Here is a 72,089-nt window from a genome sequence, read left to right on the forward strand (position 1 = left end):
TGGCTTCCAGTTCTCTTAATAAAATTCAACTTCCGTTCTGGAAGCGATGGGTCTATCAATACTGTTAGTGCATATTATTACTTTTCACCATTCTTTAATTCTTTAATTTGGTTAATTTTCACTCAATGCATTTATTTGTTTGTAAGACCTAACATGAGTCGCTAGTTTAGGCAATGTTTTTTCTTGGCCTGACTAGTTTAGGCATCGTTAACTCCTTTTTAGTTTTGGCCGCAATCATATAGCTGGCATTTCATGATGAAACAGCTCCTCTTAGTTATCGTGTATCTCTTGGCGACGTAGGGTGAAATGGGCAAAAAGAATATAAGAAATATAAAATAGCTTCACCCAATTTACTTGTACTTCTAGTTTTTTATTGCTTCATTATTTGAAGAATCTTACGTTTTCCCATTTCTTTGATCACTGTTTGGGTGGAAGATATCAAAATACCATCAACCACAACCACAGGGCATTTGTGCATAGCTATTCAGCAAGAAGGTATACTATATTCTATAGGACTTTAGAAGATTAGATTATACGATGTAAAGCTTTTCATGTGAACAACAAACCTAACCTCGTCAAGCTAGGTACAATTTGTGAACAATGAGAAGTCTTAACCTTAATTAAAAATATCCATGTGCCAACAGGGACAGGCGGTCTACGCCATCGGCTCATCTCCCGCATCTATGATTTCTCAGGTGTGTATGTAAGCCACAGAGTTCCCCAGAACCTAAATTGGATGCCTTTGACATGATTAAATGTAAAGTTTTATTTGAGTTACCAATGGTTCAGGGATGAAGGAAATACGGAAGATGAAGCTGCAACATGCACAAACAGCTGAAATTCTAAACCTAGTTTGCCAGAATGTGATAGTTTTGAATGAAGAAAAGAAGAATATAATTGCAGGAGCACTGAAAGCTGCAGCTGTTGTAGGGAATGTTGAGTTTTGGTTGCAAGTAATGAAGGCAAACCCGCAATTAATCTCACTAGTCACTTTTGGTACCCCATACTCGCCCTTATTCTTCAATGCTGTTGCAAATCGTAATGCTGAGATTTTCAACCTCCTCCGTGGTTTTCGCTTTAATAATGTGGTGGCTGCGTGGATAGATGAAGAGAAAAATTCCTTGCTGCATATGGCAGCCTCTTTGGCTCCTGCTTCCTACCTTAACAGCATCTCTGGTGCCGCCCTGCAAATGCAAAGAGAACTGCAATGGTTCAAGGTTAGAAAGTGAAATTTATTGCTCTTTCTCTGTGAGAATCTTGCAGAGATTAATAAATGAAAATGAATCATATGCGCGCACACACCTGAGACTTGTTATATTGTTGGATAATTCTTTGTATATGCATATACAGAAAGCAAGAATAATATTGGGTTGACCTAGATGTAACAAATGTTTCAAGATACAATCAATCAACACTTCTATTTATTAGCCATGACTTCGTGTCTTTCATTTATTATTTATTTAAATGTCTTCTTTTTTGTAAACATAGGCAGTGGAGAAGATGGTGGAACCTGGATATAGGTATTTCATAAACAGGGAATTGTTGAACCCTTTGGACTTTTTCAAGAAAAACCACAAGGACCTTAGGGATAAAGGAGAGAAGTGGATGAAAGAAACAGCATCTTCTTGCTCTGTTGTTGGGGCTCTAATTGTTACCATCATGTTTGCCGCGGCGTTAACCGTTCCAGGAGGAAACAACCAGAATTCAGGGTATCCAATGTTTATGGAGAAAAGATTATTTAAAGTTTTCTTAATTTCAGATGCACTTTCCCTATTTTCTTCCACTACTTCTGTACTCACATTTTTGGGGATCCTCACCTCACGCTATGCAGAAGACGACTTCTTATACTCACTACCTCGAAAATTGATAATAGGTCTTTCTACATTGTTTCTGTCCATTGCAACTATGATGATTGCCTTTTCCGCAACCATAATGATCATGTGGCAAAGTAAACCGTCACACTTATGGGCCCTTCTTCCTGTTGCTATGCTTGCTGGTGTTCCAGTAACTCTCTTTGTATTATTACAATTCCCTCTTCTTGTTGAAGTAATTTCTTCTACTTATGGTCAGGGCATCTTCAAGAAGGGGGAGAAGTGGCCATGAACTGTGTGTGTAATTCAAATGTCTTAGCTATATGTATTTTCCATTGAATAAAAACTTTCTTCATGAATCTTAATGTGTAATAAACCAACTGCCTTTATTTTTAGCCAAGTCTGATGTGCGTATATCAGCCCATATTTAGAACATGCACGGGTATATCCATCAGACCCTTTCTAATTAAACAGAGTATATCCACTGGCAGAACACAACCAGATTCCATCATATCCCACGAAGTTCTTTATCAACAGGAGTAAAATTGATCAGATTAAATCGAGGAGGGACCCATCGCAATTAACCTTATCCCCATTAAGAAATTAAGCCACAACGAGTTGTGTCAGAATTTGGATTGGAAATAATAATTTAATAAACATTAAAGCATGAAGCAAGCAAGCAGCCAGCTGCTAAACGAAAATAAAAACGACTTTTAACGACTTTAAAAGAGTCATAACTAAATGTCTGGCGTTCATTTTTCCCTTCAAAAATTAATATTAATTAGGAAAAGCTACACAATATCTTGTTCACGTACGTGTCAAGAATTACGTTAATAGCAGGGGATGGGAAAAGCTACACAATATTTTGTAATTTATACTACAAAATGAGTCTTATATTTAGGACCGGAGGAAGTATCTTTTTGTAATGTAATTACATTACATGCACCTAACTACGTTGATACCCTTACGGCTAAAATAATTATGTTAATCAACATCTATTGATTAATGGTTGAATTAACAAATCAACATCTATTGATTAATGGTTGAATTAACAAAGCGTTTATATAATTTTAAGTTGTGCGTAATCGAAAATAACTGCAGCTAACAACGGCATATTGTAGAATTCATCTTGCACAAATCCAAACAGGCACAAACAGTAGTCAAACATGCTGTTCTAGTTTAGAACTTTGGTGCAAAATTACTAAAAGTAGAGATTTGCAGAAGATATGCCGCGATTGTTGCTCACACACACACACACACACATATCTTTTTGTCTTTTATAAACAAATATATATATATATATATATATATATAAAATCATCAATTCAAACCCAAGCCATTTGCAGAAGATATGCAAATGTGTGATTTTTATAAAAAGAAAAAGTCAAGTTTGTTTTCTTTTGCCTTTTCCCCCCCCCATTTTGGCAACATATCAGGATCCTTTTCTTGGTCTCCAATTATATATGAAATATCTGAAATCATACTCTGTTTAATGCCACCAAATATTTAAGACGCTGCAAATGTACGGATCATAAAAATAGATAATGGCAAATCAAAGTCAATCCCACAAAAAACTTGGTTAACAGTGATTAGATAATTGTGAAAATTAAGTTTGAATTGAGTAAAAAGAAATTAAAACAAAACAAAACAAAGCTTTATCAAATTAATCAAAACCAATGTTAAAAAACCCAATCTAGAGTTACTAATCCCTTGCTAGCTTTTTAAACCTTGTTTTACTAAATTAATTAGCTTTAATACTAATTTTGTTAATTTAGAGTATAATTAGCTACAAATACTTGTCGATTCACTTATAACTCTCTTTTAAATTAATTATATAATCCCTCACATAAACACCTAAGAAGCTAAATAATTCGGTCTCGCTCATCAACAATTATACAGGATAATTAGGTATATTTTTATCCTAATCACATATTAGATTATCAATCTAATCCCATATTACTTAATCTAAGAGTTTAATTAAAATTCTATTTGTCAAGGAAAGCTTTAATCCTCAAATTCACACTTAACGGTGGTCAGTCATCAAATAGATAAATAAAAGAAGATTAAGTCACCACAATTTAACATTAAGCATCCTCGTAGCTACTCTAGGTTGTAAAAACAACTAGCTACACATGACGTTGAACAGAACCATCACGAGAACAACTAAATCCAGATTCAAAATCATGATAGAAAGAAAGAAAGATTGGAAACAAAACACAGTTCGAAGGTCCTATCACGGCTCGCGCTCCTCTGCTCAAAACCAGTCGACTCCTAACTCCAATGAAGAAGACGATCACAGTGGCTCTCCTCTCCTCCCAGAACTAGCTCGACAGCATCTCTCCTTCCTTGCTTTTGATTGGCGTGAGAAATACACAAGCTGAACAGTGCCCTATCGCCTCTCCTCCTGTAACCCCACTGATTCAGAACCAGCGTCGTCCTCCCCGCCGAACCAGTCGGCGTTTCTCCTTGGGTCCAACGAAGAAGAAGATCACGATCGATCAACCGGTTTCGGCCCCCTCCAAGACGATGATGAGCCGTCCCTCTAGGTCTCCCAAAATGGTCTCTCAAAACGGTGCGTCTTATCTCCACAGCACCCACGCTCCTGCTGCCAAACGGTGTCGCAGCTCTCTTTCAAACTTCCATATGATCTCTAACGCTGCATGTGGTTTGGCCATGGAAGAGAAAAGACTAACAGAAATAAAATAAAGAAAAGCTGAAAAGAAAATAAAATAAAATAGAAAAGAAAAAAACGAAAAGAAAAATAAAACTGAAATAATATACAATAAAATTAAATAAAATGAGATAATTCTAAAAATTATTATTAACTACCTTTATTTAAAACTAAGATATTTACAAAGAAAATCCCCTAAATAATGCTCAAAATCAAATCTTCCAATTAACTCTTAGAAATTTCTCAAAATGTATTGATAACTCTTCAAAAATCACTTAAAATATCCTTTCAAGATATTCAAAATAATGAGTTATTAAAAACTCACAGTACAACTTATCAGAAAAAAATTGACAAAAACCTACGGAAACTATTGACTACATGACCAACTTTATCCTTAGTTAACGTGATGAATAAATTAAAGTTATTGAAGCAAACACGGATATATCAAAATAGTATTAGTAAATACTTCTTTTATTTTTTGCCAATGAGTAAATACTTCTTTAAAGTTCTAGAAAGACATATAAAATGAAACGAAAATGTTTCTCAAAAAGATTTATCATAATTTGAAAAAGAGTGATATTATTATGATGATTAAAATAAACACTCCTCATTTATTGGAGGATGAAATTAAATTATATTGTCCAAAAAACTTTACATTTTCTTGAAAGCCTAAAGCAACAATCATCTTGAAACAGAACTCAAACCGACTGAATATATATCCTCCTGCCAGCTGAGATGCTAGGAGTTGCAAATGGTCTAGAACTCTGTTGGAACCTGGGAATTAGGGAAGTGGAAGCATATTGCGATTGGGCAGGGGCCATCAACCTTTTTCTCTTGAATCAAGCCAATAATCATTCCTTTCAAGATACCATTGATGAGACCATCAAAATTTTAGATTGTTTTCATAGCTTTTGCATATAGAGAATGTAAAATCTAACTAATTAAACAGAGTCATGAAATTAATGATTTTTTTCCTTTGATCTCTGTATTTTTTACCTTCGATTGTGAACAAAGTTTCCGTTTTATTATTCATAAAAAGGAAAAAAATGGAAAAATTGGGATAAATCCCTCTTAGAAAATTAATTGGCAAATGATTCCTAGGATGATGATTTGCATAGAGGAAGATAAGTTGTACACAAGTGAAATGGAGTTGCACGTAGAGAAGATAGTTTACACAAAATATTATTTGAATACAAGAGATTAGTTTACATATAAGGATGATAACTTGTACAAAAGAGAAGATGGAAATATTCAGTTGCACAAAAAGAAGATGTGACACAAGAAAATATAATTATACAATGGTGAAGATGAATTGCACATAAAGGAAGTTAAATTGCACACTGAGAAAGTTAACATGCACAAAGTGCCTATGTATTATTTACCAACTAAATTCTCAACGAGAGATTTATTTTCAATTTTCCCAAAAAATCAACCAACTCCCCAAAAACGACGTTAATAGCTCTGGAACAGTATGCTAGTACGGTATGGTCATTATGAATTACAGGACATCAAGTGGTTGAATTGCTTTATTACTCATGGTTGGGGAGTTAAAAAGCGGTGCGGCTTCTCTCCTTCATCCCTTCCCATCCGTTGCCGTCTTTTGCCTAAACTACAACGTTTTGGTGTAGTTTAGGTGAGCTGGTGCTTTTTCTTTTTTTGCAAATAAGTATCTAATATTTTAAAATATTTTTTAATATTACTTAGCATCTTAAAATATTTTTACAGCATAAGCCAGTATTCTAAAATAATTTGCTTCCCGTCAGAGTATTGAAATATTTTCTCTTTGACACCTAGTATAAGGCTTCTAACACGCTGAAGGTTTTTTGTTTAGTACCATGTAATATCCGGAGAAATTTTTTAATTAGCACTTTGTTTCTTGAAATACTTTTTGTGCAATATTTTAGAGTATTGAATGCACTAAAAATTAATTTAGGATACTGGGTGTTATTAAAAAATATTTTGATGTGCTAGAAGTTAGATACTTGGTGTTACAAAAAAAAAATATTTTAGGGCTTTGACTAGACTAAACATTATTTTAGAATATTGGGTGGTATTGAAAAAAAAATTCAGAATACTGCATGGTACTAAAAAAATACTTTAATGTGCTGGAAACCAGATACTAGGTGTTATAGGAAAAATATTTTAGGGCTCTGATTGGATCAAAGATTATTTTAGAACTCTGAGTGGTACTAAAAATTAGTTCAGGATACTACATGGTACTCAAAAAAATATTTCAATGTGCTAGAAGCCAAATACTGTATTTCACAGAAAAAAATATTTTAGGGCTCCGACTGGGCCAAAAATTATTTTAGAATACTGTGTGATATTAAAAAATATTTCAGGATACTAAGTAGTATTAAAAAAACACTTCAAGATACTATATACTTGTTTGGAAAAAAAAAGGTGCCACCTCACCTAAACTACACCAAAATGGTGTAGTTTCAAGTAGAGGACGATAGCATATGGGAAGGGATAAGGGAGAGAAGCCGGATCAGCTGCTGACTTCTGGCATTGCAGAGACAATACTTACTGGTTACTGCAAACCATCTACCTTAGAACTTTTTGTTGGGAGAATTACAACAAAGTCTCAAAAAGATAATTATTAAAACGTCTCAATGACAAGTGAGTAGTTGAAATTTATTATATTTTTTATTTTAGAACTTGTCATTACAACCTATTAAGTTGTTATGACGTTTTTTGTAAATATGTTTCTTCTTTGGGATCTTATTGCAATTCTCCTCTTTTTGTTTGCTAGTTGGCAAGCAAAAGGAAATTATACTACTTCAACTCTTAATATAAGTCACTTTTAACACATTTTCTCTTAACAAGAAATCTATTAAATTGACAAAATTTTTCGATTTTATTCTCATTAATTAAAGTTTTTCCCTCAATCTCTACATTTAGAAATCATTTTCATATTTTTCCATTCTTTCTCTCTTTATAATGAGCATTAAATAAGGATAAAATTAGAACAAGCACTAAATATGCTACAAGTGATTTACATTGAGGAACAAAACTTCTCCCTGCAAGTGACTTTTATTTAGGACTGAAGTGGTACTAGTATTATTCACGTTGAAGATAAACACAACCTGAATGACTAGGGTAAAAAATTAAAGAATAAAACTAGGGTGAAATCTATTCATGTGCTTTTAACGGGCAAAAAACAAACTAGCTAGGGTGAAATCTATTCATGTGCAAAATTGAAGTGATCGTAAAGAAAGAAGCATCATTTCCTTTTGTTAACCTCTAAATTTTCATATCATTTCAATACATTTTTCTTAAGCTTTTGATATTTCTTGGTGCATTTGTGCATATATTGAATACTCAAATAGGAAAATATGCATGATGTTTTTTGGTTGCACATCATTGCCTCCTTACCTGAAAAACTCCAACCAAAACTTCATCGTATGATTGCTTCACTCCAAAGAGAAGTATCTCAACTTACTCTTGGAGAAATTTAATCCTTGATATTTATGAGCTTATGGAGTTACTCTATTGCAAAGCATATTTTGATATAAGAATTAAATATCAAGCCACTCTGAAAGCCTTTCAAAGCATTGGAGGATCAAGGTTGTTTCATGAATACATTATGGAGATCAAAGAACAATCATTAGAGGCCAAAACATGGATCGAAATCCTTATTTTATTTAAGGTAGAAGAACTTAATTTTCTAGAAGTAAAATGTGTTGTAGTGTACACTACAAAAAAAATCAAATTAGCGATAGAATTTAGTGTCAGAATTTTCGTCACTAATCAAAATTAGCTAAAGATTAGTGACGGAAATTTCCGTCACAACATTGTGACTGAATTTTTCGTCACAAATCCATCACTATTTTGTGACAGAATTTTTATGAGATATTCGTCACTAATTAGTGACGGATTCGTGATGGAAATTAGTGATGGAAATTTTTCATCACTAATTCGTTGCTAATTAGTGACGGATATCCTAAAAAAATTCTATCACAAAATAATGATGGATTTGTGATGGAAAATTCCGTCACAAAGTTGTGATAGAAATTTCTGTCACTAATCCGTCGCTAAATTTTTTTATTTTGTAAATTTAAAATACCACATGGCAACCATTAATTGCCGCCACGTGTCATGTATGTGACTGCTACCTCATCACCAGTTGCCACCTCACATTCTCCTCTCTCTCTCTCTCATGCCACCATGTCATCCTTTCATCCACATTATCGCAACATGTCCATCACTATGAGCCGCCACATCATAAATGGCTGCGACGTCACCAACTCCTCGATCTCTCTTCCATGTCACCACGTTATCTCTTCATCCATGTCATCGCCACGTGTCTATCATTGTAATCCGCTATGTCATCACTAGATGCCACCTCAACTCCTCCTCTCCCCAGTGCAGCCATGTCATCATATAGCCACGTCATCACCACGTGTACATCATTATGAGCCGTCACGTCATTGCCTTGTCCATATCATCGCCACATCACAAATTCAGCCAATTTGTGAAGAAGTGTTGGTTCAAACCTAAGACCTCTTGCATGTGTGCTGAAGCCTTTGCTAGTTAAGTTGAGAAGTACCTGCGAAATTCTTATACAAAAATAAATATATATAATATTTCTAATAACAAATACAAATATATATAATAAATATATACATAATTTAATATATATTATATAATTTAATATATCATTATTTATTTGAATTTAATTTTTTATTTTAGTAAAAAATTTCTAATAATTTATATTTTTATTCAAAGTTTAACAAAATAATAAGTATATTATATATTTTTATTTTCTCCTATAATATTTGTATTTTTAATTTTATATAATATATTATTTAAAAATTATGATATATTATATTTTGATTTTAATAATAAGTTTAAAAAATAATTACTATATATTTATATTATATATTTTGTGATGGATTAGTAATGGAATTACAACGAAAATCAGTGACGGAAAAATTTCATCACTAATTTCCTTCACAAAATGAGAGTTAGTCACAGATCAGTGACGAAAATTAGTGATAGAATTTTTTCATTACTAATTTCCATTACTAATCATTTAAAACAAAATTGGCGACGGACTTGTGATAGAATTTAGTGACTGTTCACCGAATAGCTTAACTGCAAGCCGACGGGTCGTAAGTAATATAAAAAGTATCGTTCCCTCAGAGACTAAGGCTAGATGAGTTAAAAATTATAATTATGTTGTTGATCAGGTTAAGTAAAACAAAAGTTGTAAAAGAGTTTATGAAATAAAATTAGGAAAACAATGATTTAAATCAATCTGAGATCAACTTGACTTTGAGACAAATAAGGGACTAGGGTTATTTTTCACTAAAATACTTCATAAAGCTGAATTAATCACTTCTCAGGTAGTAGTTAACAATAAGTTTAGTTAACCAGGGTTTGCAGAATTGATTAAGCTTTCTTAAGTCAAAACCAAATTTTTGCAATCACAATAAAACATAGCAATCTCTTGCATTTGTTTGAAAAGGTTGCACTTTGAAAACCAAAACCCCTTTTAGGCTATGCTAGGTTAACAGATACATCTCTGTTCTATCAACAAACCGTCTATTTACTTAGTTAAATTTCTGGGCTAATACATTTTTACCAAAGTTTACGGATTAATTTAACTTTCTCAAGCTTTAACCAATCAACAAAACAATCCAAATGATGGCCACTCACAAGGAAGCATTAAGCTCAAGGTAAAAACAACTGAACATTATCATTAACACTAAAGAGATAATTAAACCAAGTCTTAATCCATACAATAGATCAAAATAACCCTAGAAAAACTGACTTAGCTATACATGTTTAGTAAAAAGCTACAACTATAAGAATAGCCAGTAGTCATTACAGAAACAAGAAGGGAAGAAGATGAAAACTTAGAAAAATCAAGGAAAAAGCTTCAAATCTCTTCTAGCTTCAAGCCCAAAGATCCCAAGCCTCCAAAACTCTAAACCCTAGCAAAGCAAACCTCCAAAATCGCTCCTAAGTGTCCCCAGAAAATGTGAGTTTTCCAACATATCAACCCTAAATTTTAAGTTACAGCATAAAATGCACAGCTGGGAGGGGTCAGGCACCACAACCGATGTGGTAATCCGTCGTGGCGGATATCGCAGAATGGGTATCACTTGTAAAGAGTTGGGTGCCACGACGGATGTGATCAGGCGCCATGGCACATTACACAAAATAGGTATCACTTGGGTCAAATGAGGGCGTCGCGACGGATGTGATTAGGCGCCGCGGCACCTTACACAGAATTGCTTCCCTTGCTTTCTATCTGAGCTGTCGTGGCGTTTGCCTTCATGCACTACGGCGGTTTGTCCTTTTTTAAGCTCCTCCCCTTATAATCTCTCTTCCTTGCTTGCTTTAGGCTTTTTCCTATACAAGTAACTTCCAAAACATATAAAAAGGAGCTAAAATAAGCTGAATAAGTAAGAATTTTGAGAGGTTATCAGTGACGGAATAAAATTCTGTCACTAGTTTGTCTCTAATTTAGTTAATAAAATTCTGTCACTAATCCTTCACTAATTTAGGGACGGAAATTTTCTGTCACTAAATTTCGTCGCTAATTTTGACAATTTGTGAGGGATTACCCACGGAATAAAATTCCGTTGCTAAATTCTGTCAATAATATCCTTTTTTTGTAGTGGTACTTTAACCTACCTACAACCCAACTCAAATAGAGGCAAACTCATCTACGATGCAAAACTTGTTGTGGTGCACTCGCTGATAGCAAAATGCACGACTCAACTAAAGCCTAGGTTTTAAGGCCACATTTCGACCTCGGACATCATTCTGCACTTCTTGGGCATTCTTGAGGGTTTTATGTGCTAAAGTTTGGGTGCTTGAAAAGCTTGGAGCAAGGGATTAAGATTTGGAAGATATTTGAAACTTCATTTTTTTGGTTTTTCTACTTCTCCTCCCTTTCCTCTCTTTTAATTTGCTACGGCTATAATTTTTCCTTGTAGTTATGGCTTGCGGCTGATTATGAGTAGCTAAATACTTTGCCCTAGATTTATTATGAACCTTTGTATAGATTAACTCTTGATCACTCCTCTCTTTTTGTGCTTAATGATATATATTGTATTCTTTATTTAATGTTTCTAAGTGTTTGATCACTATTTAGATATTTTATTCATTTGATTGATACTTGAGAGAATTAAATTGAGTGTACAACTTGGATCAAATTGTAAGAACTTAAAGTTTGCATGTTGAATGGTGGTTTTGTTGGTACAAAGATATATTTGCCAGCTTTGCATGGTCACATTAGGGTTGGGGCTTAAAATTGAATTTTATTAATTGTAACAAGAAATTGAGCTATTAATAGAATTAACACTTGTTCTTGACTTGATATTTACAAGTACTTTTTAAATGTTTGAGTAACAATTATTTTCATTAAAATTAAAACATCTATGAGAGGAAATAAATTGAAGGTTATGATATACAAAACGGATAAACAATGTTGGTTCACTTTTAATCCTTGAAGTTAACTACTCATCAAAAATTTTTCTTGGTTCAACTTAATTGAATTCACTTAGTATGTTGTTTGGTCTTCATTTTTACATAAACTAGTTAGGTGCCTGTGCAGGCACAGGGTATATTCAAGACAAATAAAACTAACCTTCCCAATACGACTAGTTTCATCTTAGTACCTCAGGAGTCATGTAATAAGGACTTCTAACTATCTTGTTAGATCTTTCACATGTAGAAAATGACAAGCATCAATAAATGAATCTTGGACAGAGACAACTGATTGATAAAAGATAGATTCTTGTAGTTATAAAATCTCACAGTGATTGCAGTAGATATAATTTCATAATACTTTGACGAAACCAGCTTCCAAAGGATGGTCACTCACTGGGTCCATCTGTCATTTTTTTTTTATTTTCCAGAATTTAAATATACATGCTTCACTTCGAGGTGCATGGTAGAAAAAATTGAAACAGCAAGGGACAGGACAAGAAACTTCTTAGAATTTAAAATCTATAATATAATACTAATCAAGAACACACCTGAATCACAACCAAAAAACTAAATCAGCAGATCAATTTCCTGGTAACTCGATAATAGGATGGATTGCTTCATCTTGTAGATGCATAAGCATAATCCAATTTACCAAGAAGAAGGAACCTAGCAGCCTAATAAGCAAAAGAAGCCCTTTCACCTGTGAACCTGTTGATTTGAAAGAGCTAATGATGGGTGAGGTCAAGAATGAAAATAATTAGAAGGGAATAGACAAGTACATATCGGGATTTCAAACTGAGAAGAGATTTCCTCCTTCATACCCAAGACCAATCTCCTTTACCCAAATCAGTGGAATGAAAATTTCGGTGTTGTCATCATTGACTACATAGAATTAGAGAGGTCGAGACTGAACGAATTGCCCGAAAAACTACCGTAAACTAGTTTCTTCTAACCACCAAACATATATATAGCCACAAACTCACAAGCACAACCAACACCTACGACCATGGGTTGTTACTGTCAAAAAGGTGATTATTGCAAACCTTACGGCCAAGTGGAAACCAACCTCAACACCACTTAAAGCAACCTCCAAAGTATAATTGCCAAAGAAAAAATTTGAAAACCGAAAAATATGCAAAGTGAGAAAGTCTGGCTAATGCGTATTCATGAATAACTGCCACTGAAATTTTATTTTAACCCATTAATTAATTCAAACAACAGCCGCTTTTTGTGAAATGTTAATTTTAATCTAAAATTTGAATTATTAATTAAATTTTATTTAAAATATGAAATATTAATTTGAAATTAGAAATTGCCCGGAAAAAAGCCCCGGAATAAGAAACAATGTGGGTGCAGTGATAAATATATTTGTAAATTTAAAATGATTTAATTGGGTGAATGAACAACCACTTTTTATGAGCTATTAATTTTAATTTAAAATTAGAAATATTAATATCACCCAAAAAGATTTGAAATATTAAGAGCCGTTTTTTTTATTGTTGAATTTAATTTCAAACTAGAAATATTTCTTAATTGGAATAAAAGAACTGCACATAACAAACTCATAAAATCTGGAATAACGTGTTCTAGTGATCAAAATTCAAAATATCAGTAAATTTCTCCCATTAAAAAACCATACTATCATGTATTTATCTGTGAGGAGAGCATGCCACATGGTATGATGTGAGCATGTTTTGGTCTCTACTTTTATAAGCAAAAGATAAAACTAAATAAATGAAGACTATTTATCTAAGCATTGGTGACATCATGTGTCGGGCTGCAAGCAACTCTTATTTTGTAACCAACCACCAAATAATCATGAGATAGATTATGTTTTAAGTTTTAAATTTTGTAAATGCATGAATAGGGAAACATGGGTAGAAATGTTACTTTTAAAAATATTTAAAAATGAAGACCATTTTATCTACACATTGGTGACACCACATGTCGACTTGCCAGCAACTCCTACTTTGTACTCTATTTTTATATATTAATAGATAGATAGATTAATAGATTTCCGTGAGGACGATTTTTTTTTTCTCATCACTGTGTTACTTATCATGACTTATGCATACACCTTCTGCCATTCAAAAGGCAAAAATAAAAGTGATTATAAAGAAAGTTTGATATAGTTTGGGAAATAATAAGAAATTTTTTACGACATAATTAAGGGAAAATTACACTCAGGTCCCACAGAACACAATTAATATCAAAAAGGTCCCTCGAAATCGCGAAATGATTCTGAAGTCCCCAGGGACCTGTGTGTAATTAATTCTAACTGTGAAATTACGTAGTTACCCCTGTTGATTTGAACCTATTTACAACCTCAACAGTGGCTGTTAACAACCCGAGAAGAGGTGGTTAACAACCTCAACAACGCCCCTGGTATTCCACAGAGTGAGTTGTCATGAGCACTGCTGAGGTTGTCAATCACGTCTTCTCGGGTTGTTAACAGCACTGTTGAGATTGTAAATAAAATTAGAACCTATTTACAACATCAACAGTGGCTGTTAACAACCCGAGAAGAGGTGGTTAACAACCTCAACAACGCCCCTGGCATTCCACAGAGTGAGTTGTCATGAGCACTGCAGAGGTTGTCAATCACGTCTTCTCGGGTTGTTAACAGCCACTGCTGAGATTGTAAATGAATTGTTGCAATAAAATTAATAGGGGTAAGTAGGTAATTTCACAATTAGAATTAATTACACACAAGTCCCTGGGGACTTCAGAATCATTTCGCGATTTCGTGGGACCTTTTTGATATTAATTGTACTCTGTGGGACCTGAGTGTAATTTTCCCCATAATTAATTACATACAGCTAATTACGTTAATTTTTTGCTAGAGAGTTAATTATGTTGATACCCTATTAGTAATTTTTACAATAATAAAAAGTTTATATTATTATGCTAAGCTGCGGGTGATTAAATGATTACATATATGTTGAGTTTGTTCAAGTCCAAGCAGGAGAATAGAATCACTATCCATTTCCTCTTTCCCAATTATATCCTTCTTTCCGTTTTTAATGTAAGAGCTATTTCATTAATTTTAATAAATTAAAAAAAAATAAATTAGTTAATTATAATAAATGTAATTTGATATCCCTAGCACACTCATATATAACATTAGATTATTTATTGGTTTATACATGTTATGCAAATAGTTTGGAAAAAATAAATAAAAATGGGAGGTAAATATATTGTAATAATATCTTTAGAACCAAATTCAACCTCTAGCTAACTTTTATATTAGCAATTGGACATAGTATTAAATGCCGTAAACCATACCACTGGCCATTAAAAAAAAAGAAAGAAAAAGTCTTAAACCATACAAACACGTAGGGAAAACGGCTATGGATATACAAGGTGCGAAGGGTTTGTGAAATGTGAGAGCTAGCTGCAAAAGAAGTAAACAAGCCATGGCCACCATTAGTAAGCGTAATTATTTTTTTGTTTCTTTGGATGAAATGTGTATTTTAATTTCTCAAACTACAAGAATTAGTGATTACAGTGAAGAGGAGAGAGGTAGAAGATTTAGATACGGTTATTGTGTTTAATTAAGTAAGATATCAATGTGCTAAAAGCGTGACCAAAAAGATCAGCCAGTCACATGACAGAATAATAAAATAACAATAATATTATATACATATATAATCATATAAATATAACAAATATGTGAGGAACAATAAGAATAAAACATTAAAAAATATAATATAATTACATCTTCAAATTACATCACAGTAACAGAATCTTTTAAACCTGTATTGGCAGGTCCTGATTAAGCACTCTTTTAGGGAACATTTGTTTTGTCCCGACCATTTAGCTAAATTCTCTCATGCAAACCAATTTTTAGATCTTTGATCAGCCTTCAACTATTAGCCAAGAAGAGGAGGGTGATGAAGGATAGGTACCTTAGCTTTCTTTGTTAGCTGCTTTATCTTGTTTGTATTCAATTTTCTATTCAACCGAAAAAAAAAAAAAAAAACTCTCCCACCTTCCGGTCACCACCCAATATTTATCATTAACTTAATATTTATTTAAAATTTGAATCTTTAAATTAAAATGTTAGTCCGCCTCCAGCCTACCCCTGGCCCTGCCCCAATCACGTGTTGTTCGACAAATAATCTGACCAACATTAAATTCCTCTCACACTACTTCAATTCACAGTCTCACATGCTCTCAGCCTCACTCAACTTTTTGGTTTCGTATCTTTCCCTTCGGCCTCGTCATCTTCATCTTCTTTGTTTCTTTAATTTCTTTCCTTTGCCTTTAGCTTCCTCGTCTTCTTTGTATTTGATCACACTTAGATTTTCCAACCAAGAAACACACACAAGACGACTGACGACAAGCAGATACAGGAGAAGCTGGAGCAAGACGAGACGACAAACCCTCATCGATCTCCAAGCTTCTACATTTTTTAATGGTGGAATAGTGTATTAATTATTTGTTTAGATGTGGGGCGCTCTGGGATTATTTAATTCTCTGCAATCAGATATAAAATGGTGGCCTAAAAGATATAGAAAATTTTAAAAATTATTAATTAAAAATGATTTATCAAAACAATTCCACCGTGATAGGCGTTTACGTTATTTCACATCCTGGATTATCCCAAATAGACGGATAATATTCTCCAGTATTATATCCGATTCGAAATAGATATATAAGTAATGCTTACTTTTTCTTATTTTAGTCAAACATTAGCGCTTAGTTTACAAAAACCCAGGAGACTCAAAGGAAAAAGATGTCAAGGTGCAAAAGAAGGCTGAGCCATTGACATATCAGAGTTTCCGTCAGAGGAGGGGAAGGTGCATATATACATAGCCAAGTTAAACTGGTAAGTTGTGCATATGATTCATCTCTGTTCCTTTCAACGGAAAATATTTGTAGTTATCGAGAAACATTGGCCATTAATTGGTAGCTACAATTTCAAATTTATTACAGAGTGTCATCAGCATCGATCAGCAACAACAGCTTTAATTGAGTTATGCAAGGGAGACGCAATTTTAGCAACATAGTTGCAGAGCCACTTACGGAGCGCAGCAAAAAAGACTGGTTTGATGGGTTAAGAACTACCTAAGATCTCGACATCTTTGGAAAGTGACAAGCAGTAGCGCAAGACCAGAGAGATATCGTGTGAAAGATTTTGGCAGATGGGGAAGAAGAAACAATGCTGCAGCGTTGCATATCATTCGCATATAAGAGGTGCCTCTGAAGCCAAAGATGCATGGGACATTCTATAGTACCTCCAAAAATAATATACCAGCCCCAGGTCAGTGCCCTGTATAAGTGTATGTGTGTGTATGTTTGTATGTTTGGGACTTTAATATTATTCAACCTTCTATACTCTTGAATACATGCAAATGAGTCCCTGTCGCATTAGCTATCTATACGTGAATTGACTTCCAATGCCTTCAAATTTTTCAAAGAACGCGGGTGATGAAATTTTGATTATTCACAAGGGCATATGTGGAAACATCCCTCAATTATTCCTACAACTTTGTTAAGGGTCTTATATTAATTAGGGACACCAACGCTCTCAAAAATATACAATGACTCAGAAACGGAGAGAGTGTTATAGTTAGTGCCTCATACTTTGTTATTGGAAAAGGAGACTAGTTAACAAGAGCCTTATCTACACAAATTTAGTCAAAATATGGTCCTTCTTTGTTTGTAAGGGCGCCGGACAACTCATATTTATGATTTCTTGGCATTTAATTAATTGGTGATTACAGTGATAACGGAGGCAGCAGAAGAATTAGATATGGGCATTTTGCACAAGGCCATAGCTCAGAATAACTGGTCGGCTGCAAAAGCATACGTTGATTGCCATCCTAGGATATTGAAAGTAGATTTTGCTACTTCAATAGGTGAAACACCTCTTCAAGTGGCCGCAAAGTTTGGGCGTCTGGGCATGGTAGAAGAGTTGGTGAGTTTAGTTCCACTTATACATTATGCTTATAATGGCCATACTCCACTTATAACAGCTGCAACACATGGTGCAGTCATCCCAACTGCAGCATATGCATGATCAACAAAAATGAAGATGCACTCCTTTGCAAGTCTTCAAACCAGAAAAAGGTCCTGTGGGTCCTTAGTTAATCCGAACCTGTTTGAGAATTGGAGAATTTGGTAACTTAACTTTTAGATATATGATTTTATACATAAAGCATAATATATGTTTGATTTTCAATTTTTACCTTGTTCGTTCATACGTGTTTGTCGTTTTGCCATTCCATCCGATACTATATGATTTTGATACATAAATAGGTACTGCCTTGAATTTGCTCCAACAAAGTACGGAGATTCTTTTTTGCCGCTGACATGGATGGGAACTCAGCAATTCAGAACATTGCACTCTATCTACCTAATTCTCTTGACAGGAGTCAACTTCCGTTCTGGAAGCGATGGGCCCATCCCGGTTAGTGCATTTTATTACTTACCACTCTCTGTTTTTCCCTACAATTTTCTATATGTTGTTTGCCCGTGTTAATTATACACGAGCCAAAATGGTGAATTATGGTGATGAGGATAGATGATGAAGATGAAGTTATTTTAACTACCACCGGTATAACTTAATTTTTCTCCCTGTGTTGCATTCATCAATATTTGGTTACATGAATATACTCATTCCAAATCCATCTCACCCTTTCTCTCTCTTGCTCCTTACTGTCCTAATTTCATGTCAGATGCCTTTTAAAAGGCAAGGAAATAATTTAAGTCAATTTAAGTCATCAGAAACATAAATCATAAGCTTAGGCATTGTTAACTACTTTTTAATTATCGCATTTCACAGTGGAACGGTTCCTCTTGGTTATCGCATGTCTCTTTGGTAAAGTAGGACGAAAAGATAGACTTGTATATCCACACAAACAAACCATACCTGTGTGCCTGTGATCCTCAAAAAAAAAAAAAAAAAAGAGATAAACCTATGCATATATAGACATGCATGCATATCATGTGTGAGTAGTCCTTTCGAATCATTGGGCTAAAAGGAACAAAAATCACTACAAAAAAATAGACTTTAGGCGACGACTTTCGGCGGCGACAAAAAAAGTCGCCGTTGAAAGTCCACTTTCGGCGGCGACACCAAAAAGTCGCCGCTGAAACCAAGACTTTCAGCGGCAACAAAAGTGTCGCCGCTGAAAGTGGACCTTCAGCGGCGACTTTTTTTGTCGCCGCCGAAAGTGGACTTTCAGCGGCGACTTTTTTTGTCGCCGCTGAAAGTATAATATAATAATATATATTTTATTTTACAATATTAGTAAACAAATTGCCGAAAATGGACCTTCAGCGGCGACTTTTTTTGTCGCCGCTGAAAGTGGACCTTCAGCGGCGACTTTTTTTGTCGCCGCTGAAAGTATAATATAATAATATATATTTTATTTTACAATATTAGTAAACAAATTGCCGAAAATGGACCTTCAGCGGCGACTTTTTTTGTCGCCGCCCAAAGTGGACTTTCAGCGGCGACTTTTTTTGTCGCCGCTGAAAGTATAATATAATAATATATATTTTATTTTACAATATTAGTAAACAAATTGCCGAAAATGGACCTTCAGCGGCGACTTTTTTTGTCGCCGCCAAAAGTGGACCTTCAGCGGCGACTTTTTTTGTCGCCGCTGAAAGTATAATATAATAATATATATTTTATTTTACAATATTAGTAAACAAATTGCCGAAAATGGACCTTCAGCGGCGACTTTTTTTGTCGCCGCCGAAAGTGGACCTTCAGCGGCGACTTTTTTTGTCGCCGCTGAAAGTATAATATAATAATATATATTTTATTTTACAATATTAATAAACAAATTGCCGAAAATGGACCTTCAGCGGCGACTTTTTTTGTCGCCGCCGAAAGTAGACCTTCAGCGGCGACTTTTTTTGTCGCCGCTGAAAGTATAATATAATAATATATATTTTATTTTACAATATTAATAAACAAATTCAATCTGGCTCAGCGGCAAGAAGGTTGGACACGAAGGGAGGCGGTCACGAGTTCGAACCTGGAAGAAGACACGTTTAAGGTGAAAATATTTAGACGATGACGTGGCGAGGAGGAGTGACGTGGCAATGACGTGGAGGTGGCTAGTGATGATGTGGCGGTCGGCGGTGATGACGTGGCCGCCGATGGCGATGACGTGGAGGTCGACGGTGCTGACGTGGCGGCCGGAGACGATGACGTGGCATCGGCGGTGATGACGTGGCATTGGTAAAGCCAATTCTTCTTAGGCATTACTTTCAGCGGCGACAAAAAAGTCGCCGCAGAAAACACTTTCGGCGGCGACAAATGTCGCTGCCAAAAAGTCTTTCAGCGGCGACAAGAGTGTCGCCGTCGAAAGTGTTTTCTGCGGCGACTTTTTTGTCGCCGCTGAAAGGCTTTTCGGCGGCGACATTTGTTGCTGCTGAAACTTCTAAAAGTTGCCGCTGAAAGTATCTTTTAACGGCGACCTTTTTAGTCGCCACTGAAAGTTTTCAGCCACGGCTGCTACGGCAACGACTTTTCAGCGGCGACTTGTCGCCGCAAAAAACTTTCGGCGGCGACTTTTGTACTTTCAGCGGCGACTTTTGTCGCCGCTGAAAGTCAATTTTTTTGTAGTGAATATCCATGTCAACAGGGATAGGTCTGCTCCGTTGGCTCATCTCCCGCATCTATAATTTGTTAGGTATATGTATGTGTGCCAAATAGCTCCCCAAAACTTAAATTGGATGCCTTTAATAATTTAGTCCTCATGATTAATTAAACTTGACTAACATAAAATTCTATTTGAGTTACCGATGGGGCAGGAATGAAGGAAATATATAAGACGAAGCTACAGCATGCAAAGGCTGCTAGAATTCTAAACCTAGTTTGTCAGAATTTGATATTTTTTATTCAAGTAAAGAATGGTATGATTGCAGAAGCACTGATTGCGAGTAATGAAGGCAAACCCGGAATTAGTCACTGTAGTCACTTTTGGTCACCCAGACTCGCCCATTTTCTTCGAGACTGTTGAATATCGTAAAGCTGAGATTTTCAACCTCCTCCGTGGTTTTCACTTTAAGAATGTGGTATCAACACTAGTTGATGAGAAATAAAATACCTTGCTGCATGTGGCAGCCTCCTTGGCTCCTGCTTCCTACCTTAACCGCATCCCCCGTACCGCAGTACTGCAGATGCAAATAGAATGGCAATGGTTCAAGGTGAGAACTCAAGTTTAATGATTTTCTGAGCATCTTGAAGAGATTAATAAATGAAAATTAATCACATTAACACGTACACACATGTTCTGTAAACATATAAAATGAATCACAAATATATATATATATATATAAACTTATTTTTTCTGTTAACATAGCCTGTAGAGAGTGTGGTGGATCTAGTTGCAAACGAGAAAGGGCTTAATTAAGCCTGCAAACTTTATCAAAGAAAACCGCAAAGAGAAAGAGTTGAGAGTTGAAGGAGAGACATGGATGAAGAAAACAGTGTCCCCTTGCTGAATTGTTGGGGCTCTAATTGTTACCCTTATGTTTGCTACAGCAATTGCAGCTCCCGGAGGAAACAATCAGACTTCTGTTAGGATTATAGTTTTGATGATAACAAAGTCAGATAATTTGGGTTAAGTATTTTGATCGATCAATCATTTATCGCTAAGGTTACAGATAATTGTTCAAGTGTAAATCGAGTTTATAGTAGGTATTTTGATCGAAGAACCAGTCGATAAGTAGTTAATCGATAAAATGATCGATTATCGTTAACGTGGAAATCACACAAAACTATGGTTAATTATCGATCAACTGATCGATAATATCAGATGAACAATCGAGTTACTGATAAGAGAACCAAATCTGATGTGTATTTATCGATCACGTGATCGATAAATCAGTTATCAATAACGACTTCGATCAAAGGTAACACAATCTACTTATTCTACACATTAATTCTGTTACCAATTTATCGATCATATTCTCGATCATTTGTTTATCGATTACATGTTCGAACATTATGCTCTAACTCTTTGAATACAGGTAATCATCTTTACTGATGGATCGATGACCTTATTGATCATAAAATTATCGATCACATGATCGATAATCAATGTCTTTATCTACTCTTATTTAGTTTTCCTGCAACCAAATTATCGATAACATTATCGATAAATTTAACTTGTTTGCATAAATATCTTTTCACATAACATGATCGATAAAGAGTCTAAGGATTGCTATATTCGCATTAACTTATGTTGAACTATTTTCGATCACCTAATCGATCACTGGTTTTTCGATAATATGATCGATCATTCAATTCCCTGAAACTCATGTTTTCACAAAACGTGATCGATAATCAGTTTCTTTGCCTTACAGGATTAAATTTCTCTTCTCACTTTATTCGATTACTTGTTCGAATATTCTTTGATCGATCAACTGTTCGATCACTTCAAATAGTCTGTGTCTTTCATTGAATATATTCATACCCATGGTTTATCGATAACATTATCCATCATATATTTATCGATAAATTGTTCGATCATCAATGACTGAAGTTTCATTTCAATAACATTTGAATTATCGATAATCTGTTCGATCAAACAAGTGTTCGATCATGGAACGATTTCCTTTGCTATGATAATTCTTAGAGTCAATGATCCAACACTTGATCGATAATATTGGTGAACTAATTTGAAAAGTCTTCATTCTGTTTATCGATAACCTGATCTATCATCAAGTAATCGATCATCTCTTCTATCAAACTAAACCAGAATGACTTTCTGCTCGTCTTACAGATAAATCATTTCATCACAAATGTTTGAATGATAAAATTGTTTTCTCTTCTTTGTTCATGATTAAAGTATTCACCGCAAGACTCCTATTTGCTTAAAGCTTAAAATATGCAGATTAATGAAAAACGAGTGCAACGGCTCTTCAACGGGATTACGTAGACTGCAACCTACAGTGTCAGAAGCTCAGACGCATTAATGGCGGAGCCGTTGAAACCAGCGAAACACGCAAACGGAGTCACAACGGCTAGAAGCTCTTCCGTCTAACGGCTACTTAACGATATCAACTATAAAAGGCGCGAAGAAGCATTAATGAAGACATTGAATACCGGAACTACCACCTGCGATTATTTAGCATTCAATACTCTGTTTTTCACGTTACTACCGAGCATCAGTGTTTATCATTAAATTCACTCTGTGAGAGAGCCAACTACTATTTTTATTAAAAACTTGAGTGATACTCAAGAGTGTGGACTCTTGAGAGGGCTTGTATCCTTACGGGAGTAAGGGGGAGTGATTGAGCGATTCAATTATTGTACCGAGGCACCAAGAGCCCTGTCGATCTTGGAAGATAGTGAAATACTCAGAGGTGTTCTGGGGACTGGAAGTAGGTCACGTGGTTTAGACCGAACCAGTATAAATCTTGTGTCTTCTCTCTGCGGTTAAATTTCTCCTGACTCTGACTCTCTGTTTTTATTCAATACTGTCACGGATTTGATTTAAAATTTTTGTAACTCACCCAATTCACCCCCCCTCTTGGGTGAGATTGTTTCTAACATTTGGTATCAGAGCAGGTCTCTTCACTAAGGATTTAACAGTCCAAAGAGAGATCAAATGGCAGGATTTGGAGATAGCGTGCTACCCGAAGGATGCTCAACATCTAAACCGCCAGGCTTCAGTGGAGAAAATTATACCTTCTGGAAAATGAGGATGAAAATCTTCATCAAGGCCACAGAGTATGGTTTGTGGGACGTAATAGAACACGGCAATTATGTCCCGATGAACACAATAGATGGCCAGCAAGTACGCAAGAGTCCCAGCGAGTTCGATGAGGAAGATAAGAAGCTGGTGACTCTAAATGACAAAGCTATCAACATACTCACGTGTGCGCTTAGTCAGAGGGAATACTTCAGAGTCTCAAGTCTGGAAACCGCGAAGGAAATGTGGGAGGCTCTGGAGATAGCTCATGAAGGAACCACCGGTGTAAAACAGAGTCGAATCAACACTCTCACCACCGAATTTGAATTATTCAGAATGAAGGAAGGAGAGAGTATCCGAGATATGGAAGTCAGATTCTCACATCTCATAAACCACCTCACTGCACTTGGGAAGAAATATAGTCAAGAAGATCAAGTGAGGAAAATACTGAGCGGTCTCACAAAAGAATGGGAACCGAAAGTAACAGCTATTGAAGAAACCAAAGGAGAAGCACGTGTGCGCTTAGTCAGAGGGAATACTTCAGAGTCTCAAGTCTAAAAACTTTATCCTTTTCTTAGAACTTACTAACTCCTTTGCAATTCTCACAAAAGAATGGGAACCGAAAGTAACAGCTATTGTCAATTGGTCTTAATTTCACAAATGACAAATTGGGTCACTGACCCTTTCTGTCATTTTGGAAATTCCAGGACCCAATCTGGGATTTCATATATTTGAGGGACCTTTTCTGGAATTTTCCCAAAATCTTATCTATATATAATTTATATTACTTAATTTAATTTTTATCCAATATATTTTTTAAAAAAAATTAAATTAAAAATAATTTATTTATTTTAATCTAATCCCAATAAACCCATATTATTAGATTCTGATTGTCATGTCCAAAGATATCAAATTTGAATTTTAAAAGTCCGTTTGGAAATTAAAGGCATGATTAATGCTTCTATTTTCTTTGTTGGTCAGCGCTTACTTTGCAACTTGCATTATTCCGCCATAATCATATCATGTGAAAATATTCCAAAAAACAATCCATTTTATTTATTATTTATTATTAGTATTATTTTGTGTTGATTAGAAGGCTCAAATTTTCGCCGTCTCCAACGTAACAGCTTTAGTTAATTGAGCTATGGAAGGGAGGCGCAATTTTAACGACATAGGTGCAGAGCCACTTAGAGAAGACAGCGGTGAAATTTGGTTCGAATGGGTTAAGAACTATCTGATATCTCAAGATCTTTGGAAAGTGACAAGCAGTAGTAGGGCCAAACCGGAGAGATATCGTGTCAAAGATTTTGCCAAATGGAGAAGAAAGAATGCCGCAGCATTACATGTCATTCGTATCTCTTGTGGACCTCAAAATCATTCTCTTATAAGAGGGGTCCCTGAAGCCAAACGTGCATGGGACATTCTCTATGATTCCCACAATAATAATGGACCGGCCCCTCCTCCAGGTCAGTGCCTTATATATTTCATTAGGGGTATATGTGGAAAAATCCTTTCGTAATTAGCGACACCAGCTCTCTCACAAGAGAGTCATCTCCACAAAATTAATTTACTCAAAATATTCTGTTTGTAAGGCTACTAAAAATTCTCTCATTGCCCTCCTACTCAAAATATAATTGAGTGGTGATTACAGAGTTAACGGAGGCAGAAGGATTAGAGATTAGTAATATCCGCAAGGCCGTAGCTGAAAACAACTGGTCAGCTGCAAAAGCATCCATTGATCGCTGTTCTCAGGTATTGGAAGTAGATTTTGCGAAGTCAATGCGCGAAACACCTCTTCATGTGGCTGCAAAATTTGGGCATCTGGGCATAGTAGAGGAGCTGGTGAGATTAGTTCCAGAAGAATATCTGGAGATACGCGATGCTTACTATGGCAATACTCCACTTGCAATGGCTGCTTCACATAGTGAACTCATCCCGGTTACCGCATGCTTGATCATCAAAAATAAAAAGGCACTTGTAATTCCAAGTCGAGACGAGTGGGAGATTCCTGTTACCTCGGCTTTTTATTCTGGCCACAAGGAATTGGGACGCTATCTTTATCGTGTCACTCCTTTGGAAGTCTTCCAACCAAAAAAGGGCACTGTGGGGCCTGCGTTACTCCACACCTGTTTGAAACGCGGAGAACTAGGTAGCATAACTACTCCTAGATAAATAATTTTATACACAGCGCAATAATATATGCGTTTCATTTTCATTTAGGTTAAGGTATATTTTAGTCCTGAAAGTTTTCAGGAAGGAATTGTAGGTATTCAGAAATTTTTTTTGAAGCAATTTGGCTTCAGAAGTGGCAAACTCGTAGCAATGTCGTCATATTTCAACGGAGTTGAACGGTCAACTGTTAGTTGACCAATTTGTGTTGCGCTGGATCTGCCATATAGGATAGTACGCAACGTAATAAAAGTGAAATACCAAACATGTCTCTTTCTTCTTCCTCCTCCGCCACACGTTCTTTGGGAAGAAACCAAAAACAAATGTAGATCTGAATATTTCCGGGCTTACCTTCATCCCTTACTGTTCAAGCTCTTGCTCTGTTTTTATTTTTATTTTTATTTTAATATTTCTGGGTTTATATTCATGTTTGCCGTTTGGTTTTGAATTTGGATTTCAAAATCTATTGTGATTTTTTTGTTGATTTTAATTAATGAAGTTGGTAATAGTGAGGCTTGTGTATTTGGAGAGCTACTGTGAAGAGCTGAAGATACCCATAAATATCATAATCAATCCAAACTGCCATTGCTGTGTGAAATTGTTGATCTGGGTTTAAAGTTTTTTTATGGGACTGATGATAATGATGCAGGGGAAAGGTTTCCTTTATTTTCTTTCCAGTAAGGATTGTGATGATGTGGCATGTTATGTGACATAATATTTAATATGACAGATCCACCTCAGTACAAATTGGTCAACGAAAACTTTCAGTACAAAAATGTCATTTTACCCTTTTCATTTTCCCTCGTTAGTTTATACATGTGGCCTTTTTCCATTTCTCATACTGTATGATGTTGGTGCATAAATAGATATTGCCTTGCATTTGCTCCAACGATGCAAGGAGCTGCTTTTTACTACTGACGCAGACGAGGACCCAACAATTGGGAATATTGCGCTCTGTCTTCCTAATTCTCTGGACATATATAAGTCAACTTCTGTTCTGGAAGCGATGGCTGTATCACTGTTAGTGCATATTATTATTTTAATTACTTTCTACTACTCTCTGTTTTTCCCTACAATTTTCTTTATGCTGTTTGCTCATTTTGATTATGACGATGAGGATAAAGATGGTGAAGATGAAGTTATTTTAACTGCCACTGGTATTCATCTACTAAGGCTCTTTGAAAATTTGGTGAAACGTTTATGAAGTGTTTCCAAAAATAATGTTGGCAAAATTCCAAAAATACAATTTATGCAATTAACCCTCAATTTATTGGAAAATATTATCTCTGACTTTATTATTATTTTTTTGCAACTATTATTTCTGTCTTTATGTTTCATTCAAAACAATCCCTCAATTTATTAGGAGGTGGCGGCAATTAATTGACACTATTTATGTAATTTACTTGTAGTTTCTAGTTATTTGTTGCAATATTATTCGAAGAAGCTTATGTGTTCCATTTCTTTGGTCACATTTGGGTGGAAGATATCAAAATACCATCAACCACAACCGCTGGGCATTTTTGCGTAGATATTCAGCAAGAAGGCGAGAGCAACCAAGCTGGTCAAGGTACAAAATTCTCTCTCACTTTAGAAGATGAAATCAAGTAATATTATATAACTATTATTATAGAACATCGATTATACAATGTAAAGTTACGTTTCTCAATTTATTCATTATACATACCAAATCCATGTCAACAGGCCTAGGTCTATTCCATTGGCCCATCCCCAGCATCTACAATTTGTTAGGTACGTAAGTGTCCCAAAAAGTTGCCCGGCCCAGAACTTAAATTGGATGCCTTTAATATTTTAATTCTATTTGATTTACGAATGGTGCAGGAATCAAGAAAATATATGAGATGAAGGTGCAGCATGCAAAAGCAGCTGAAATTCTAAACTTAGTTTGTGAGAATCTGAGACATTTGAATAAAGCAAAGAAGAATATGTTTGAAAAAGCACTGCTATCTGTATGTGAAGTAGAGAATGTTGAGTTTTTGTTGCGAGTAACAAAGGCAAACACAGAATTAATAACGCTAGTCAGTTATGGTGGGTTAGACTTGCCCATTTTCTTCTATGCTGTTAAATATCGTAGAGCTGAGATTTTCAACCTCCTCCGTGGTTTTTGCTTTAAGAATGTGGTGGCGTCAATAGTTGAGAAGAAGACCTCAAATACCTTGCTGCATGTGGCAGCCCTGTTGGCTCCTTCTTCCTACCTTGACAGCATCTCTGGCGCTGCATTGTAGATGCAAAGCGAGATGCAATGGTTCAAGGTTAGTTAGAAGTGAAATGTAATGCTCTTTCCTTCGATATTGTGTCTTTTATTAATTACTTATTATGTATTTATTTTCTGTAAAAATAGGCCGTTGAGAGTGTGATGGATCCTGGGGATAGGCTAGTTGTAAACAAGGACATGTTGAGGCCTCTAGAGTATTTCAAAAGAAACCACAAAGAGCTTAGGGCTGATGGAGAAAAATGGATGAAAGACACAGCTTCTTCTTGCTCAGTTGTTTGGGCCCTAATTGTTACCATTATGTTTGCGGCAGCTATAACGGTTCCCGGAGGGAACAATCAGAATTCAGGATACCCAATGTTTATGGAGGAGAAGTTATTTAAAGTCTTTTTAATTTCAGATGCACTTTCCTTGTTTTCTTCCACCACTTCCGTGCTCACATTTTTAGGGATCCTCACGTCTCGCTATACCGATGAAGACTTCCTTTACTCACTACCCACAAAATTGATAATAGGTCTTTCTACACTTTTTCTATCTATTGCAAATATGATGATTGCCTTTTCAGCAACCATAATGATCATGTTGCAATATCACTCATCACGTTTATGGGTTATTCTTCTTGTTCCTATGCTTGCTAGTATTCCAATAACCCTCTTTATATTATTACAATTCCCTCTTCTTGTTGAAGTATTTTGGTCTACTTATGGTCCAGGCCTCTTCAAGAAAAGGCCGGTGAGGTGGCCATGAACTGTGTATGTAATTTATTCGCATCTTGTTATATATGTATTATTTTCTGCTGAATAAAAATTTTCCTCTTGAAGCTTACTCGGGTAACAATGCAATTACTTATATTCAGAACATAAATATATATTGATGTAATTATCCCAAATTAATTAGATTAATTAATTGACAAGACTTGGCTATATATGTGTGGATGAATTATTTATTTATAACGGGAACAAATCAGAAGATGAATTGGGTCCAGCCCAAACCAAACCAAAGGGGTCACATGGGCCTAATACACTGATGGGCCCATGGTACTTTATAGTTACGGTTAAGAAAAAATTTGAAGAATGATGGAAGTCCTTCCCTAAAATTATTTATTAGGCTCTGTTTTACTAAGATCTATGTAAGTACGTGCTTCACATCTTATTACTTCATGTATTTTCTGTTGAATAAGAAATTTCTGATCCCGTTGAATCTTATCATGTAAAGCACCATGCATGAACATTGATAATGTGTTGACTATAGCAGGAATACAGATGGGGCTATTATAGTTTGAATCCAAATAAGGTTGAACAATTTAAATTTAAATTAATAAAAAGTTTAATTGTATTCATGAGCATATTTTCATCAATAATAAGAAATAAAGTTATGGTTGAGATTTTTTAAATTCAAATTTAAGAGATCAAAATCATCAATGCAATAAAGCAGAAAACTTTATATTCTTTTTTAAAATATTCAATGAATTAATATCACAAAAAATTACGGTCATTCCTTGGTTCTCTGTGTGTGTGTGTGTGTGAGAGCACCCCGTCAAATTAAAGCCTCAAAAATCAAGCTGCCCATGATCATTCCTTTCAAGGTATCATTGATGACTGTTTTCATAAGTTTCGCATATATAGAGAATGTAAAAAGCTCTGCTAATTATCTAACTAGATAGGGTCTTGAAATTATAAGATTGTTAATAATGGGTTTTCCAAAAAAAATTAAAATTGGGCAATATGGTCATTTCAATAATATTTAAAATCCCTATTTAGATTTATTTAATTAAAAAGGAATTTTTATTATTTAGGTAACTATTGGGAGATTTTTAAATGTAACTAATCATTTTTCTATCATTTTCTCAAATTTTAATAGTGCAAAAAGCAAGAGTCTAATTTTTTTTAATTCAAAATTTTTTGCCAATTTTTTTGAATTCAAATTTATGAGACTAAGATCATTAATATATAAGATTTATTAAAATCTTCAATTAATTAATATGGCAAGCTCACAATCTAGGTGCGTGACAGAGGCACAGGGAGCGAGGGAGAGGATCCGCGTCCCGCGGCCGAAGCCTCGTCTCCTCGTATAGCCATCGCATGCATGGCAGATCAGAAGAGCCCCGCAGTTACTATTGTGTGGTCACTCTCACCGTACATCAAGTGCTTCAAGCTCTTTATGGCCATTCATTACAGAAGCATAAGGGCCGAGCGCAGGTGTACGTACAAGGGTGGTGAAATTATTACGAGAGTTACGAATCAAGTCCCAAAAAAAATAATTAATAAAAAAATTCAGTGATAATCTAAAAAAAATATAATAACAAATTTCAGAGTAAAAAATAACAATTTTTTAGATTTATTTTGTAATTATTTTTTTAAATCTTATTATAATTCTCCCAAAATTATTTTCTTGGGGAACAGCACCTTTTCTATGAGAACAACATATCCTCATCCTCTCGTTCACACGAGATATAACGATCTCCCCTTCATTTTAAGGTAACTGTCACTTTAATTTGGACCTAATGTTCCCAAAATCAGAGAGCAGAAGGAATAGTACGTAAGACGAAATTGGGAGGGAAAACAATTGAGTTTTCTTGTCCCCCCCCCCCCCGGGCCAATGCACAGACTTCAACTTTTTGTTTTTGCCAGCATGTGCCTTTAACTATTGAAGTCTACTCCTATGATCACAAAGAAATAAAGAAGAATATAATCACATTAACCACAAGAACATTTAAGCTAAATAATCCTAAGAATTAAGAGTGATGGACATTTACACGTGCAATGTTTATAATTCTTCCGGTTCATAATGCAACACATTAGTTAAGCTTTCTGGCAAACGAAGTAATGTTGATTAAATCATTAAATATGTTTTAAATTAATAAAGGTTACCTATTTTATTCTTATTAAAGATTGAGATTGGGAAACTCTTTAATCTCTCTTCTTCATTTAAAACTGTCTTTCTTTTTGCGATAAAAGCTAAAAGTGAAAAACTATTATTAATTACTCCATCAATATATTATATTTTGAACCAAAATTTTCTTCTAAAATACTTCTTATAATATGGAGAAGGAGTAATAAATAGACTTGATAATATTTTATTAAAATCCTTATACTTCCTCCATTTTAAAATATAAATCTTTTAAAATTGAAGTTATGCTTACAAAAATTTTGTAACCAAAAAAGGAGTGTATATTATTAATCACACAAAAAAAATCATAGCGCAAATAGCCAAAACCAAGAAACGTAAAAATGACCAAAAGAAAACTCACAGTGCAACTTATCAGGAAAAAAATTGACAAAAACTATAGAAACTATTGACTACATTACCAAATTTATCCTTAGTTAACGTGATGAATAAATTATAAGTCATTGAAGCAAACAAGGATATATCAAAATAGTATTAGTAAATACTTCTTCTTTTTTTGCCGCCGAGTAAATACTTCTTTTAACTTCTAGAAAGACACATAAAATGGAACGAAAATGTTTCTAAAAAAGACTTATCATAATTTGAAAAAGAGGGATATTATTATGATGATTAAAATAAACACTCCTAATTTATTGGAGGATGAAATTAAATTATATTGTGAAAAAAACTTCATATTTTCTTGAAAGCCTAAAGGAACAATCATCCTGAAACAGAACTCAACCCGAGTGAATATATATCCTCCTGCCAGCTGAGATGCTAGGAGTTGCAAACGGTCTGGAATTCTGTTGGAATTCGGGAATCAGGAAAGTGGAAGCATGTTGCGATTGGGCAGGAGCCATCAACCTTTTTCTCTAGAATCAAGCCAATAAATCATTCCTTTCAAGATACCATTGATGATACCATCAAAATTTTAGATTGTTTTCACAGATTTTGCATATAGAGAATGTAAAATCGAACTAATTAAACAGAGCCATGAAATTACTGATTTTTTCCCTCTGATCTCTGCATTGTTTACCTTCGATCGTGAATGAAGTTTCCGTTTTATTATTCATAAAAAGGAAAAAAAAATCAACCAACTCCTCAAAAATGACGTTAATAATTCTAGAACAGTAGGCTAGTACGGTATGGTCATCGTGAATATAATTATAGTACATCAAGTGGTTGAATTGCCTTAGTACTCGCGGCTGGGAGTTAAAAAGGGATGCGGCTTCTCTCCTTTATCCCTTCCCATCCATTGCTATCCTTTGCCTGAAGCTACAACGCTTTGGTGTAGTTTAGCTGAGGTGGTAGTTTTTGTAAATAAATATCTAATATTCTAAAATATTATTTTAATATCAATTACTCTCTTAAAATATTTTTTTCATTGTCACCTAGTATTCTAAAATAATTTGTGGGTCCCATTAGAGCCTTGAAATATTTTTTCTATGACACCTAGTGTATGACTTTCAGTTAGAAGTGTTCACGAGACAGGACAGGACTTTTGTCCTGTGTCCCATTCCATCCCACTCCCGTCCCGGTCCTAACAGGACCGGGACAAAACCAGGACGGGACAGGGATGTCCCGTCCGTCTTCTCCCCTCTTGGACCTTATTTCTTTTTTATTGGACCTACTTTGTTTCTTTTTTGTTTTTGGGCCTTAAAAGTTTCTAATAATTAAATTTTTGGGCCTGTGAACAATCACGTTTTAAATGTAACAAAAACGCCTCTTTGTATTTAAAAAATGCCTCTTTACATTCGACGCTGGATGAGCTTGGACAAAGGGGGAGAGAGACCGGAGCGCGACCAGCGGGGGCCAAGGCTTTCACGGTGATGCAATGTCTAGAGTAGCAATAGAGTGCTGGCCCAAGAAGGATTATCAGCTTGACCAGCTACGGCGATCTCAGCACCGGTAGGGAGAGTCTCGTGAAGCTCTGAGCTGGCGAGAATAGGACGACAATGACGAGTATGACAGGAGAGCGAAAGGCCGAGAAGGAGATGGACTCAGGAGACAGTCTGCTTTGAAAATAAAAACTATTTAGACTGTAAGCATCTGCGTCCCTGCATGAAGCAGAGCTGTGCGTGGAGAGACACGGCAAGAATTATTGAAAATGCCACACGCGAGAGGCCGATCCAGAGGGAGATTTGCAGGAGACAGTTTCAGGAGTGCACTTGTGGGCTCACCTCGCAGGGAAGGAATGACCTGAGGAAGTGATCTGAAGCCAGCCGTCAAGGTAAAGCAAGGGAGGCGCTGAATTTGGTATTGCAGAGGTCGTGTCGCGGGGAAGGAAAGAACCAGGAAGTCTGAAGGCAAGCAGGGGAGGCGCCAAATTGGTATTAGAAATAATGGGCAACTCAGGAAGAGAGGTCTTTGAGCCAAAGTATTTGCAAATTTTTTTTTTTCAATTATATAGTATATACCCGAGGACGGGACGATCCCGTCCTGTGTCCTGTTCCATCCCGAGATATATTTTGTCCCGTTCCGAAATTGTCTCATCCCATAAATTTTTTTGTCCCGTCCCGTCCCATCCCAAAGTTACTGGAATTAGGACGGACTGACCGGGACGAGACAATTTGAATACCTCTACTTTCAGCACATTGAAATATTTTTTTTTTTGTACTATGTAGTATCCATAGACATTTTTTAATTGGCGCTTAGTGTCTTAAAATATTTTTTGCTGCAATATTTTATGGTATTAAATGCACTAAAAATTAATTTGAGATATTGGGTGTTACTAAAAAATACTTTAACATGCCGGAAGCTAGACACTGGGTGTTATAGAAAAAAAAATTTTAGGGCTTTGACTGGATCAAACATTATTTTAGAATATTGGGTGGTATTGAAAAAAAGAAATGAGAATACTACATGGTGCTAAAAAAAAATATTTCAATGTGCTAGAAGCCAAATACCAGGTGTTATAGGAAAAATATTTTAGGGATTTGATTGAACTAAAAATTATTTTAGAACATTGGGTATGTGGTACTGAAAAGAATACTTCAGTATGCTAGAAGCCAAATACTGGATTTCATAGAAAAAATATTTTAGGACTATGACTAAGCCAAAAATTATTTTAGAATAATGGGTGATATTAAAAATTTGGAATGCTTTTTGCCCGATTTTGTAATTAAAATACTGTCACCTTGATATATTTTATAAAAAATCTTGTCCTTTGACTAGTTCTTTTCTATTTTTTTCCGAATGTATGACTTTTCCAAATTATTTAATAACAAATTATTTAAGCCAAATTCCAACAAAAGTAGTGACGTTCAAGTGCTGGCTGCTCAACAGATTAGACTTTAATTTGATTCCCAACAACAACCCCGGTAATTTCTTTCTTATTTATTTTTGATACAATCCAACTTCCATCTGTTTTTTTTTTTAATTTTTTTTTTTTTAGTTTTGGCTGCGAATTTCCTAGTACTATTAGAATATAATAATAAAACACGATTAAAAATAAGAAATAATTGAAATAATGTGAAAAAGATCCATTATCTATCATCGTACTCGTCTAAAAAAAATCATCGCTGGTTTTCTATTTCCATTTACAGGATTTTCCACCACCATCCGGAAACAAAAATAAAAAAATTAAATAAGAAATTCCAAATAATATGAAAAGGAAGAAGGATCTTTCATTCACGTACTTGTGTTAAGAAACAAAAATTCTTTATGACAAAATTTGAAGCAATTTGACAAAACCGGCAAATATTGATTAGATCCAGTTTCACCTAACTATTTCACGTTGTTACTTGTTAAAGGGAGAAAAGAAATTTTGAACTTGCTTAAACATTGAAAGATTTCTTTTATATGGGGCTAAAAACAACTATAAATATTGATTTTTAAACATCAAAAGCACGATTTGAACCAACGTATAAATTAAATAAACTAAAATAAAAATTGATTTATATTAAATATAATATCACTGGAATATGATTATTTGATGCATTAATCGTTTACCGTAAAAACTGAAAATAAAATGAAGTTACCAATTTTTCTTGAAAATATAAAAATGCGTAAAAAAAATTTCTTAAAATATAGAAATTAACAGTTCTCTTAATTTTTAATCATTTATAGTTTTATTTTAAAAAAATTATTCGAAAATAAAAGTGATTATATAGAATTTCTAATACCCTTTCATCTAAAATATGCGTTAACACGTAGATTGGTCCACATCAAGCATTCCCCATTTCATAAACACGTTTGCCTTTTGTTTCCATTTCTTGCTTCTTGTCTGCTTCAGATCTATTCCGTTCAATTTAATTAAAGGAACTTAAAAAGCATATGGTGTAAAATTAAAGTAACTTAGAGCATCTGATTTGAGTTGGGGTAGAAACTAATTAAAGTTTGATTTGAATCCTAAATAACATATATGATTTCAATCGATTTGTCATATTTATTAGTATTCTTCTGAATAAATTATTATTTTTTTAAAACTACCTTTATTGATTGTACACTCACCCATCAACAGTATTATTAATAATTAAATTCTAATAGATACAGGACATTTGCTATACATGAGTATTTTAGGAAAATTATGTCAATTTGTAATCATTAATTAATCTATCTAATTTTCTTAGTATATTCAAATTAGTAGTTATACAAGTAGCTTTTACATAAAAAACTTAATGAAATATTCTCCGTAGTTTTCAATGTAAGACTCATTTTGTAGTATAAATTGCACTATAAGGTATGTCTTATATTAAACACTGAAAGAGTATTATATATTTTAAACCATATTAACATGAGTGTAAGAAATAATACGACAACGGCTATAAATATACAATGCGTCTAAAGTAAGCGAACTGTGAGCCAACCGCAAAAGAAGATGCCCTATGATATTTACGACAATTGAGTTGTTCCCCTGCAGGACGAGGTTTTTTCTTTTCCGAATGTGTTTTTTTAAAAGAAAAGGTCAAGTTTGTTTTCTTTTTCTTTTTGTTTTTTTCTTTTCGGTAACATATCACGATCCTTTTCTTGGTACCTATTAATATCTGAAACCATACGAACACGTAAGGAATAAACGAAAAGTTAGCCTATAAATAGAGAATGTGTGAAGAGCTAGTGAAGTGTGAGAGCGAGCTGAAAACCAAGAAGTAACAAGCCACTGCTGCCCAGGTAAGCGCAAGCAGTCTTTGTTTCTTTAGCTGAAATGCATATTTTAAATTTCTCAAACTGCAAGAATTGGAGATTACAGTGATGAGAAGAGAAAGGTGCAAGATTTAGATATGAGTGTTGTGTTATTTTAAGTGATGCCTAATTAAAAATAATTGTGTTGGACAAGGGCACATATTCAGTCTGATTTGCACAAATCCAAACAGACACAAACAATCAAACGTGATGTATAAGTTTAGAACTTTGGCGCAAAAATTACTAAAAACAAGATTTGCATAACAAGATGGGGAAAATTCTGTAAAAGAAAATTCCTATAAAAAGCATATGGTGCTTTCATTCCTCCAGGGAAAGAATAGACTCGATTCCCCAATTATATAATACTCTCTTGCGTAAAAAAGAGTTAAAGCGGCTGGTTTTAGTTTTAAATGCTCTCATCTAAGATGTAGAAGCTAATTAAGTAAAGATTGATTTTAATCCTAAATATATGATTTTAAACTTTATTTCTCATTTTTTCTCAAACTACTTTAATTGATTAATATTCGGTCATCACCATTATTACCAATCAAATTCAAATAGATACAAGACATTTGCTATACATGTATATTTTAAAAAGAATCATGTCAATTTGTAATCATTAATTAATTTATCTAATTTTCTTAGTATATTCAAATTATTAGTTAAGTAGCTTTTACATTAAAAATTTAATGGATAGTATTAAATAATTTAAACCATAAGAAATGATACGACAATGGCTATAAATATACAATGCGTCAGGAGTAAGTGAACTATGAAACAACTGCAAAAGAAGATACTATATGATACCTAAGGCAATCAAGTTGTTCCCTTACAGCACTATCTTTTTTTAATGTGTACGTGCTTTTTTAGTTTTTTAAAGGAAAACTCAAGTTTGCTTCTTTTTCTTTTTTTCTTTTTCTTTTTTTTTGTAACATATCTTAAACCAAACGAACACGTAAGGAATAAACGAAAAGGCTATAAATATATAGAATGTGCGAAGATTCCGTGAAGTGAGAGAGCGAGCTGGAAAAGAAGAAGTAACAAGCCATTGCCATCACAAATTCACATCGAGGAAGAAACAATTAAGCGCAATTAATCTCTGTTTATTTCGCTGAAAAGTGTATTTTAATCTCACATCACAAACTGAAAGAATTGATGATTACATACAAGATTATACACTATACTGTATTAATTCGGTTAATTTTTAAAATGAAACTAAAGCAACTAACAGTTTGTTCTTCAATATCAAACGCATGATTGAACCAACGTATAAATTAAATAAACTGAAATAAAAATTAATTTATATTAAATGCATATAATATTACCAGAATACGAATATTTGATACATTAATCTCGTTTACTGAATAAAAATTGAAAATAAAATGAAGTTACCAATACTTTTTTGATAATATAAAAAATGCAACAGTCCTCTTAATTTTTTAATCATTTATAGTATTATTCAAAAGTAAAAGTGATTATAAGTAATTTTTAATACCCTTTCAGCTAAACAAAATACGAATACCTATTAACGGTTGAAATAATTACAGCAAACAAGGGAATATATATATTCAGTTTGAGCAAATCTAAACAGTCAAACATTGGCATATGATTTTTTAGAATTTTGGTGCAAAAATTGCTAAAACATAAGATTGTTTCACGTCAAGCATTCCCCATTTCATAAACACGTTTGCCTTTTGTTTCCATTCCTTGCTTCTTGTCTGCTTCAGATATATCTATTCCATTCAATTTGAAGGATCCTAAAAAGCAAATGGCGCTTTTGTTCCTTCAGGTAATAGTTAAGTAGCTTTTACATTAAGAACTTAATAAAATAGTATTAAATATTTTAAATTAAACCATATGAACATGCATGTAAGAAATAATACAACAGTGGCTATAAATATACAATGCGTCAGGAGTAAGTGAACTGTGAGCACCAACAAAAGAAGATATTATATGGTACTTGTGACAATTGAGTCGTTCCCCTTCAGCACTATTTTTTTTTTTTTAATGTGTGTTTTTAGAAAGAAAAGGTCAAGTTTGTTTTCTTTTTCTTTTTCTTTTTTTCTTTTTGGTAACATATCACAATCCTTTTCTTGGTCCCCTGTGATATATATTAACACGTAAGGAATAAAAGGAAAGGCCTATAAATATAGAATGTGTGAAGAGTTAGTGAAGTGTGAGAGCGGGCTGAAAAACAAGAAGCAACAAGCCATTGCCACCTTTGGTAAGCTCAATCAGTTTTTGTTTCTTTACCTGAAATGCATGTTTTAAATTTCTTAAACCACAAGAATTAGTGAGATTACAGTGATGAGGAGCAAGAGGTATTACAATATTTAGATATAGGCATTGTGTTCAAGGCTATATATTAGTATTTGTTTAGATGTAGCGCACTTAATGATTATTCAATTCCGTACGTTCAGATATAAAATGGTGACCTTAAAGAAGATAACAAAATAAAACTATTTGCATTTAAAAATAAATTTATCAATATAATTCCACTTTGATTATGAGTACTTACTTCACAGCCTGGGTTATCCCAAATAGACGGATTATTATGTGGTCGAGTATTATTATTCTGAATGTCAGATTAATGTTTGCTTCTTCCTTTTTGGCCACAGATTAGTGCTTACTACTTCACAGGAGGGAAGGTGTATATAGCCAAGTTCAACTGGTATGTAGTGTGTATGATTGATCTCTGTTCCTTTCAACTGAAAATAGTTGTAGTTATGAAGAAATATTGGCCATTAATTGGTAGAAATATTATTACATTAGAGTATCATCACCATGGACCTGCAGAAACAGCTTTAATTGAGTTATGGAAGCGAGGCGCAATTTTAACGACATAGTTGCAGAGCCACTCACGGAAGACAGCAGTGAAGATTGGTTCGAATGGGTTAAGAACTATCTAATATCTCGAGATCTTTGGACAGTGACAAGCAGTAGTAGCGCCAGACCAGAGAGATATCGTGTCAAAGATTTTGCCAAATGGAGAAGAAAGAATGCCGCAGCATTACATGTCATTCGTATCTCTTGTGGGCCTCACAATCAGTCTCTTATAAGAGGGCTCTCTGAAGCCAAACGTGCATGGGACATTCTCTATGATACCTACAATAATGACTATGCACTCTCCCCTGCAACGGCCTCTGCACCGGCCTCTCCTCCAGGTCAGTCCCTTGTATATTTCATTAGCGGTATATGTGGAAAAATCCTTTAGTAATTAGGGCACCAGCTCTCTCACAAGAGTCATCTCCACAAAATTAATTTACTCAAAATATACGGTCCTTCTTTATTTGTAAGGCTACTAACAATTCTCTCATTGCCCTCCTACTCAAAATATAATTCAGCGGTGATTACAGAGTTAACGGAGGCAGAAGGATTAGAGATGAGTAATATGCTCAAGGCCATAGCTGAAAACAACTGGTCGGTTGCAAAAGCATGCATTGATCGCTATCCTCAGGTATTGGACGTAAATTTTGCTACTTCAATGGGCGAAACACCTCTTCATGTGGCTGCAAAGTTTGGGCGTCTGGGCATAGTAGAGGAGTTGGTGAGATTAGTTCCTGAAGAATATCTGGAGATACGCGATGCTTATTATAACAATACTCCGCTTGCAATAGCTGTTTCACATAGTGAACTCATCCCGGTTGCAGCATGCTTGATCATCAAAAATAAAAAGGCACTTGCAATTCCAACTCTTTCCGATTGGGAGATTCCTGTTACCCGGGCTTTTTATTCTGGCCGCAAGGAAATGGGACGTTATCTTTATCGTGTCACTCCTTTGGAAGTCTTCCAACCAGAAAACGGTACTGTGGGGCCTCAGTTCCTCCACGCCTGTTTGAGATGTGGAGAATTAGGTAGCATAACTACTCTTAGATGAATAATTTTATACACAGAGCAATAATATATGCGTTTCATTTTCATTTGGGTTAAGGTATATTTTAGTCCTGAAAGTTTTCAGGAAGGAATTATAGGTGTCCAGAAATATTTTTTGAAGCAATGTGGCTTCAGAAGTGGCAAACTCGTAGCAAGGTCGTCATATTTCAACGGAGTTGAACGGTCAACTGTTAGTTGACCAATTTGTGTTGAGGTGGATCTGCCATATAGGATAGTACGCCACGTAATAAAAGTGAAATACCAAACATGTCCCTTTCTTCTTCCTCCTCCACCACACGTTCTTTGGGAAGAAACCAAAAACAAATGTAGATCTGAATATTTCCGGGCTTACCTTCATCCCTTACTGTTCAAGCTCTTGCTCTGTTTTTATGTTTTTTTTAAAAAATATTTCTGGGTTTATATTCATGTTTGCTGTTTGGTTTTGAATTTGGATTTCAAAATCTATTGTGAATTTTTTGTTGATTTTAATTAATGAAGTTCATAATAGTGAGCCTTCTGTATTTGGAGAGCTATTGTGAAGAGCTGAAGATACCCATAAATATCATAATCAATCCAAACTGCCATTGCTGTGTGAAATTTTGGCCGACACTGGTGCTATGCCAGAGTCTCTTTGATGATCTTAAAATTTCTCTATGACATGCTTGAGTCTCCCGTATGAATGGCATTTTGAAATACTCCAATTAGTTGAGACTTGAGTCTCCTGAAGCGATTAAGAGCAAAGATACGAAGGTTGCTGTAGGTTGTCGAGGAGGATAGTGAGAATAACTAAGAGCAGGGGCACGAATATCTAGAAAGAAGATGAAGAAGCCATGGAATGATCTAGACTAAAATTCTCCATGGTGCGGATGGTGATGATGAAGGGTAGAGATTTGCATTTTTCTAGATTCGTTTTTCTTCTCATATTCGTTAATTGTTGATCTGGGTTTACAGTTTTTTTTTATGGGACTGATGATAATGATGCAGGGGAAAGGTTTCTTTTATTTTTTTTCCAGTAAGGATTGTGATGATGTGGCATGTTATGTGACATAATATTTAGTATGACACATCCACCTCAGTACAAATTGGTCAACGAAAACTTTCAGTACAAAAATGTCATTTTACCCTTTTCATTTTCCCCCGTCAGTTTATACATGTGGCCTTTTTCCATTTCTCATACTGTATGATGTTGGTGCATAAATAGATATTGCCTTGGATTTGCTCCAACGATGCAAGGAGTTGCTTTTTACTACTGACGCAAACAAGCACCCAACAATTCAGAATATTGCACTGTTAAGTCAACTTCTGGACATAAGTCAACTTCTGTTCTGGAAGCGATGGCTGTATCACTGTTAGTGCATATTATTACTTTAATTACTTTCTACTACTCTCTGTTTTTCCCTACAATTTTCTTTATGCTGTTTGCTCATTTTGATTATGACGATGAGGATAAAGATGGTGAAGATGAAGTTATTTTAACTGCCACTGGTATTCATCTGCTAAGGCTCTTTGAAAATTTGGTGAAACGTTTATGAAGTGTTTCCAAAAATAATGTTGGCAAAATTCCAAAAATACAATTTATGCAATTAACTCTCAATTTAATGGAAAATATTATCTCTTACTTTATTATTATTTTTTTGCAACTATTATTTCTGTCTTTATGTTTCATTCAAAACAATCCCTCAATTTATTAGGAGGTGGCGGCAATTAATTGACACTATTTATGTAATTTACTTGTAGTTTCTAGTTATTTGTTGCAATATTATTCGAAGAAGCTTATGTGTTCCATTTCTTTGGTCACATTTGGGTGGAAGACATCAAAATACCATCAACCACAACCACTAGGCATTTCTACGTAGATATTCAGCAAGAAGGCGAGAGCAACCAAGCTGGTCAAGGTACAAAATTCTCTCTCACTTTAGAAGATGAAATCAAGTAATATTATATAACTATTATTATAGAACATCGATTATACAATGTAAAGTTACGTTTTTCAATATATTCATTATACATACCAAAATCCATGTCAACAGGCCTAGGTCTATTCCATTGGCCCATCTCCAGCATCTACAATTTGTTAGGTACGTAAGTGTCCCAAAAAGTGGCCCGGCCCAGAACTTAAATTAGATGCCTTTAATATTTTAATTCTATTTGATTTACGAATGGTGCAGGAATCAAGAAAATATATGAGATGAAGGTGCAGCATGCAAAAGCAGCTGAAATTCTAAACTTAGTTTGTGAGAATCTGAGACATTTGAATAAAGCAAAGAAGAATATGTTTGAAAAAGCACTGATATCTGTATCTAAAGTAGAGAATGTTGAGTTTTTGTTGCGAGTAACAAAGGCAAACACAGAATTAATAACGCTACTCAGTTGTGGTGGTTCAAACTTGCCCATTTTCTTCCATGCTGTTAAATATCGTAGAGCTGAGATTTTCAACCTCCTTCGTGGTTTTCGCTTTAAGAATGTGGTGGCGTCAATAGTTGATGGCGAGACCTCAAATACCTTGCTGCATGTGGCAGCCCTGTTGGCTCCTTCTTCCTACCTTAATGGCATCCCTGGTGCCGCATTACAGATGCAGAGAGAACTGCAATGGTTCAAGGTTATTAAGAAGTGAAATTTAATGCTTTTAATTTCCTTCGATACTTTGTGTCTTTCATTAATTGCTTATTATGTATTTATTTTCTGTAAGCATAGGCTGTTGAGAGTATGGTGGATCCTGTAGATAGGCTAGCTGTAAACAAGATGGGGCTGAACCCCATAGAATTATTCAGAGAAAACCACACAGACCTGAGGACTGAAGGAGAAAAGTGGATGAAGGAAACAACGTCTTCTTGCTCGGTTGTTGGGGTTTTAATTGTTGGCATCATGTTTGCTGCAGCTTTAACAGTTCCCGGAGGAAACAATGAGGATTCAGGGTACCCAATACTTATGAAGGAGAAGTTATTTAAAGTTTTCTTAATTTCAGATGTACTTTCCTTGTGTTCGTCCACTATATCTCTTCTCACATGTTTAGGAATCGTCACATCACGCTATGCAGAAGAAGACTTCCTTTACTCGCTTCCTACAAAATTGATAATAGGTCTTTCTATGCTGTTTCTTTCTATTGCAACCATGATGATTTCCTTTTTAGCAACCATAATGATCATGGTGCAATATAATTTTTCACGTTTATGGGTTATTGTAATTGTTACTGTGGTTGCTGGTGTTCCAATAACCCTCTTTGTATTATTACAATTCCCTCTTCTTGTTGAAGTATTCTTGTCTACTTATGGTCCAGGCCCCTTCAAGAAGGTGGATGAGTGGCCATGAACTGTGCATGTAATTATTTCACATCTTAGCATAGTATGTATTATTTCCTAGAGGATGAAATTAAATATGTACTTTATATATTTTCTGTTGAATAAGAAATTTCTGATCCCCTTGAATCTTGTCACGTAAATAAAGCATCTGGTTTTATTTTTAGCCTAATCGTATCATCATGCTTTGCACATCTAGATGAGGTGAACAACGTTAGGAGCTCATTATTGAATCTGCAAGAGGGTCCGTTTTCATGGCCATCTGCAAGCTTCATGTATGTGTTTGTACGCAGAGTAGGTTTTCACCGTAGGTTCCGATTTTGTTGTTAAAATACTGTCACATAAATATATTTTATAGAAGATCCTATTGTCCTTTGACCATTTTTCTCCTATTATTTTCGGAATGTCTGACTTTTCTTAATTATTTAATAATGAATTATTCCAGCAAATTCCAACAAAAGTGATGAGGTGCATGTGGTGACTGCTCAACAGTTAAACTTCGATTTGATTCCCACCGGTAAACCGCTGTAACTTGTCAACAAATTGATCCGGTGGGACCGCCAGCCACTGCCCCAAAAGTATAAGGCTTGAGTCTAGCCTTAACATATTTACGCCCATATATTTTAATTATATAAAATTAAAATAAGAAATTAAAATAATTTGAAAAAGATCCACCGTCTCTGATCATAATTGTTTCCTATTTCATTTTACACAATTTTCTACCACCATTTAGGAAAAAATAAAAAATTAGATAAAAATTCAAATAATATGAAAACGCAGCACAATCTTTCATTCACGTACTTGTGTTAATAAAGAAGCATTATTTATGTTCACCCAAAAAAGAGGAGCATTATTTATGAAAAAACTTTGTAGCAATGACAAATTAAAACCGGCAAAAACTGTTTCGTTTTAATTTTACCCAACTGTTTCAGGTTGTTGGAGGAGAAAAATAAATTTTGAACTCTCTTAAAACACTGAAAGATTTGTTTTATATATGAAGTAAAACAACAGTTATATGTAGTTGTTTTTAAATGTCAGAAGCATGATTGAATCAACACAGATAAAATTAAAAAAATTAATTTGTATGAAATATAATATTAGTATAATATGAATATCTGATACATTAACTTTTTATTGAACGAAAACTGAAAATAAAACGAAACTACCAATAATATTTTTGATTATTATGGAAAACACATAACAACAATTTCTTAAGATATAGAGATTATTACTATCCTCAATTTTTAGTTATTTATAGTATTATTCAAAAATAAAAGTGATTATGAAGAATGTTTAATATAATTCGAGGAATAACAAGATTTTTTTTAACGTAATTAAGTACATCGATACCTTTCGGCTAAAAAAATTACATTAAAACCTATTAATTAATGGTTGAAATAATAAAAAGTTTTGTTATTTTAAGTTATTTCTAATTAAAAATAATTGTATTGAACAAGGGCACATATTCTGTTTAATTTGCACAAATTCAAACAGGCACAAACAGTCAAATGTGATGCATAATTTTAGAACTTTGGTGCAAAAATTACTAAAAACAAGATTTGCATAACAAGATGGGGAAATTTCTATAACAGGAACTTCCAAATTACTAAATCTCAAATAAAAAATTCCTACAAAAATGTGTTATTATTTAGTAGTAAAAAAACTGAGTTAAGATGTATTCAACACTCCGAAATATTTTCTCGGATGTGTCTAGCTCTCTAAAATATTTTGTAGTACATTCAGTACCTTGAAGTGTTTTCTCGGATATGTCCAGCACCGTGAATTTTTTTCTGCATCTAACATCTCAAAATATTTTTTTTAGATGCATCCAATGTCCAAAAATATTTTTTGGTGCATCCAGCATCAAAGCAAAAAAAAAAATTTCAGAATATTGGATACACCTAAAAAATACTTTAAGGTGCTAGATGCATATAAGAAAATATTCCAGGATACTAAATGCACTTTAACCCAAAAACTATTAAAGTATAGGAAACAATTCTGATTTGAGATTAGTAATGTTTATGTTCCTTGTGTAAGATTTTCTCTAGAAGATATGCCGCATTTTAGTGAATTGATAATCTTCAATTCAAGTCCAAGTCGGTTGCTTCACCAATGCTTCAGATTATGCCACGTCAGCGTTCCCCCGTCTCTTAGACACGTTTGCCTTCTGTTTCCATTCCCTTCTCTTTCTTTTTTTCCTCCCCCCCCCCCCCAAAAACCATTTTCCTTGTTCTTGCCTGCTTGAGATCTACTGGGTTCAATTTAAAGGAAATTAAAAAGCATATGGTGCTTTCATTCCTCCAGGGAAAGAATAGACTCAAGCCCACAGTTATATAATACTTTCTTGTGCAAACGTTGGTTAGACCGGCCGGTTTTAGTTTTAAATGCTCTCATCTAAGGTGTAGAAGCTAATTAAAGATTGATTTTAATTCTAAATATATAATTTTAATACACTTTATCTCTCATATTTATTATTTCTTTTTAAACTACCTGAATTGATTGATACTCACTCGATTAGCAGTATTACCAATCAAATTCAAATAGATACAAGACATATTCTATACATGTGTATTTTAGAAAAAATCATGTCAATAATTAGTAATCATTAATTAATTTATCCAATTTTCTTAATATATTCAAATTAGTAGTTAAGTAGCTTTTGCATTAAAAACTCAATGAAGAGCATTAAATATTTTGAACCATAAGAAATAATACGACAATGACTATAAATTTAAAATGCGTCTGGAGTAAGTGAACTATGAGGCAACTGCAAAAGAAGATACAATATGGTAGTTAAGAAAGTTGAGTTGTTCCCCAACATCACTATCTTTTTTAATGCGTACATGCTTTTTCAAAGGAAAAGTCAAGTTTGTTTTCTTTTTCTTTTTCTTGGTGGTAACATATCACGATCTTTTTCTTGATCCTCTATCATATATTGAATATCTTAAACCATACGAACACGTAAGGAATAGATAAACGAAAAGTCAGTGAAGAGTCAGTGAAGTGCGAGGGCAAGCTGAAAAAGAAGTAACAAGCCACTGCCATCACAAATTCACGTGGAGGAAGAAAGAAGTAAGCGCAATTAATCTTTGTTTATTTTGCTGAAATGTGTATTTTATTTTCACAAACTGAAAGAATTGATGATTAAATACAGTGATGAGGGGAGAGAAGTACAAGATTTAGATTTGAGTATTGTGTTGGGGCCATGTTATTAAAAACTTCCAGCGTATCTTCTTTATGTCTAGAACAAAATTAAAGCATGTTTCAGTATTATTATTAGGCAACACCTGAGCCAATTCCTAGCTGAACCTCGATACCAGTACTGGGTGCCAACTCATTGGATTCACTCATTCTCATTTGATTTATCTATATCCTTCCTCTTAATTATGCATATGAATATATATTTTAAATTTTTAATGCATATGTGCTGGTTGTTGATTCCAGTGATGCAGGCAGACGAATTAGAGATGGCTAATTTGAACAAGGCCATATTTGAGAACAACTGGTTCGAAGCAAAAGCAGTCATTGATCGCCATCCTAAGGTATTGGACGTAGAGTTTGGAGTTTCAAGAGGCGAAACACCTCTTCATGTAGCTGCAAAGTTCGGGCATGTGGGCATAGTAGAAGAATTGACGCAACTAGTAGAACCAGAATATCTTGAAATATGGGATTATTATGGCTATACTCCACTTGCAACAACTGCCAAATATACGGGATCCATTCCAATTGCAAAATGCATGATAAACAAAAATAGCAATGCACTTATAGTTGAAGCTCAGCGGCCTTGGCTGATCCCTGTTACCTTGGCTTTTTTCTGTGGCCGCAACAAATTTGGACGTCATCTCTATTCTGTCACTCCTTTGCAAGTCCTCAAAGCAGAAGACGGCTCTGCTGTGGGTCCTGGGTTTCTCCGAACCTATTTGAGAATTGGAGAATTTCGTAACATAATTTTTAGATATATAATTTCATTCGCAAAGCACAATATATGTTTTGGGGAAAAATTGCACACAATAACCCTTGGATTTTCCTTCAACTATATGGGCTTTCCTTTTATTTTTATATTCTCCTATCCTAAATACAAGACTCATTTTTATTTAGAACCAGAGGAATACCGTGTTTCTATTCATCCTGAAAATAGGGATGTCTGTATAACTTAACAACACCGTATCCAGCAGATACGTGTGCTTTATTCTTTGTTTTTTTTTTTTCCGAGTGTCCCTCCAATTTAGATTAAATAATATAGCAGAGAAACACAAGGTTCAAGAGCTTATTAGTACTATACCTTAAACAATAACATGGGTGAAATTGGAAAGTAGCCATTAATGAGTTATGTGGTTGGAGACTTATATTGAGAATAAAAAATTGCCTCTAGAAAATGCCCTGTACTAAAAACCAAAGGGAGTTAGGAAAATCCACTATGTATAGAACACGTTGGAAAGTGTAAACAACAAGTTTGCCAAGAGTTTTAGGTATAGTTTTGCGGGAACTCTAAATCCATAATTATATGCATTTAGGAATGTGTAAGTTCTTTGACTAAAAATTAAAAGACTCCTCCTTTGCTTCTCTCTTCCAAGCTTATCCTTTAATTTAGTTAATTTTGTCATTTTGCAAGATGATTGCTTCAAGATTTTCCAAAATCTATCTTCTTAATCACTTGCAGCGGACAATAACTCTAGCCTACATATATTTACAAGTAGTGTCGTCTTCTGATCGATAGTTCATTGTTATAGTCATTGTGAGCATAATAACAATACTCCCTCCATCCCATATTATAAGCAACTTTGTACTAGATTACGTAAATCAAAGTAGTAATTAAAATTAGTTAAAAATAATAAATATGTAAAAATTAAAAATTCTCTCCAAAATACCCTCATTTATGATTGGAGAATAATGAAAGAGAAAGAATGGTAGTTGTTGCTTATATTATGAAAGAGAGAGAATGGGAGGATTATTTATTAAGGATAAAATAAAAAATTTGTTATAAAAATTTAAGACAACTATTAAAAATTACTTATATTCTAGGAAAAGATGAAGATGGTAATTGTTGCTTATAATATGGGACGAAGGGAGTATTACTTATTATAACTACCCTCCATCCAACAATAACATAAGATATCTTCTGAAATTTTTCATGGTCCATTATTAGGCTCTTTGAAAATTTGGTGAAACGTTTATGACGTATATTTCCAAAAATAATGTCGGCAAAAAAATTCTAAATATATTATTTATGTAATTAACGCTCAATCAATCGGAAGATATTATCTTTGACTTTTTCATAGAAAACAATCCCGCAATCCATTAGGAGGTGGCGGTAATTAATTAATACTATTTATATAATTTACTTGTGCTTCTAGTTTTTCTTAATTCTATTTATAAATAACCTTATTAAATTTTTAACATAAATATAATAGTTTGTCCAGTATTTATTATAGTGTAGATAGTTTATTTTTAGATATAGTATTTCTACTAAATAGGGATAATATTGAAAAATTACTATATTTTAAAGGATGAGTTAATACAATTTAATTTTTTTCAGTTTGTTTTTGTTGTTGGATGAATTGTGTATTTTAACTTCTCAGTACGCAAGAATTGGTGATTATAGTGATGAGTTGAAAGAGGTACAAGACTTAGATATGGGTATTTTGTGTTTAAGTTTAAATCATGGTGGGGCACTATATGATTATATAACAATCATGGTCGGTCTTCCTACATTATTTCCGTCCATTATAACCATCTATTGAATAAAAATTCTCCTCGTGAATCTTAATGTGTAATAAACCAACTGCTTTTATTTTTAGCCAAAGTCTGATTTGCGGATATCAGCCCATATTTAGAACATGCACGGCTGTGTCCATCAGAGCCTTTCTAATTAAACAGAGTATACCCGCTGACAGAACACAACGAGATTCCATCATATCCCACGAAGTTCTTTCTTAACAGGAGTAAAATTGATCAGATTAAAAAAATTCTTCACTCGCTTTATCAGCTTCATATATATACACCCATTACTTCTGATCCTAAATATAAGATCTAGTTTATAACGTAAATTAAAAAATACAAATTAAAATTATAGAATAAACTAATTTTTATTTAAAATCAGAAGTTGTGTCCGTGTATATATATTTAAAGAAGTATGTAAATATTTTATAAAATATCCATGTCAACAGGGCCAGGTCTACTCCGCTCATCTCCAGCCAGCATCTATAATTTGTGTTCTTAAGACATTGAAAGATTTCTTTTATGGGGGATAAAAACGGTCATAAGTATTTAATTTTAAACATCAAAAGCGTGACCGAACGAACATAAATTCAATGCACTAAAATAAGAAATTCATTTATACTGAATATAATATTGCTAGAATATGAATATTGGATACATTAATTACTTATTGAATAAAAACTTCAAATAAAATGAAATGACCAACATTGATTATTAAAAAAATGCATAACAAATTTTTTAAAATATTGAAATTAACAATACTCTCAACGTTTAATTATTTACAGTATCATTTATAAATAATGTTTAATAGTTTAACTTGTGAGTAATTAAAATAATTACAGACTTACAGCCAATAAGTGCATATGTTCAAATCTGAGCCGTTATCCTTTCCGCCCGCCAACGCTCCAAAGCATGCCACGTCATCCAGTGTGAAAACGTTTTCCACGTTAATAGTGTGCTCATCCCTTTGAACAGCATTATAAACTTATCAATTTGGATAATCACATCTTATTTTGATGGTCTACGTTTAATTTTTTATTTATTCAAAATACTTATTTTAATATATATAAAATAAAATAGAGATAACCTCCTAATTATATTTTTTAAAAAAATAATTTTTATTTAAAAATAATTAATTAATTATTTTAAATATTTATTGTTTAAATTAGATATAAACTGCAGAAATCGGATAAGTTTAAGAAGTTATGTTTCCTGATTGGACTCATTTAGAACAGCTTACAAATAGTTTTTTAATAATGATTTAAAGAATACAAGACAAGTATTTGAGAGGAGTTTTACCTTGAAACGTACGTATAAGAAATTTTTTAAACCCCCAAACAGGCCCTTAAGGTTTATCGTGCTCATGGTTGTATAGATAAATAACTTTTCTCTCCCTTTCCCTCATTATCTCTCGTCCTCAGTTTCGAAAGCCTCTCACACTCATTCTCCTCTCCGCCGGTCGAAAGCAGAGCGTTGCAGCCTCTTCACTTTGACATCCGTCAGATCTTCACTATCACATCCGTCGCATCTCCACCGTGAACGCCGTCCAGTGCTGGGACCCTAAATATGCCATTTGTAATGCAGTAGCAGTCAGTCCAGTGATGCGCACAATGAAGGAGAAGCCGATGGTTTGTTAGTTCCCTTTTGCTGTTCCCAACCTACTGGTTTGGGCTCCTCCACTTACCCATCAGTCTAAGGCTTCTCACCAGTCGCATCGTCGCGTGTTCGATTTCGCGTCTGCATATCTAAGCATCTTGTATTATTGGTTGATTCCCCTCCACGACCCTCACCAGTAACGTTTCGGGGTTCTCTTATTCGATTGCCAAAATTGATTGTGCGTTTTATTCTCCCTTGATCCCATCTTGATTATTTACTGCTGAGATTCTTAATATTTCTTTTCTGTATGATACTCAAGACCTATTTAACTATTTAATTAATTTGATTAAATTAAAAAAGTTAGATAAGATAGTTGATTATAAAAAATATAACATGTTTTTTTTAAAATATCATAATTATTTTTTTAATATCCTCTTTTTTTTTTTTGCTTGATTATGGTTCTGTGAAATTCATAAGAATAATTTAAAAAATTAATAAATATGAAAAATATGTCTTATATTTAGGATCAAAATCAACTTAACAATTAAATTGGAGGAGTATGAATTAAGGTTTTAAAATATATTTCAGTATTTAAATTCCGTTTTTTCATATTAAAATAATTCAAATTAATTGTATTGTTTAAATTTATTTTTATCATTTTTTATTGTTTAAAAAAATTTATATCTATTTTGATAATTTTATAAATTAAACTTATTTTTTAATCATAATCCAAACAATCTTCTACTCCATTTAATTTTTATAAATTAACTTTTATAGAATCTAATCCAAACATAATTTATATCACTTAATTTAATTTTTACCCAATCTAATTTTTCTAAAAAAAATAAATTAAAAATAAGTTATTTTTTCATCCTAATCCCAACAAACCCAAATTATTGGATTCTGATTGTCATGGCCACAGATATCAAATAAAGATGTAAGCTCGCGTCGTGGCAAGAGAGAAGATAAGATAGCACGTTGGATTACCGGCTCCTTTCCACTTCACCCACTTTGAAAAGGTTTTCCGCTATACTTATTTTTTGCCTTTAGAAAAAGTTAAGCACTCCTTTTCTTTTCCTTTTGGCAACACATCAATTCAATTATGCTTTCTTCTTACTTAGTGCTCTTTTCTTTTTTCTTTTACCTTTCATGCATTAGTACATTTCAATTTGCAGAATATTAAAAGGATAGTGATTAATTGAAGTTCATAGCTATAATGGTGGTTTAATAAATTTTAAAGTTTTAAGTTCATAATTTGTGCTTATTTAATATTTATAAAACTTATTATTTTATAGTTTTTTAAGTTATTTTATAAAACTTAAATTAATATTTCAATGGTTATAGATCTGTCATCATGATATAAGCGGCCTGAATTTTGCTACCTAGGGCTTTGAAAATTAATATTTTATAGTTTGGATGACTCGTGTGTTCTGTTCCGAAAAGTGGCACCTGGTGGGGGCAACACTTTTGAAAATTTGAATTTTGAAAGTCCATTTGGAAATTAGAGGTATGATTAATGCTTACATTTTCTTTGTTGGTCAATAATTAGCGCTTACTTTGCGACCTGCATCATTCCACCATAATCATATCATGTGAAAATATTCCAAAAAACTATCCATTTTATTTATTATTAGTATTATTTTGTGCTGATTAGGAGGCTCAAATTTTCACCGTCTGCAACATAGCAGCTTTAGTTAATTGAGCTATGGAAGGAAGCCGCAATTTTAACGACATAGTTGCAGAGCCACTCACGAGAAACAGCAGTGCTGATTGGTTCGAATGGGTTAAGAACTATCTGATATCTCGAGATCTTTGGGAAGTGACGAATAGTAGCGCAAAACCAGACGAAGATGATTTGGAAGGGTTTCCTAAATGGAGAAGAAACAATGCTGCAGCATTGCACGTCATCCGTATCTCTTGTGGACGTCCCAATCACTCCCATATAAAAGGGGTCTCTAAAGCCAAAGATGCATGGGACATTCTCTATGAGACCTACAATAATAATGCGCCGGCCTCTGCACCGGCCTCTGCAACGGCCTCTGCACCGGCTTCTCCCCGAGGTCAGTGCCTTATATATTTCATTAGTGGTATATGTGGAAAAATCCTTTAGTAATTAGGGCACCAGCTCTCTCACAAGAGTCATCTCCACAAAATTAATTTACTCAAAATATACGGTCCTTCTTTATTTGTAAGGCTACTAACAATTCTCTCATTGCCCTCCTACTCAAAATATAATTGAGTGCTGATTACAGAGTTAACGGAGGCAGAAGGATTAGAGATGAGTAATATGCTCAAGGCCATAGCTGAAAACAACTGGTTGGCTGCAGAAGCATCCATTGATCGCTATCCTCAGGTATTGGACGTAGATTTTGCGGAGTCAATGGGCGAAACACCTCTTCACGTGGCTGCAAAATTTGGGCATCTGGGCATAGTAGAGGAGCTGGTGAGATTAGTTCCAGAAGAATATCTGGAGATACGCGATGCTTACTGGGGCAATACTCCGCTTGCAATGGCTGCTTCACTCAATGAACTCATCCCAGTTGCAGCATGCTTGATCAGCAAAAATAAAAAGGCACTTGAAATTCCATCTAATAAGTACGCTTGGGAGATTCCTGTTAACTCGGCTTTTTATTCTGGCCGAAAGAAAATGGGACGTTATCTTTATTCTGTCACTCCTTGGGAAGTCTTCAGACCAGACAACGGCGGTACTGTGGGGCCCCTTTTTCTCCAAATCTGCTTGAAACTTGGAGAATTAGGTAGCATAACTACTTTTAGATAAATAATTTTATACACAGCATAATAATATATGTGTTTCATTTTCGTTTCGGTTAAGGTATATTTTAGCCCTGAAAGTTTTCGCAAAGAAACTATGGGTATCCAGAAATACTTTTTGAAGCAATGTGGCTCTGGAAGTGGCAAATCGTAACAATGTCGCCATATTTGAACGGTGCTAAACGGTCAACTGTTAGTTGACCCATTTGTGTTGAGGTGGATCTACCATATAGGATAGTAAGCCACATAATAAAAGTGAAATACCAAATATGTCCCTTTCTTCTTCCTCCTCCACCACACGTTCTTTGGGAACAAACCAAAAACAAATGCAGAGCTGAATATTTCTAGGCTTACCTTCATCCCTCACTGTTCAACCTCTTGTTCTGTTTTTATTTTTCTAATATTTCTCGCTTTATAATCATGTTTGTTGTTTGGTTTTGAATTTGGATTTCAAAATCTATTGTGATTTTTTTTGTTGATTTTAATTAATAAAGTTGGTCATAGTGAGGCTTGTGTATTCGGAGAGCTACTGTGAAGAGCTGAAGATACCCACAAATATCATAATCAATTCAAACTGCCATTGCCGTGTGAAATTTTGGCCGACACTGATGCTATGCCAAAGTCTCTTTATGATCTTAAATATTCTCTATGACATGCCTGAGTCTCCCGTATGAATGGCACTTTGAAATACTCCAATTAGTTGAGATTTGAGTCTCTTGAATCAATTCAGAGTAAAGATGCGAAGGTTGCTGTAGGTTGTCGAGGAGGATAGTGAGAATAACTAAGGGCAGGGGCGCGAATATCTAGAAAGAAGATGAAGAAGCCATGGAATGATCAAAACTAAAATTCTCCCTGGATGCGGATGATGATGATGAAGGGTAGAGATTTGCATTTTTCTAGATTTGTTTTTCTTCTCATATTGGTTAATTGTTGATCTGGGTTTGAAGTTTTTTTTATGGGACTGATGATAATGATGCAGGGGAAAGGTTTCTTCTTCTTTTTTTTTTTTCCAGTAAGGACTGTGATGATGTGGCATCTTTTGTGACATAATATTTAATATCACAGATCCACCTCAGTACAAATTGGTCAACGAAAACTTTCAGGACAAAAATGTCATTTTTCCCTTTTCATTTTCCCCTGTCAGTTTATGATGTGGCATGTTAGAGCTTTTTTCCATTTCTCATACTATATGATGTTGGTGCATAAATAGATATTGCCTTGGATTTGCTCCGACGATGCACGGAGCTGCTTTTTGCTACTGACATAAACGAGGACCCAACAATTCAGAATATTGCCAGCTATATTCATCCTTCTCTAGACATAAGTCGACTTCCGTTCTGGAAGCGATGACTGTATCACTGTTAGTGCATATTATTAATTTCTGTTTTTCCCTACAATTTTCTTTATGTTGTTTGCTCATTTTAATTATACACTAGCCAAAATGGTGAATTATGATGATGAGGATAAAGATGGTGAAGATGAAGTTATTTTAACTGCCACTCGTATTCATCCACCAAGGCTCTTTGAAAATTTGGTGAAACGTTTATGAAGCTTTTCCAAAAATAATGTTGGCAAAATTCCAAAAATACAATTTATACAATTAACCTTCAATTTATTGGAAAATATTATCTCTGACTTAATTATTATTTTTTTGCAACTATTATTTCTAACTTCATGTTTCAAACAAAACAATCCCTCAATTTATTAGGAGGCGGCGGCAATTAATTGATTCTATTTATGTAATTTACTTGTACTTTCTAGTTATTTCTTGCAATATTATTCGAAGAAGCTTATGTGTTCCATTTCTTTGATCACATTTGGGTGGAAGACATCAAAATACCATCAACCACAACCACTGGGCATTTCTACGTAGATATTCAGCAAGAAGGCGAGAGCAACCAAGCTGGTCAAGGTACAAAATTCTCTCTCACTTTAGAGGATGAAATTAATTAATATTATATTACTATTATTATATAAAATAGATTATACAATGTAAAGTTACGTTTTTCAATTTATTCATTATACATACCAAAGTCCATGTCAACAGGCCTAGGTCCATTCCATTGGCCCATCTCTAGCACCATCAATTTGTTAGGTACGTAAATGTGCCAAAAAGTTTTCCCAGAACTTAAATTGGATGCCTTTAATATTTTAATTCTATTTGATTTACGAATGGTGCAGGAATCAAGAAAATATATGAGATGAAGGTGCAGCATGCAAAAGCACCTGAAATTCTAAACTTAGTTTGTGAGAATCTGAGACATTTGAATGAAGTAAAGAAGAAAATGTTTGAAAAAGCACTGATATCCGTACATGAAGAAGAGGGTGTTGAGTTTTTGTTGCGAGTAACGAAGGCAAACACAGAATTAATAATGCTAGTCATTTATGGTGGGTCCCGCTTGCCCATTTTCTTCCATGCTGTTAAGTATCGTAGAGCTAATTTTCAACCTCCTCCGTGGTTTTCAATTCAAGAATATGGTGGCGTCAATGGGTGAGAGCGCGACCTCAAATAGCTTGCTGCATGTGGCAGCCCTGTTGGCTCCTTCTTCCTACCTTGACAGCATCTCTGGTGCTGCATTGCAGATGCAAAGAGAGATGCAATGGTTCAATGTTAGTTAGAGGTGAAATTTAATGCTCTTTCCTTCGATATTGTGTCTTTTATTAATTACTTATTATGTATTTATTTTCTGTCAAAATAGGCCATCGAGAGGGTGGTGGATCCTGTACATAGGCTAGTTCTAAACAAGGACTCGTTGATACCTCTAGAGTGTTTCAAAAGAAACCACAAAGAGCTTAGGGCTGATGGAGAAAAATGGATGAAAGAAACAGCATCTTCTTGCTCAGTTGTTGGGGCTCTAATTGTTACCATCATGTTTGCGGCAGCTATAACAGTTCCCGGAGGGAACAATCAGAATTCAGGATACCCAATATTTATGGAGGAGAAGTTATTTGAAGTCTTTTTAATTTCAGATGCACTTTCCTTGTTTTCTTCCACAACTTCTGTGCTCACATTTTTAGGGATCCTCACGTCTCGCTATACTCATGAAGACTTCCTTTACTCACTACCCAAAAAATTGATAATAGGTCTTTCTACACTTTTTCTGTCTATTGCAACTATGATGATTGCCTTTTCAGCAACCATAATGATCATGTTGGAGTATCACTCATCACGTTTATGGGTTATTTTTTTTGTTTCTATACTTGCTAGTATTCCAATAATCCTCTTTGTATTACTGCAATTTCATCTTCTTGTTGAAGTATTTTGGTCTACTTATGGTCCAGGCCTCTTCAAGAAGAAGGTGGTGAGGTGGCCATAAACTGTGCATGTAATTTATTCGCATCTTGCTATATATGTATTATTTTTTGTTGAATAAAAATTTTTTTCTTGAAGCTTAATCGGTTAACAATGCAATTACTTATATTCAGAACATAAATATATATTGATGTAATTATCCCAAATTAATTGGATTAATCAATTGACAAGACTTGGCTATATATGTGCGGATGAATTATTTATTTTTAACGGGAACAAATCAGACGATGAAATGGGTCCAGCCCAAACCAAACCAAAGGCGTCACATAGGCCTAATACACTCATGGGCCCACGGTACTTTATAGTTACGCTTAAGAAAAAATTTAAAGAATGATGGAAGTCCTTCCCTAAAATTATTTATTAGGTTCTGTTATACTAAGATCTATGTAAGTACGTGCTTCACATCTTATTACTTCATGTATTTTCTGTTGAATAAGAAATTTCTGATCCCTTTGAATCTTATCATGTAAAGCACCATGCATGAACATTGATAATGTTGTGACTATAGCAGGAATACAGATGGGCCTATTATAGTTTGAATCCAAATAAGGTTGAACAATTTAAATTTAAATTAATAAAAAATTTAATCTTATTCGTGAGCATTTTTTTCATCAATAATAAGAAATAAAGTTATGGTTGAGATTTTTTAAATTCAAATTTAAGAGATCAAAATCATCAATGCAATAAACGGAAAATTTTATATTATTTTTTTAAAATATTCAATGATTAATATCACAAAAAAATTACTATCACTCCTTGGCTCTCTTGGTGTGTGAGAGAGTACCCCGTCAAATTAAAGCCTCAAAAATCAAGCTGCTAATGATCATTCCTTTCAAGATATCATTGATGACTGTTTTCATAAGTTTCGCACATATAGAGAATGTAAAAAGCTCTGCTAATTATGTAACTACATAGGGTCTTGAAATTATAAGATCGTTAATAATGGGTTTTCCAAAAAAATTAAAAATGGGTAATATGGTCATTTAAATAATCTTTAAAATCCCTATTTAGACTTATTTAATTAAAAAGGAATTTTTATTATTCAGATAACTATTTGGAGATTTTTAAATTTAGCTGTTATTTTTCTATCATTTTCCCAAATTTCAATTGTGCAAAAAGCTAGAGTTCAATTTTTTTAAATTCAAATTTTTTGCCAGATTTTATCAATTCAAATTTATGAGATTAAAATTATTAATATGTAAGATTTATTAAAATCTCCAATTAATTAATATGACAAAAAATCACAGTATGTGTGTGATAGAGAGAGAGAGAGAGAGAAGATCCGCGGGATCGTATAGTCATCCAATGTTACCGGAATGAGAGAGCAAGAGAGTAGAAGGAATAATAGTGAGACGAAACTGGGAGAGAAAACAATTGAGCTTTCTCATTGTCCCCCCCCCCCCCCGGCCAATCCACATGACTTCAACTTTTTGTTTTTGCCAGCATATGCCTTTAACTATTGAAGTAAAGAAATAAAGAAATAAAGAATAATATAATGACATTAATCATAAGAAACTTTCTCTGATCATTTATTGGAGAGGTTACATGTTTAGAACATTCAAGATAAATAATCCTAAAACTCAAGGTGATGGACATTTACACATGTAATGTTTATCCTCCCTCCAGTTCAAAATGTAACACATTAGTTAAGCTTTCTGGCAAATGAAGGAATATTGATTAAATTATTAATTTGTTTTAAATTAATAAAAGTTACCTATTTTACTCTTATTATGGAATGTGATAGAGAAATTCTTTCATCTCTTTTCTTCATTTAAAACTGTCTTTCCTTTTGCGATAAAAGCTAAAGATAAAAATTTATCATTAATTACTCTATCAACCTCTTAATTATATTTTGAACCAAAATTTTCTTCTAAAATACTTCTTATAATTTGGAGAAGAAGGAATAATAAATAGAATCGATAATGTTTTATTAAAATCCTTATTCTTCCTCCATTTTAAAATATAAATCTTTTTTTTTGGGTGAATAAAATATAAATCTTTTAAAATCGAAGTTATGCTTACAAATTTTTTTACCAAAAACAGGAGTGTGTATTATTAATCACCCAAAAAAAAAATCAGAGTACACGAGCAAATAGCCAAAACCAAGAAACGTAAAGAAGACCAAAAGAAAACTCACAGTACGACTTATCAGAAAAAAATTGACAAAAACTATAGAAATTATTGACCACATTACCAAATTTATCCTTAGTTAACGTGATGAATAAATTAAAGTTATTGAAGCAAGTAAGGATATATCAAAATAGTATTAGTAAATAATTCTTCTTTTTTCTTTGGCCGAGTAAATACTTCTTTAAACTTCTAGAAAGACATATAAAACACGAAAATGTTTAAGACTCACCATAATTTGAAAAAGAGGGATATTATTATGATGATTAAAATAAATACTCCTCATTTATTGGAGGATGAAATTAAATTATACTGTCAAAAAAACTTTATATTTTCTTGAAAGCCTAAAGCAACAATCATCTTGAAACAGAACTCGACCCGAGTGAATACATATGCTCCTGCCAGCTGAGATGCTAGGAGCTGCAAATGGTCTAGAACACTGTTGGAATCTGGGAATTAGGAAAGTGGAGGCATGTTGCGAGTAGGCAGGAGCCATCAACCTTTTTCTCTAGAATCAAGCCAATAATCATTCCTTTGAAGATACCATTGATGATACCATCAAAATTTTAGATTGTTTTCATAGATTTTGCATATAGAGAATGTAAAATGTAACTAATTAAACAGTGTCATGAAATTACTGATTTTTTCCCTTGATCTTTGTATTGTTTACCTTCGATTGTGAACGAAGTTTCCGTTTTATTATTCATAAAAGGAAAAAAGATAACCAGCTCCCCAGAAATGACGTTAATATGAATGATAGTACATCAAGCCTTATATTGCTCACAGTCATTAGTCAGCCCCTTGGCCGTGCATTGACTATTGTGTGATCACTGCCATCGGACATTATGAGGCACTTTATGGCCGCGTGACCATGAGGACTGAGAGTAGGTGTACAAGTGTAGTGAAATTATTTCAAGGGGGAATAGCATATTATGATATTCTCATCCTCTCGTTCACACGAAATATAACATGTACCCCACGTTTCAAGATAATTGTCACTCTATGCGTACTGATTTAAGTATAGCCGATAAAACAATTAAGCCTATCCAGTCAGTCCATTTAAACTCATTCAAGCCGAGGATTAGGGTCATCATTTGGACCTTTTAAAAATAAGTAAAAAGGTTCGTTCTACACAGTAAGCCTTATCTCGCTCACAGTCATTAGTCAGCCACATGGCAGTGTACTCACTATTGGGTGGTCATTGTCACCAAACATTATGAGGCAATTTATGGCCACGTGACCCATGAGGGCCGAGAGTAGGTGTTCAAGTGTAGTGAAATTATTCCAAGGGAGAACAACATATTCTGATATTTTCATCCTCTCGTTCACATGAGATATAACGTGTCCCCCACGTTTCAAGATAATTGTCACTATATGCGTACTGATATAAGTATAGCTGATAAAACAGTTGAGCCTGTCTGGTAAGTCCATTTAAACTCATTCAAACCGAGGATCAAGATCATGATTTGGACCTTTTAAAAGTAAGTAAAAAGTTTGGTTCTATAAAGTAAGCCTTATATCGCTCATAGTCATTAGTTAGCCACATGGCTGCGTACTCACTATTGTGTAGTCACTATCATCGAACATTATGAGGCACTTTATGGCCACGTGACCCATGGGGGCTGAGAGTAGGTGTATAAGTGTGGTGAAATTATTACAAGGGGAACAATATATTTTGATACTCTCATCCTCTCATTCACATGAGATATAACATGCCCTCCACGTTTCAAGATAGTTGTCACTCTATGTGTACTGAGTTAAGTATAGCTGAAAAAAATATTTGAGCCTGTCTGGTCTGTCCATTTAAACTCATTCAAGCCGAGGGTCGGGATCATGATTTGGACCTTTTAAAAGTAAGTAAAAAGGTTGGTTTTATAAAGTAAGCCTTATCTCACTCACAGTCATTAGTCAACCACATGATAGTGTACTCACTATTGTGTGGTCACTGTCACCGAACATTATGAGGCAATTTATGGCCACATGACCCATAAGGGCCGAGAGTAGGTGTTCAAGTGTGGTGAAATTATTTCAAGGGGGGACAACATATTCTGATCCTCTCGTTCACACGAGATATAATGTGTCCCCTATGTTTCAAGATAACTGCCACTCTATGCGTACTTATTTAAGTATAGCCAGAAAAATATTTGAGCCTGTCCGGTCAGTCCATTTAAACTCATTCAAACCGAGGGTCGGGATCATGATTTGGACCTTTTAAAAGTAAGTAAAAAAGTTGGTTCTATAAAGTAAGCCTTATCTCGCTCACAGTCATTAGTCAGCCACATGGCCGTGTACTCACTATTGTGTGGTCACTGTCACCGGACATTATGAGGCACTTTATGGCCACGTGACCCATGGGGGCTGAGAGTGGGTGTATAAGTGTAGTGAAATTATTCCAAGGGGAATAGCATATTCTGATATTCTTATCCTCTTGTTCACACGAGATATAACATGCCCCCCACATTTCAAGATAATTGTCACTCTATGTGTACTGATTTAAGTTTAGCTGGAAAAAAACATTTGAGCATGCCTGGTCAGTCCATTTAAACTCATTTTAAACTCATTCAAGTTGAGGGTTGGGATCATGATTTGGACCTTTTAAAAGTAAGTAAAATGGTTGGTTCTATAAAGTAAGCCTTATCTCGCTCACAGTCATTAGTCAGCCACATGGCAGTGTACTCACCATTATGTGGTCACTGTCACTGAACATCATGAGGCAATTTATGGCCACGTGACCCATGAGGGCTGAGAGTAGGCGTTCAAGTGTAGTGAAATTATTCCAAGGGGGTACAACATATTCTGATATTCTCATCTTCTTGTTCACACGAGATATAATGTGTCCCCTAAGTTTCAAGATAACTGCCACTCTATGCATACTGATTTAAGCATAGCAGGAAAAACATTTGAGCTTGTCCGGTCATTCCATTTAAACTCATTCAAACCGAGGGTTGGGATCATGATTTGGACCTTTTAAAAGTAAGTAAAAAGGTTGGTTCTATAAAGTAAGCCTTATCTCGCTCACAGTCATTAGTCAGCCACATAGCCGTGTACTCACTATTGTGTGGTCACTGTCACCGAACATAATGAGGACCTTTATGGCTGTGACCCATGAGGGGTGAGAGTAGGTGTACAAGTGTAGTGAAATTATTCTAGGGCGAACAACATGTTCTGATATTCTCATCCTCTCCTTCACACGAGATATAACGTGTCCCCTTCATTTCAAGATAATTGACACTTTATGCATAGTGATTTAAGTATGGCCGAAAAACTAGGTTGAGCTTGTTGGATGAGTTCATTTAAACTCATTTAAATTGAATGTTAGGCTTATGATTTAGACCCTTCAAAAACAAGTTGAACTGTAGGGTCTAAAATTAAATAGGCTGACCTGTTCAAACTAACCAAATAAGTTTTTAAATTTTTTTATTTTTTCTTACTTTAAAAAAGAAAACTGGTTGCATGGATTTGCATATTTTTTTTATTCTTTCAATTAATCTTCAAGCTCTCATTCGTTCTCACAACTAATTGCATAGTTTTGCATATCAAGATAATTCACTAATTTATAAGTGAATCACAATTATTTATGCTTTTAATTGCTCGGTTTGTCTATAATGTTGGTTTATTATTTGTTGCGAAAAATGCATGTAATATTAATGATGGAAAATAAATTATTGACATTTTTAGAAGTCAAGAAGAGTCTGTTACTAGTAAAATACAATCAAATGTCCTTGTAATTGATGATAATGATGATGAAGTTTCAAAAAAATGATGATGCTACTACCACCTACATAATGTTTCTTAATGTGAACTTAGTGTTTGTTTAGTTGTTTAGTATGAATTTAGTGCTTGTTTAGTTATTTATGTCTGTCTTCTATTTAGTTTGTGTATTCCATAAACTCTCTTGCACTATGATTAATGTTTTAGATGTTTACATATGATGATTTTTATATTTATGATTTAATTTTATTTATATTTATATTTTTACTAATAATTTTATTGTTTTATTTTCATTGTTTTGATAAAATATACAAAAAATTAAACAATTATATTTTTCATTAAACGGGTCAAAAGCTTATGGTCTTGAGCCCGGAAACTTGAGAATCAGGCCTAAAAATTTTACTAATTCTTAGGATTCGGGCTTAAACAGGCAGAAGCGGGCCGTTTTCCTAGTACTAGATTTGAGTCAATCAATACCCTAAATTTTAATAACGTTAGCAGCGTGGGGAGGTAAGAGAGAGAACAATTGAGCATTTGTCATTCACCTTCGGGGTGTTTGATTCTTCGGAGAAGCTGTTTTTTAAAAAAATATTTTTATATAAAATCAAAATAAATTTCTTATATATCTATTTTGTATAAAAATTATGGTTTGGTTTACACTCAAATACTATCTTATTTTTTCTATTGTTAAAAATCTATTCAGGAGCTATAAGGATATAAAAAGGCTTGGAAAAACAGCGTCTTGAGCAAGTATATATAAAAAGTTTGGAAGCTGAGAGAACAACATGACATATGCGTGTTAATTATAACGAGAGAAAGATGAATAAAGTTAATTTACGTTCATGGGAGTTGATAAATTCAGTCTTTTCCTCTCATTTAGAAAATTTATGAATATTTTTGTATCCAAATAAATTTTATGATACCCAATACTCTTTAATATAAATTTTTTTTATTAAAAATATACTTTAAAACTAACTTCTTGAGTCCCACTAAAAGTAAACTAAAAGACATTAAGGGTGTGATGTCATATGTTTCTTTTTGACAACTTTATATTCATTTTTGTATCCGAACAAATTTCATTGTGTTCAGTGCCTCTTAAAATAAATTTAGTTGTTAAAATTACACCTTTTCTCACCGTAAAATTAAGAAAAAAACTCATTAATTATTAAGATAAATTTAAATCAAAACTTATTAAATATTACTATTCATGAAAAGGGCAAAAAAATTGAACAACTCGAAAACGACGTCAATTTTGGAACAGTAGGCTAGTGGGGTATAGTCATTAAACATATACACACACATTACGGAGTTGGACTGCCCAAGTGCCGGAAGATTACTCGTGGAAGAAAGAGAGCCGCTGATTTCTGACATTACGGAGACAATATTCAAGCCGCTGATTGAAGGGGCTGGTCGGGAAGCCAGGGTGAAATCTACTGACGTGCTCTTAAATCTCCAACCCAACGGTCACGACATCTGAAGTCACCTAGCGTCATTTCCGGCTACCGTTCAAAAGGCCAAAGGTAAAGTGACTATAAAAAAATATTTCAGAAATGATTAGAAAAGTTTTTGTCACAGTGAAATTACAAATAAGAACTTGTTATAAGATTTGTATAGATTTTGATGACAATTAAATGATAAATAACAGCAAAGTTTTAACAAAATATCTGATTTCTAATTTCCCAATTTTTACTGTCTTTTTTTGTGATTTTTCAAAAAAAATTTCTCACATTTTCCTCTCAACTTATCTATTTATAAGATAGAAAGAAAAGTTTTTTTAATTCTATTTATAAGTAACCTTATTAAATTTTTAACATAAATATACTAGTTTGTCCAGCATTTGTTATAGTGTAAATAATTTATTTTTAAATATAATATTTTTGTTAAATAGAGATAATAGTAAAAACTTGTTATATTTTAAAAGATGAGATACTACAGTTTAAGTGTTTTTTTTTTTTTTTAAGTTTGCTTTTGTTTTTGGATGAATTGTGTATTTTACTTTCTCAATATGTAAGAATTGGTGATCATAGTGATAAGGAGAAAGAGGTACAAGACCTAGACATGGGTATTGTGTTTAAGTTTAAATCATGGGAGGGCGCTTTATGATTATGTAATAATAATGGTAGGTCTTTCTACATTATTTATGTCCATTGCAACTGTGATGATTGCCTTTTCCGCAACCACAATGATCATGTTGGAAAGTAAACCATCACACTTATGGGCTCTTCGTCCCCTTCCTATGCTTGCCGGGCTACGTCTACTCCGCTCATCTCCGCCCAGCATCTACAATTTGTCTTCTACTTATGGTCCAAACATCTTTAAAAAATGCGGAAATTTTGAACCTTCTTAAAACATTGAAAGATTTCTTTTATGGGGGATAAAAACGATTATAAGTATTTAATTATAAACATCAAAAGCATGATTGAACGAACATAAATTCAATACACTGAAATAATTATTTTAATATATATAAAAATTTAAAATAAAAATAATTTCTTTATTATTATTTTTTAAAAATAATTTTTTATTTAGAAATAATTAAGTAAAAATTTTAAATACTACTCCTCTGGTCCTATTTACAGGGCAGAGAGAGAATTTTTTTTTGGTTCTATTTATAAGTCACTTCATTAATTTTTTAGTGTGAATGTACTATTTTGTCTTTCATTTATTATACTGTAAGTAGTTATCTTTTTTGAAAGAAGTATATATTAAATAGAGATAAAGTTGGAAAGTTGCTATATTTTTATGGAGAGTTAATGCAGTTTAAGGTTTTCCTTGATCTGTGTAAAAGATATTGGAAGTGCTTTATAAATAGGATCAGAGTAACCGTTTAAATTAAATATAAACGATTCAAACGTAACAAGTTTGATATCCTGATTTAAGAGGTCATGGTTGTGTCAGATGAATAATTTTTCTCTCACTTTCCCTCATTAGCTCTCGTTCTCTCAGTTTCGAAAGTCTCTCAGGCTCATTCTCCTCTCCTCTGCTCGAAAGCAGAACGTTGCAGCCTCTCCACTGTGACGGCCGTCGGATCTTCACTATCACATCCGTCGCGTCTTCACCGTGAGCGCCGTCCAGTGCTGGGACCCTAAATGCATCGTTTGTAATGTAGTAGCAGTCAGTCCAGTGATGCGCATAATTACGGAGAAGCTGATGGTTTGTTAGTTCCCTTTTGCTGTTCCCAACCCACTGGTTTGGGGTCCTCCACTTACCCATCAATCTAAGCCTTCTGACCAGTCGCATCGTCGCGTGTTCCATTTTGCGTCTGCATATCTAAGCATCTTGCATTATTGGTCGATTCCCCTCCACGACCCTCACCGGTAAGGTTTCGGGGTTCTCTTATTCGATTGCCAAAATTGATTGTGCGTTTTGTTCTTCCTTGATTCCATCCCGAGATTCTTAACAATTTTTTTTGGTGAAAAAAGAAAAGGGGATATACCCAAAATTACATTCTAATTACACGTGGAATCCCACGTCCTTCCCTGTCCTCGCGAAGCATGGCTGTGATTTCCTTGGGGGGTTGTTCCCAGAGCTCATAAGATTTCTTGAGTTGAAGACTTATATGTGCCAAGCGATCAGCGCATCGATTACCTTCTCTGTATATTTGATGAAACTCTACCCTCCAGTTCCTGTTCATCCACTCTAGTACCTTCCTCTGAATATGTGACTATCCTACGATAGTGGTTTGTGCTCGCAAGGCTTCTACTGTCTGTTTTGCGTCGCTTTCCACTTTGATGAGTTTGAAACCCATGCTCCAGCATAGCTGCAGGCCCTCTAGTATCCCGACCAGTTCTGCTTCCACTATGTCCATGTTTCCCAGTTTCTTTGAAAATCCTCTTAACCATTCACCACAATCATCGATTCTTAACATTTCTTTCCTGTTTAATACTACCTCGAATCCTAATTATAAAAGCTACTCCCTCGCTTTCTTATGACAAGAGACATATAATACTCATGGAATGTTCCTATATACTTTTCTCGTCTTTAATATAGAACTCAATTGTTGAGTTAGTTTTGGTCCTAAATATAAAATCTATTTATCATATTTATTAATTTTCTCTAAATTGCCTTTATGGATACTTCCTCAACATAAACAAATAAAAGAGAGAGAAGGGGCATTAAGAAAGATTATTATAGTGTTTGAGGAAAAATGTGTCATATTTCTTATAATTAACTAACTTACCTAACTTTCTTAATTTAATCAAATTAGTTAAATGGGTCTTATATTAAGAACTGGAGCAGTATAAGAGATACTTAAAAGTTGTCTCTACTTTTTTGTGTTGATTTCATATTTTACCTATATTTATTTTGTCTCTAACTCACGCTCTTTTCCCCTCCCACTCTTCTGTCTTTTAATAATTTAATTATTCTTTCTCATGCTCTTTCTCCTATTAATGAGAGCATTTTTGAAAAAAAAAATTATACTTTTTACATATTGATTGTTTTTAACTAATTTTAATTATTTTTTATCAACGTCATTCGGTTATTCATTTCTTATAATAAGAAACGGAAGGAGTAATTAATTAATTTGAAGAGATTAAAAAATTAAATTAGTTATTTGTAATAAATAAGTGTTATTTTTCTTAGAATATTCTTATTAATCAAATGTATTGGTTAAAACTACTATTCTTAGAAGGACTAGAACTACTATTTTTAGAAGGACTCTCTTAGAAAAAAATACATAAATATAAAAGACAAAATAGATTGAAATATTATATTTAAGAACAAAATAAAAGTTAAATAATATCTTATATTAAGAATCGGAACTAGTATAAGTTAAGATTTTAAAATATATTTCGGTATTCAAATTTCACTTTTTCATATTAAAATAATTCAAATTTATTGTATTATTTAAATTTATTCTTTTATCATTTTTTATTGTTTAATAAAATCTATATCTATTTTGATAATTGAACAGACTAAACTTATTTTTATTTAATCATACTTTAAATAATTTTTTGCTTAGTCTAATTTTTACAAACCAACTTTTATAAAATCTTATCTGTACATAATTTATATCACTTAATTTAATTTTTACCCAATATAATGTTTTTAAAAAAATTAAATTAAAAATAAGTTAGTTTTTTCATCTAATCCCAATAAACCCATATTATTATATTCTGATTGTCATGTCCAAAGATATCAAATTTGAATTTTGAAAGTCCGTTTGGAAATTAGAGGCATGATTAATGCTTCAATTTTCTTTGTTGGTCAACAATTAGCGCTTACTTTGCAACCTGCATTATTCCACCATAATCATATCATGTGAAAATATTTCAAAAAACAATCCATTTTATTTATTGTTAGTATTATTTTCTGTTGATTAGGAGGCTCAAATTTTCGCCGCCTGCAACATAACAGCTTTAGTCAATTGAGCTATGGAAGGAAGGCGCAATTTTAACGACATAGTTGCAGAGCCACTCACGGAAGACAGCAGTGAAGATTGGTTCGAATGGGTTAAGAACTATCTGATATCTCAAGATCTTTGGGAAGTGAGCGCAAAACCAGACGACAATGATTTGGAAGAGTTTCCTAAATGGAGAAGAAACAATGCCGCAGCATTGCACGTCATCCGTATCTCTTGTGGGCCTCACAATCACTCTCTCATAAGAGGGCTCTCTGAATAATGCACCGGCCTATCCTCCAGGTCAGTCCCTTATATATTTCATTAGCGGTATATGTGGAAAAATCCTTTAGTAATTAGGGCACCAGCTCTCTCACAAGAGTCATCTCCACAAAATTAATTTACTCAAAATATACGGTCCTTCTTTGTTTGTAAGGCTACTAACAATTCTCTCATTGCCCTCCTACTCAAAATATAATTGAGTAGTGATTACAGAGTTAACGGAGGCAGAAGGATTAGAGATGAGTAATATGAGCAAGGCCATAGCTGAAAACAACTGGCCGGCTGCAAAAGCATCCATTGATCGCTATCCTCAGGTATTGGACGTAGATTTTGCGAAGTTAATGGGCGAAACACCTCTTCACGTGGCTGCAAAATTTGGGCATCTGGGCATAGTAGAGGAGCTGGTGAGATTAGTTCCAGAAGAATATCTGGAGATACTCGATGCTTACTATGACAATACTCCACTTGCAACAGTTGTTTCACATAGTGATGAACTCATCCGGCTTGCAACATGCTTGATCATCAAAAATAAAAAGCCACTTGAAATTCCAACTAAACACGATTGGAAGATTCCTGTTACCTCGGCTTTTAGTTCTGGCCACAACAAAATGGGACGTCATCTTTATTCTGTCACTCCTTTGGAAGTCTTCAAACCAGAAAAAGGCACTGTGGGGCCTCAGTTCCTCCGCTGCTGTTTGAGCCTCCGAGAATTCGGTAACATAACTACTTTTAGATCAATAATTTTATGCACAGGATAATAATATATGTGTTTCATTTTCATTTGGGTTAAGGTATATTTTAGTCCCGAAAGTTTTCACGATGGAACTGTGGGTATCCAAAAATATTTTTGGAAGTGACAAAATCGTAGCAATGTCATCATATTTCAACGGAGTTAAACAGTCAACTGTTAGTTCACCCATTTGTGTTGGGGTGGTTCTACCACATAGGATAGTACGCCACATAATAAAAATGAAATACCAAACATGTCCCTTTCTTCCTCCTCCTCCACCACACATTCTTTCGGAAGAAACCAAAAATAAATGTAGACCTGAATATTTCTGGGCTTACCTTCATCCCTCAATGTTCAACCTCTTGTTCTGTTTTTATTTTTTTAATATTTCTGGCTTTATAATCATGTTTGCTGTTTGGTTTTGAATTTGGATTTCAAAATCTATTGTGATTTTTTTTTTTGGTTCATTTTAATCAATGAAGTTGGTAATAGTGAGGGTTGTGTATTTGGAGAGCTGCTGTGAAGAGCTGAAGATACCCATAAATATCATAATCAATCCAAACTGCCATTGCTGTGTGAAATTTTGGCCGACACTGATGCTATGCCAGAGTCTCTTTGATGATCTTAAATTTTCTCGATGACATGCTTGAGTCTCCCGTATGAATGGCATTTTTGAAATACTCCAATTAGTTAAGACTTGAGTCTCCTGAAGCAATCAAGAGCATAGATACAAAGGTTGCTGTAGGTTGTCGAGGAGGATAGTGAGAATAACTAAGAGCAGGGGCGCGAATATCTAGAAAGAAGATGAAGAAGCCATGGAATGCTGTAAACTAAAATTCTCCATGGATGCGGATGATGATGATGAAGGGTAGAGATTTGCATTTTTCTAGATTCGTTTTTCTTCTCATATTGGTTAATTGTTGACCAGGGTTTAAAGTTTTTTTATGGGACTGATGATAATGACGCAGGGGAAAGGTTTCTTTTATTTTTTTTCCAGTAAGGATTGTGATGATGTGGCATGTTATGTGACATAATATTTAATATGACAGATCCACCTCAGTACGAATTGGTCAACGAAAACTTTCAGGACAAAAATGTCATTTTACCCTTTTCATTTTCCCCCGTCAGTTTATACATGTGGCCTTCTTCCATTTCTCATACTATATGATGTTGGATTGTTGGTGCATGAATAGATATTGCCTTGGATTTGCTCCAACGATGCAAGGAGCTGCTTTTTGCCACTGACATAAACAAGGACCCAACAATTCAGAACATTGCACGCTATCTTCCTAAGTCTCTGAATATAAGTCAACTTTCGTTTTGGAAGCGCTGGCCGTATCACTGTTAGTGCATGTTATTACTTTCTAGTACTCTCTGTTTTTCCCTACAATTTTCTTTATGTTGTTTGCTCATTTTAATTACACACTAGCCAAAATGGTGAATTATGATGATGAGGATAAAGATGGTGAAGAAGAAGTTATTTTAACTGCCACTGGTATTCATCTACTAAGTCTCTGAAAATTTGGTGAAACGTTTATGAAGTGTTTCCAAAAATAATGTTGGCAAAATTCCAAAAATACAATTTATGCAATTGACCCTCAATTTATTGGAAAATATTATCTCTGACTTTATTATTATTCTTTTGCAACTATTATTTCTGACTTTGTGTTTCATACAAAACAATCCCTCAATTTATTTGGTGGCGGTGGCAATTAATTGATACTATTTGTGTAATTTACTCGTACTTTCTAGTTATTTATTACAATATTATTCGAAGAAGCTTATGTGTTCCATTTCTTTGATCACATTTGGGTGGAAGATATCAAAATACCATCAACCACAACCACTGCGCATTTGTGCGTAGATATTCAGCAAGAAGGCGAGAGCAACCAAGCTGGTCAAGGTACAGAATTCTCTCTCACATTAGAAGATGAAATTAAGTAATATTATATAACTATTATTATAGAACATAGATTATACAATGTAAAGTTACGTTTTTCAATTTATTCATTATACATACCAAAATCCATGTCAACAGGCCTAGGTCTATTCCATTGGCTCATCTCCAACATCTATGATTTGCTAGGTATGTATGTAAGTATACCAAAAAGTTTCCCCAGAACTTAAATTGGATGCCCTTAATATTTTAATTCTATTTGATTTACCAATGGTGCAGGAATCAATAAAATATATAAGATGAAGCTGCAGCATGCACAAGCAGCTAAAATTCTAAAATTAGTTTGTGAGAATGTGATATATTTGAATAAAGTAAAGAAGAATATGGTTGGAAAAGCACTGATGTCTGCATGTCGAAATGAGAATGTTGAGTTTTTGCGGCAAGTAAGGAATGCAAACACAGAATTAATAGCACTAGTTACTTTTGGTGGGCCAGACTTGCCCGTTATCTTCCATGCTGTTGAATATCGTAGAGCTGAGATTTTCAACCTCCTCCGTGGTTTTCGCTTTAACAATGTGGTGGCGACAATACTTGATTCCAAGAACTCAAATACCTTGCTGCATGTGGCAGCACTGTTAGCTCCTTCCTTCTACCTTGACCGCATCCCTGGTGCTACGTTGCAGATGCAAAGAGAGATGCAATGGTTCAATGTTAGTTAGAAGTGAAATATAACGCTCTTTCCTTCGATATTGTGTCTTTTATTAATTACTTATTATATATTTATTTTTTTGTAAACATAGGCCGTCAAGGATCTGGCGGATCCTGGAGATAGGCTAGTTCTAAACAATGACAGGTTGACGCCTCTAGAGTATTTCAAAAGAAACCACAAAAAGCTGAGGGCTGATGGAGAAAAATGGATGAAGGGAACAGCATCTTCTTGCTCAGTTGTTGGGGCTCTAATTGTAACCATCATGTTTGCGGCAGCTATAACTGTTCCCGGAGGAAACAATCAGAATTCAGGGTACCCAATGTTTATGAAGGAGAAGCTATTTAAAGTCTTTTTAATTTCAGATGCACTTTCCTTGTTTTCTTCCACAACTTCCGTGCTCACGTTTTTAGGGATCCTCACGTCGCGCTATACCGAAGAAGATTTCCTTTACTCACTACCCAGAAAGTTGATAATAGGTCTTTCTACACTTTTTCTATCTATTGCAACTATGATGATTGCTTTTTCAGCAACCATAATGATCATGATGCAATATCACTCATCACGTTTATGGATTATTCTTCCTGTTCCTATACTTGCTGCTGTTCCAGTAACCCTCTTTGTAGTATTACAATTCCCTCTTCTTGTTGAAGTATTTTGGTCTACTTATGGTCCAGGCCTCTTCAAGAAAATGCCGGTAAGGTGGCCATGAACTATGTATATA

At 34.2% G+C, this 72,089-nt stretch overlaps 4 protein-coding genes, 1 long non-coding RNA gene and 1 pseudogene across 5 annotated transcripts in view; all 6 read left to right on the forward strand.

The window, feature by feature from the left end:
• Window positions 1–2,127, forward strand: part of LOC114727547 (uncharacterized) — a 2,833-nt gene extending 706 nt beyond the window's left edge. The window contains exons 2-4 of the mRNA XM_028914250.1: window positions 609–695; window positions 790–1,217; window positions 1,489–2,127. Coding sequence (XP_028770083.1) covers window positions 609–695; window positions 790–1,217; window positions 1,489–2,103 — 1,130 coding nt within the window. The 3' untranslated portion in view covers window positions 2,104–2,127. The remainder of the gene's footprint in view (window positions 1–608; window positions 696–789; window positions 1,218–1,488) is intronic.
• Window positions 2,128–24,741: 22,614 nt separating this feature from the next.
• LOC114727548 (uncharacterized) lies at window positions 24,742–28,743 on the forward strand (annotated as a pseudogene).
• A 10,075-nt stretch (window positions 28,744–38,818) lies between these two features.
• LOC114727549 (uncharacterized) lies at window positions 38,819–39,880 on the forward strand. Its single transcript, XM_028914251.1, has 2 exons — window positions 38,819–39,167; window positions 39,348–39,880. The coding sequence occupies exons 1-2, from the start codon at window positions 38,819–38,821 to the stop codon at window positions 39,878–39,880; spliced, it is 882 nt and encodes a 293-aa protein (XP_028770084.1).
• A 1,841-nt stretch (window positions 39,881–41,721) lies between these two features.
• LOC114727534 (uncharacterized) lies at window positions 41,722–42,143 on the forward strand. The gene is made up of 3 exons (XR_003738588.1): window positions 41,722–41,771; window positions 41,907–41,954; window positions 42,045–42,143. It is a non-coding gene; the product is annotated as an uncharacterized LOC114727534 (long non-coding RNA).
• A 5-nt stretch (window positions 42,144–42,148) lies between these two features.
• Window positions 42,149–43,185, forward strand: LOC114727550 (uncharacterized). The gene is made up of 2 exons (XM_028914252.1): window positions 42,149–42,475; window positions 42,571–43,185. Exons 1-2 carry the CDS (start codon window positions 42,149–42,151, stop codon window positions 43,183–43,185), a joined length of 942 nt encoding a protein of 313 aa, XP_028770085.1.
• Window positions 43,186–52,191: 9,006 nt separating this feature from the next.
• On the forward strand, window positions 52,192–54,608 carry LOC114727551 (uncharacterized). Its single transcript, XM_028914253.1, has 3 exons — window positions 52,192–52,546; window positions 52,739–53,242; window positions 54,469–54,608. The coding sequence occupies exons 1-3, from the start codon at window positions 52,192–52,194 to the stop codon at window positions 54,606–54,608; spliced, it is 999 nt and encodes a 332-aa protein (XP_028770086.1).
• Window positions 54,609–72,089: the final 17,481 nt, after the last annotated feature.

This window comes from Neltuma alba, unplaced genomic scaffold (genome assembly GCF_004799145.2).
Source record: "Neltuma alba isolate B1F8T4 unplaced genomic scaffold, ASM479914v2 tig00012484_pilon, whole genome shotgun sequence".
In the NCBI taxonomy this organism is placed as follows: Eukaryota; Viridiplantae; Streptophyta; class Magnoliopsida; order Fabales; family Fabaceae; genus Neltuma; species Neltuma alba.

What these genes read in the sequence shown, in the direction of transcription:
- LOC114727549 (XM_028914251.1), top strand. Translation starts at nt 38,819, where the DNA reads ATGGAAGCGAGGCGCAATTTTAACGACATAGTTGCAGAGCCACTCACG. An exon ending in TGCACCGGCCTCTCCTCCAG is followed by an intron (nt 39,168 to 39,347) that starts GTCAGTCCCTTG and finishes AATATAATTCAG; the next exon opens with CGGTGATTACAGAGTTAACG.
- LOC114727550 (XM_028914252.1), top strand. Translation starts at nt 42,149, where the DNA reads ATGTTTGAAAAAGCACTGATATCTGTATCTAAAGTAGAGAATGTTGAG. An exon ending in GAGAACTGCAATGGTTCAAG is followed by an intron (nt 42,476 to 42,570) that starts GTTATTAAGAAG and finishes CTGTAAGCATAG; the next exon opens with GCTGTTGAGAGTATGGTGGA.
- LOC114727551 (XM_028914253.1), top strand. Translation starts at nt 52,192, where the DNA reads ATGGAAGGAAGCCGCAATTTTAACGACATAGTTGCAGAGCCACTCACG. An exon ending in TGCACCGGCTTCTCCCCGAG is followed by an intron (nt 52,547 to 52,738) that starts GTCAGTGCCTTA and finishes TGCTGATTACAG; the next exon opens with AGTTAACGGAGGCAGAAGGA. An exon ending in CTTGAAACTTGGAGAATTAG is followed by an intron (nt 53,243 to 54,468) that starts GTAGCATAACTA and finishes GTGCATAAATAG; the next exon opens with ATATTGCCTTGGATTTGCTC.